Raw genomic sequence first — 72089 nt, forward strand, 5'->3', positions numbered from 1 at the left:
GCACGCTGGCTTCTCCTGAGGCCTCTGTCCTTGGTGCTTAGACAGCCATCTTCTCCCCAGGTCCTCACGTGGTCTCCCCCTGTGCCTATCTGTGTCCTTACCTCTTCTTGTAGGACATCAATCCTATTGGATTAGGATCCACCCTAGTGACCTCATTTTTACCTTGATCACCTCTTTAAAAATCCCATCTCCAAATACAGCCACATCCTGGGGTCCTGGGGGTTAGGGATTCAGCATGTGAATTTGGAGGGATGTGACTGAGCCTATACCATCCTCCTTAGGAACCAAGTGTGCTTCAGTCCTTCCTTCCCTCAAGTCACACGAGTTGATGTAATGGCTCAAGGAGAGGCCACTCGTGCAGAGTTTGTGTCCCAGCTGGGGAACCCTTCTCTGCTGTCTCTGATCAGGCCATGGCAGTGCCGGCCCAGTCCTGAGGTGAGCAGTTCTGGGGTTTCCTGCCGTGTCGCCCGGCCTGCTGAGGTGCTCATTGTCAGGGAACTCAGGAGCCAGCAGCCTAGTGGGGATGCCGGGGACTCTCAGGGCCTTGGCAGATGTCTCTCCCGGCAGATACCCTAGCGAAAGTGGGGAAACATTTGGGGGATTACAGGCGGGAGAGGGTCAGTCTCGTTTATGCTTCAGAAAGACCAGGTTGGGGTGGGATGTGAGACGCACCGTGCGGGCAGGCAGCTTTGTCAGGCCTGATGGAGGAACCAGGCACCAGATGGGGCTTGGGCCAGGGCTGTGGGCGTAGAGCGGAATTAGTGTGGGAACTGGCCACAGACTGTTGTCGAAATCTCAGCTTCCCTGTGCACCGAGGCCAAACAGAAACACGGAGACAGGGATTTTGGAGGAAGAGAGAGATGGCTTTATGTTTCTGCCAGGCAGAAGGAAAGACACAGCTGGCTAGCACCTCAAGAACTGGGCACCCCCCCCTCCTTGAGAATCAGGGAAAATTTTATGCGTGGGGCTCTCGCAGTCCGGCGTATAGGATGAGGATAAAAGTAGTGAAGGTCTTGCATTCTTCCTTTCCTTTGTATTATTTCAAAACAGTCATAGCTGGCATCAGGCCGCCTGGTAATTGGGGTCCAGCAGTCTGGTAATTGCATACATTTGCCTCTGGTTTATCGGTGGTGACCTCGTTTCTGAAATGCAAAAACTATAGGGGGTGATTTGTTATGAGGGTCGAATAGAATGTAAGTGCTGGATATAATAAGGTTAGGGAGTGAGAGGCAGGGGATGTAACTCACACAGAGTCAGGGGTGATGGGTGCTAAATGTAAATTACATAGTGTCAGGGAGTGAGGTTAGCTTTGAAAAGTACAAATCTAATTATTACAGATGAGTGACAAAGTAAAACAAGGAGTGATGAACACTTTCAGGCCAGGTTATGTTTCTTCTCTAGCCTGTTCGCTGTTCCCTTTGTTTTCCTTGTTCTCAGGGGAAGGAAAACTTCATTTCTACTTTTGCTGCAACAAGACTGGAGGAGCAGATGACAGCCACTGGGGCAAAAGGAGGGTGGGAGCCTGGGAGGCCCCAGTGTTACTGAACAAAACATGGGTCGGCTTGCCCGAGTGCAGTAAAGCCAGTCTACTGACACCGGGTGTGGTGAAGGAAAGTGCAGCTTTAATTGTAAAAGTGCCAATACAAGGAGGCCAGGTGGCTTGTGCTCTAAAACCCCAAGCTCCCTGAAGGATTTCAGTAAAGCAATATTAAAGGCCAGGTGAAGGAGGGGCGTCGCAGGGTATGTGATCAGCTGGTGCACAATTCTCTGGTTGATGGTGAGGTAACAGGCGGTTAACATTATAAATTCTTAGGCGCCAGAAGCTGCGGGGCTACCTGTTCATGATCATCAAGTAGTTAATTTCTTCCACTTGGTGGTGGTTTTAGCATCTGTAAAACAACTCAGGAAGCGTGCATCAGGTACTGTTATCCAGGCACTTCAGAGAGGAGCTACAGCAGAGCATGTGGGGGAGGGGTCTGTCCTGGGAAGGCCCAGTAGGGTCCTGCTCGGTTACACCCGGTGCCTGGGATCGGCAGCCTGGGAACGTGGGGCTGCTCCTGGGTGTGGGGAGCTGTGGGCCCAGTCCTCTGAGGGGCCTGTTAGCCCCCAAGGTGAGATGAGGGTGCAGTGGCTGGACAGAGGCGTCTGGCCTGGGAGAGGGGTCCAGGCTGGAAACGTCACGGGCATCATCACAGGGAGGGAGAGGAAAGGCCAATGGGGGCAGGTAGGTCACAGCAGACTATGTGCAGGTGACTGCGGTCCTGGTGGAAGCAACTCAGAGCCACAAAGGAGTGGCCGTCAGGGGCTCAGCTGCATTCTCCTGTTCCTTTGTAAAACTGCTGTGTCAGAGTTTGAGGCACTGCCAGGAGACGTCAGGGCCCAGTGCTGCCATGGCTTCATCAAAGGGCCCAGGTGGAAGAGAACCACTGCAGGCTCCGCCCATATCCGCACCGGGAATGAACCCCATCGGGGCTCTTGGGCTCACAGACTTGAGGGAACCTCTGTCCTCAGGACCAGTCTTCCTCCCTCTTCTCACCTGCTGGTCAGAGGCCCAGGAACCCCCAACCTGGCTCCACACCCAGGGCCTGGATTCAGAGGCCCAGGAACCCCCAACCTGGCTCCACCCTCAGGGCCTGGATTCTGGGACAGCTTAGGGTAATCAAGACCCTCATGCTCCTTTATCTGCCCGGGGGGGGGAGATGTTGACTGATTATGGAGGGCTGAATGTTTCCAGCAGGTATGGGTGGAAAGATGGGGTGTGAAATTCCTATGTCTGCAGGGTCTTCCCAGCATGAAGATCTGTGTGTTTTCCCCGGCCAGTCAACATCCTCCCAGGAAGCCTATATCCAGGATTACGAGGGCTGAGGCTCTCCCCTTGCTTATCTGTAACTTCCCACTCCCACAGCAAGGCTGTGGCTGGCTCCCTGGCTCCCACCATCTGCCATTTATCTGTGCATTGCTCCTTTCCAGGTTACCTGTGCAGAGGTTTCAGAATTGTTAGCTACTACACCCTGGAAAGAACTTCCTAGAATAAAGCCCACTGTTTATATACGGTCCATTTTGCCTTTAGTCTACAGATCCCATTCATTTCCAAAGGTGACTTAGGTCAGCACCTTTTATCCCATCCCGTACAGTGAGTTGTTTCCATATATTTCTAATACAGTTAGATTCTGTGACATTATGTATTCCATCCTCCAACATTCCTACATCCTAAATAACTAAATTTGAATAGATTATGATTGGCCCCTTGGGCTATGCACATCTGTGGGCTTAGACAAATGCATAGTGACAGGCATCCACCCTAGAGTATCACATGGACTACTTCAAACCCCCACCCCATGATCTGCTTATCATCTACGTAGCTTTGCCTTTCCCGGAATGTCGTCAATGGGGTCATGCTGTGTGCAGCCTCCGCAGACTGGAGTCTTTCACTTAGCAGTGTATACTGAAGATTTATCCATGTCTTTCCATAGGTTGGTGGTGCATTCTCTTCTGCTGAGTAGTATTCCACTGCACGTGTATGGGAGGAAGAACAACTTTCCCTCTACTTTTCTAGGTTCTTGGTTGAGGCCGCCCCCGCCCCTGTAATAAAAGACAGATTACCAGGAGAAAAGCCGAAGTTTAATAACATGTATACCTTCTGAATACAGGGGGGATACCACGGGAAACTGAGTCAGGCCCTGAAATGACCAAAACCATCCCCTTAAATACTGTCTTCAGCTAAAAACAGAAGAAAGATGCTGGGGAAGTGGGGAAGGCCAGTTATGGCAGCTTATCATGCAAAGCACAGTAAACAAGGGTATGACTGTTTGCACATTTAAGTCAGGACTTCCCCTTTGAAAAGAGTTACTTAATATTTAATTATCCTTTTATTTTTGGTGCAAAGAGGGACATACCCTTATAATTGGAGATTTCCCTGTTGTAAATGTCCTTCATAAAACGGCAATCTCAGTTTTCTGAGATTTTTAAAAAAAATTATTATTTTTGGCTGCATTGGGTCTTCGTTGCTGCGTGCAGGCTTTTCTCTGGTTGTGGCGAGCAGGGGCTACTCTTCATTGCGGTGTGCGGACTTCTCATTGTGGTGGCTTTTCTTGTCACGGAGCAGAGGCTCTAGATGTGTGGGCTTCAGTAGTTGTGGCTCACAGGCTTAGTTGAATTGCGGCATGTGGGATCTTCCCGGACCAGGGCTTGAACCTGCGTCCCCTGAATCGGCAGGTGGACTCTTAACCACTCAGCCATCAGGGAAGCCCTGTTTTGTTTTGTTTTTTTTTAAAGCAGACCAATAATCCTTATGCCAGAGAGACATATTTTGGGGTGACATATTTTACTCGCGTTGACATGGATGTACCCCAATTTGCTTATGCATTCATCTTTTGAAGGATATCCTGATTTCTTCAAGTTTTTAGCCATTATGGAAGTGCTGCTCTTCATAATTGCATCCTTGTTTGCATTTGAACATAGATTTTCAAAGCAGTTGCCTAAATACTGGAAGTATGATTGTTGGATGCCAACATGAGACTTGTTTAGCTTTGGAAAAACTGCCAAATTGTCTTACAAAGTGGCTGCACATGCATCCCCCCAGCTATGAGGGAGAGTTCCTTTTTTTCCTCACCCTCTAGCAATTGGTATTGTCATATTTTTGGAGCTTAGCAGTCCTAATATGTGTGCTGTGATAGTTCATGATTTTAATTTGTAATTCCCTAATGGTATATGATGTTGAGCTTGTTTCTTTTTCTTTTTTTTTTTTTGCGGTACGCGGTCCTCTCACTGTCGTGGCATCTCCCATCGCGGAACACAGGCTCTGGACACGCAAGCTCGGCGGCCATGGCTTACGGAACCGGCTGCTCCGCAGCATGTGGGATCATCCCGGACCGGGGGACCAACCCGTGCCCCCCGCATCAGCAGGTGGACTCTCAACCACTGCACCACCAGAGAAGCCCTTGAGCTTGTTTCTGTATGACTTTTACTGTCTGTATATCTTTTTTGGTGGGATGTCTGTTCAGATCATGCTGTTCATGTTCATGCTGAGAGGAGCCCTGTCTCCTCAGGACCTGCTGGGGCTTTGGTTTCTGGAACACGTTGGGCTGAGTCCACGCTGATGTCCAGGCTTCGGGACAAGCCGGGGTCGAGTCCACACTAACAGGAGCCAGGTCTCCTCAGGACCCGCTGGGCCTTCAGCTTTGGGACACTGTGGGGTCCAGTTCATGCTGACAGGAGCCTGGTCTCCTCATGACCTGCTGGGAGGTGATGCCACTGAGGGAGAAGGTGAGGAAAAGTGGGCAGAAGGTTCCTGTGCGTGGCTGACCGCTGAGGGTGTCTGTCTTCAGAGGACCCAGGAGAGGAAGGGCTTGATCTGGAAAACTGGGTTTTTGTCCCCTCTTGTGTGTGCTGTAGACAGAGTGCAGTGTTGTTCTTTGGCGTGTGGCATCTGATTTTCCCAGCACCGTTTATTGAGGGGACTGTCCCTTCCCTGGTGTATATTCTTGGCTCCTTTCTTGTGAATTAACTGACCACATACCTGTAGGTTGATTCCTGGGTTCTCTGCTCTGTTCCTCTAGTCTGTGTGCCTGTTTTTGTGCCAATTCCACACTTTTTGGGGACTGTAGCTTCGTAATGTAGTGTGAAATCAGGGAGGGAGACGCCTCCAGCCCGTTCTCCTTCCTCAGAGTCGCTTTGGCTCTTCTGGGTCCTTTGTGGTTCCACACACAGCTTAAGATTATTTGTTCTGTTTCTATGGAAAGTGTCTTTGGACTTTTGGGAAGGATTGCATTGAATGTGTACATTAATTTTGCTAGACTGCATATTTTTTAAAAATTAAACAAAAATTTGGGTCACACCATGTAGCATGCAGGATGCGTGATCTTAGTTCCCCAACCCGGGATCGAACCCGCACCCCCTGCAGTGGAAGCACAGAGTCCCAACCCCTGGATGGCCAGGGAATTCCCACCATAGAATGCATATTTTCACAGTATTTTTTTTTTTTTTTTGTGGTACGCGGGCCTCTCATCGTTGTGGTCTCTCCCGTTGCAGAGCACAGGCTCCAGAAGCACAGGTTCAGCGGCCATGGCTCACGGGCCCAGCCGCTCCGCGGCATGTGTGATCCTCCCAGACCGGGACACGAAGCCGTGTCCCCTGCTTCGGCAGGCTGACTCTCAACCACTGCGCCACCAGGGAAGCCCTTGTTTTGTTTTGGTTTTTTGCGGTATGCGGGCCTCTCACTGTTGTGACCTCTGCCATTGCAGAGCACAGGCTCCGGAAGCACAGGCTCAGCGGCCATGGCTCAAGGGCCCAGCCGCACCGCGGCATGTGGGCTCTTCCCGGACCGGGGCACAAACCCACGTCCCCTGCATCGGCAGGCGGACTCTCAGCCACTGCCCCACCAGGGAAGCCCCTCCATTTATTTTCATCTGTTCAGTGTCCTCTATTAGTGTCTTCCAGTTTTCAGTGTGCTGGTCCTTCACATCCTTGGTTAAATTTACTCCTAGTTATCTTTTTGGATGCAATTGTAGTGGGATTTTTTAAAAATTCTTTTTCTGATGGTTCATTATCAGTGTATAGAATCACAAATGATGTTTGTGCATTGATTTTTCTTTTTTTTTTTTTGTATCCTGCAGCTTTACTGAATTCATTTTTTAGTTGTAACAGTTTTTTGGTGGTTGAATGTGGAAAACTAGAATTCAGAAATCCCACTGTTTCATCTACATCCAGGTCATCCACAGCACCCAAGACATAGTGGCTCCCAATATAATCTTCCCATGGTGCCTCTTGTAGTATGTGGACTCCTACAAGGGTGATTAGCATCCCCACTGTGGGCGAACTGGATCTGGGTAGGGCTTGGCCTCTATAACAGAGTTTGATGTCTGTATTTCTGGCATGGTATGACATGGTTGTTTTGATAAGTACTTTATTTTCTAGTAAATTTCAAGTATATCAAAAAGGTTAAATAGCAGTATAAAGTTTTCCACCTTCACAAAATACTCCAGTTTGTTTTACCCTGTGAGAGTGGGAGGGCTACTCTCCCAGGGAACCAGCACATAACCCCAAAGTTATCTGTAAACATGTGAATAAGTGGCTGTTTTAGATTTCTTTTTTCTCCTTTTTTGTTATTTTTTAAAAATAGCTATTTAATATCTTATATCATTTCATTTTCCCCATATATTATTTCAGAAGTTTTATACTTTTTTCTCTTTTTATAGTTATCCTAGAAATATCATGCATCCTTGACTTTTCAAAATCTAAAAGTAACCAGTAGGGCTTCCCTGGTGGCGCAGGGGTTGGGGGTCCGCCTGCTGCTGCAGGGGACACAGGTTCGTGCGCCGGTCCGGGAGGATCCCACGTGCCGCAGAGCGGCTGGGCCCGTGGGCCATGGCCGCTGGGCTTGCGCGTCCGGGGCCTGTGCTCCGCAACAGTAGAGGCCGCGGTGGTGAGAGGCCCGTGTACCGCAAAAAAAAAAATTTAAAAACTAATAAAAATAACCAACATCTTTACCTTCCTCTTAGATAATACAAGAATCTTAGTAGTTTAATTTTATTCAGCCCCTCATGACTTAACATGTTATTATTATGTAGTTTAATTTTTTTTAAATATTCTTACAAGACAGAAGGAGACCTGTTTAGAATTGTTATTGTGTTTTGCCGTCAGTCCTTTTTTATATTTCCCACATTTTTGCTACTTTCTCTATTGTTCATTGATTGTTTTATCTTTTAGACCATCCACCTAGGGCCATTTTCCTTCTGCTTAAAGTCTATCCTTTAGAATAGATGAACTCTCTTAGTTTGTGTTTACCTGAAAGTGTCTTTGTTTCACCATCACTTAAGGGAGATGTTTTTGCTGAATATGGCAGTTTAGGTTGGCAGTTATTTTCTTGTAGCAATTTGAAGATCTCATTCCTCTGTCTTTTGGTTTCCATTATTGCTATTGAAAAGTCACCTGTCAGTCTTTCAGTTCCTTGTCTCTGGCTGCTTTAATATTTTTCCCTTTGTTTTTAGCTTTCTGCTGTTTCACTGTATCTATATTTATCTTGCTTGGGTTTATTTGGCTTTTTTAAGTCTGTAAATTGGAGGTGTTTTGAAATGTGTTTATTGACTTATTCATAATTCCTAAACTGTGAATTTCCATTTTTATGTTCTGTTGATCTGTTTGTCTTAATGTATAAATAAATCTTTTATAACCTTCATAGTAAATATTTTCTCCTGGTCTTTTGCTTTTCTTTTCCTTTGTTTCCCACAGTTTCCCCAACAGACTGCATTGCCAAACTCGTGGATTTTTGATAATCTGATAAGTGAAAAGTGAACCTTGACAATAAAACTCTGGAACTGGTCTTTTGAGAGGAGTAGGACTGCAACTACTCTTTCAGTTTTTTCATCGTAATTGGTCTATTCAGATGTTTCTTCCACTTAGACCAATGTTAGTAAATTATATTTTTATAATTTTCAAATTTATTGGTATAGTGTGTGATAATTTATTATTTTAGAAATTTTTCCCTGTATTTGTGGTTAGCCTCCTTTTGTTGATATTTAATTTTTTCTCTTTATTGATTATATTTGCTAAAGGTTACTTATTCCAAAAGAACCAGTTTGGGGACTTCCCTGGCGGTCCAGTGGTTAGGGCTTCACCTTCCAATGCAGGGGGTGTGGGTTCAACCCCTGGTGGGGGAGCTAAGATCCCACATGCCTCATGGCTGGCGGGGGTGGGGGGGGACAAAAACCATAAAACAGAAGCAATATTGTAACAAATTCAGTAAAGAGTTTTTTAAAGAAATGGTCCACATTAAAAAAAATCTTTTTTAAAAAAAAAAGAACTAGCTTTTGGTTTTTATTGTTTAACTCAATCGGCCTTTTGTTTTTAAATTTGGCCTCTCTTTTTATTTATGAATTTTCTAAGAAGTGTCTGGGGCATACTTTCTGTTTTTTCTTAAGAATTGAGTAACACTTAATTGGATAACTAAATCCCTTGGTAATATTCTGTGTTAAAGACTCTGCCCTCCTTGGTACGGTGAAATAGACCCTGTTTAGAACCTTTGGGTACACCTGCTTCCTCATGAACTATTCAAGACCCCAACTCCTGAGGCCTGTTTTGACCAGTTGAAGCACCTGCTTCACCCTGTGGTTATCCTCCACTTCTCTATGAGCCACCTTTAGTAAATAGGCCTATTCTCTGCCCAGGGCATTTGTGATGGGATATATCTAGGGGTGGTGGTGATTAAAAAAAAATCATTGTTATGGTATGGATTAGATGTCACTTTCCCTTTTGTTATATGTGATAATCAAAATAATCTAAAGCAGGTCTTAAAATGTAATTGACCCTGAGAGAAATTTAGTCTTAGGATTTTCTTGGAAGAAGGACAAAACTACTTAACAGTATCTTTGTAGTGTATAAATACAGTAATGAGTTTAATGCAGCCATTCATTGCAGGCTGATAGTTTAATGCTGAAGCACAAATTAGTAAACGTGGTTTGATGAGCCAGAGCAAAGGCCGGTTCCTTTATACAGATGTCTGAAAATGGCACCATATCAACTTCGAAGTGATTCTAATAAAAAGTGCATAATCTTGAATATGGAAAGTATGTTCTCCAAAGAATCTGTTGACTTTTTACACAGCATAGCAAGAAAGAAAACAAAATATGATATAAGATTATAAGCATCTGTCTGATATATAGAAATCTTTTTTATAGTAGAAATGGATTTTGAAAATGTTCAAACAGTCTTCAAAAATTGAATATTAAGTCTAAAAGTAAGCCACAGTTAAATGAAACAATCATAGTACAAAGGGATTTTTAGCAATGGAAATAATTTTTTTTTTACTTTTGAATTTTCTTTATATTTTATATAGCAGGTTCTTATTAGTTATCCATTTTATACATATTAGTGTATACATGTCAATCCCAATCTCCCAATTCATCACACCACTACCACCCGCAGCCAATTTTCCCCCAGCAATGGAAATAATTTTTTAAAGTTTTTAAGAAGAAGGCAGTTGCTCTCCCATTGCATATGTTAAATATGCAAAGTGATTTTGCTATTTTCAATAGTAATTAATCTACGTGATTCTTTATGAATTTAAGTAATTTCCTTTGTGAGTTAAGGTCTTCCTGTATGTTTTCTATTTGTACAATACCATAGCAGCAATGATTCTCTAGGAGCTCCTGATTAGTTTTCCGCTAGCAAGTGCAGATACGGTCCAGGAAATGCATATGGATGTCTTAGATTACTTGGTTAAAACATAAGCCAAAAGGAAAGACGTCCTTAGATCAGGCCAAACACCACACACACACACACACACACACACACGCACACACGCACACACACGCTCCAACTTTATTTTTCATGAGTTTTGTTAGGGCTGTGTGGCTTAGTGGGAGGGACAAGCACCCCATCCCAACCCTGGGTGCTGGTATCAGCATCTCCTGGGCATATATGGAGTATCCAAAACCATATTCAGTAGACCTTTTATTTTTGTAAATTACAGAGCAAAGCCCCATGAAACTATAATCAGCGAGTTTACTAGACAATAATGGGAAAGCTTTATAGCAGCGGTGAGTTAGAATAACTTGGGGTCACTGTGGTGAAAAGACATGGATTTCGGTTTAGGTCTAGGATTTGCAATCCAGAATGGTTACTGAATAACCTGCAGGCAAGACCTTCGAGGGAATTGAAGCTTGGAGCGATCGTTGTAAAATAACAATAAAACTGTCCACCTAAGAGTATTGGGAGACGTCAGAAACAGGGAACTGAGGACACTCTGCTTGTCCAGCCCTCGGACCAGACTGCGGCTCCCCGACCCGGCGCACGGCCAGGTAGCCTGGCTGTGCGCGTGTGCGCGGCTCGCGGTTCGCCACCCGCCCTCGTTGACTTTTAAAGGCACAACCCGCGCCGCCCCCGCCACACTGGCTTTCGCTGGCAGGAGGGGGCCGGAGGGGCCAGCTGGGCAGAGGGACAGCCCCCTCCGCCACACGCCATGAGGTGAGGAGGAGGGGCCGGCCCTAACCCCCACCCAGCCAGGGGCTCCTGGAGACACCTGCGTCTGGGGCTTCCCACCTGGCCGGTGAGCTGCCTGCCAGACAACTGGGTGACGAGGAGACTGGGAGAAGGGACGGACTAGGTGTCCCACCTTCAGGGGGCTTTGGGGAGTGAAGCTTTGGTGGGGCCGCCGAGGTAGGTGGTGAACAAACGGTTGTATGTACTTAAGGGTTTACGGAGCGCCTTTGCCTCCTGACTCATGGGATTCTGCGAGCGTGGAGTGGAGAAACCCTTGCCGAACTGCCAGAGAGATGGCATCACTCTTTACAACTCTTCTGTGTGTGTAGACTTACAGTATTTTAGGAAATCTTTTGAATTGTAAAGCAGTGATTCCAAATGGACTTTTGCACTTCAAATAATAGCAAGGGTATCTTGGTTTTTACTCTTTCTGTGGGTGATTATCTTGACATTAGAAAACATTTAAACTTTTGTACATGGTAGACTTTTTTTAATTTAAGAAATTTTTAAAGTTTAAAAATTTTTAAGAACTTAAAAATTGTTATAAAAATCATACATTTCTCATTCTGTAGTATTTTCTATTTTTTAATAGAGAAGCTTTATCTTATGGGTCTCTTACTGTTTTGGCTTATGGGAAATGCTATTTCCATTCATTTACTTTGTGTTCATTTTAAAAACTAACTTGCTACTACTTAGGGCCATGGAAGATCTTTTTTTCCAAAATGAAAATAGCTTTAGTTCCCCAGATTATATTTATGCTTACGTAAAATTTCAGATAATACGTAAAGCTGTAAAAAGAATGAAACAGGAATTACCTGTACTTGACCTACCCAAAGATAACTTGGTAGAGCGTTGAGTACTGTGGTGCTAGGAGCTCTGCTGGGTACTGAAGGTCTTTGTGAGCAAGACAAAGAGTATCTGCCTCTGTGGACCTTACATTCTGCTGGGGAAGATGGACACACACACACACCCAAAAGTAAATTGACAAAATAGCTGTATGTTGTAATGAGTGATTTAAAGAAAATACCTCCTTTAGGTGGGGTGATCAGAGGAGGTTTATCTGAGGGAATAACTTGAGATTTCACTCAAAGAAGAGAGGGAGCTAAGCCGAGGGCAAAACAGGAGAGCGAGCGTTTCAGTCAGAAATAACAGCAAGTGCAAAGGCCTGAAAAGAGCAAAGAGCTTGAATGGAAAGACCAGGGTAGCTGGACCGTAGTAGTAAGCCAGAGGAGGGAGGATCAGGTGAGGTGGAGGAAGCAAGCAGGGGTCAGATTTCACAGGGCCATGGCAGGGAGTGTGTGTTGTATTCTGGGGGCAACGAGAAGCCGCGAAGGGTTTAAGTAGAGAAGTGAAGTGATTTGGAATATGGATTGATTCATTCAATACATGAAATGTTTATTGAAACCTTACTGTGTACCAGGCACTGTTCTGGGCACTGGGGTACAGCATGGAAAAGGATAAATTCCTGTATTCATGAAGCTAATAATCTAGTGGTGGGCGCATAATCAAATAAACAAGAAAAACATCAGATAAGCATTATACAGATGATGACCATTGTTTAAATCATAGTATATGTTCTTAAGACTTTGTGTATATATATACATACTTCTCCTTTGTTATCAGCTTTTCTTTCCCCTAAACAACTTATGGTAGGATTTTTTCTGTGTTACATTAAATGAACAGCTTTCTTTTATTTGGAAGCATCAATTTGTTTTGTAGATTAAGTATGGCCAAAATAATACTACATAAATGAAAAAGATACTGTGCAGCAACAAAAACTTATCTAAGTCATCTGTTTGGAAAGAAGTATATAGTAACTTCCTTTGGACAGTCTGACATGTGGCTCTCCTGCCTCATCCCATGTTCCAGCAGCCCCTCATGATAACTTTGACCTGTTAATGTGGTTAGTTAAATTTATGGATTTCCTATTTATTGAACCAATTCATACATTCCCAAAATGTACCTTAATTGACTTCTGTTATTATATTAGTGTCCTGATGGATTCCCTTTGCCAATACATATATTTTAGGATTTTAGTATCAATATTCGTGAGATCTATAGTTTCCTTTCTTAGTATTTTCTTTGTCAGATTTTGGTGTTAGCATTTGACTGCTTTATAAAAAAAATCGGGAAGCTCTTTTTCTGAGTTTTGGAACAGATTAAATTGCATAAGTATTATTCTTTCATTTAATTATCAAATACATATTTACTGAACATTCACTGCGTGCCAGGCATTGGGCTGATGCTGGGTAATCACAAGTAGACAAAACAGACATGATTCCTGTCCTCATAAGGCTTGGTTTATTAGGTAAATAGACATTAGTGAAATAATTATGATTATGTAATTATAAACCATGATAAATGCTCTGAAAGAAATCGTTGAAGATCTACTTTGACTGTTCTTTTCATGTATTTGAGTAAATGGTTATTGCGTTAATACACACTAAAAATTAATTCTTTTAAAATTAATATTTGTTGAAGATTTGATATGTAATTAGTTCTGTGATAAATACATAAGTAAATAAAATGAGGTCTTCATAATTATAAAAGTTAAAATAAAAATAATGGTGATAGTAGCTACCATGGTAGGTGGTATATTGCACATTTTTTGATTGAAGAAACTAAGACTTACATTAAGTAGACACTTCAGTTATGTCTGTGACACCTCCAGTTGTACACTCCTCTGGAAATTCCACTAAGATTATAGTAACAGAGTAAAGATATAAATCCACAAAGATCAAGAGAGTGAGAAAGGAGAAGATAAATGAAATCAGTATTTGGGAAACTACAAAAGAAGGTGGTCAATTACTAAATGATTTAGTGGATTAGAGAATGCTGAAGGCTGAAGAGAGGTAAGCCAACAAGAGAAGCAAGCCGATTCCCTCCACAGAATCTGGAAAAGGCTCAGGATTTAGAGGTACCAAGTACTTCTCAGGGCAGGAATATGGGTGGAATAGAAATAGAAGTATCTGTAAACTGTGGTATCTTTAAAAAGAAAAGAGAAAATACAACTTACGTAAAAGAAGAGATTCTTTTTTTAAAAAAGGGAGAGAAATTATTCAGGAAGCAAGAAAGGATTAGATAATAAAGCTGAAGAACTCTCCTAAAAAATAGAATAGCCACAACAATTAGACAAAAAGAGTGAGAAAGTATTTAGAAAATAAAGGTCCAGTCAAGAAAGTTTTTCATCTAATCCAGTGGCAGGAAGAAAAATCTATAACGAAATCAGTACTATAGATATGTGGGAGAATCTGGAACATGATACAGTGGGTAGCCAGTGATACCAACAGCCAGTGTCATTGAGATGGGATATGTCATGAAAGGTTTCAGAGAGGTACTGATACCTGAAATCTAAGTAAGTATTCAAATGATAAGCCAAAAAAGGGCACTAGTGTATACATTTTCAGGGCAATAGAAATAGCAAATGCAGAGGTGGAAACACGATACACATGAGGAACTGCAAGCAGTTCATTATTTGAGAAATTCAGTATACTTTACAAAAAATAGCATGTATAGTTTTATAATAGTACACCTTTTTTCAAAAAGGATTTGAGGTAGAACTGTGTGAATATATTTAAGATTCTTTAGAAAAAGTAGCAATATTGATTATATCGTTCATTATGTCAAGAGGGGAGAATTAAATTGGGATTCAGGAGACCAGGATTCTAGTGCAGACCTACCACTAACTTGTTGAGACCTTAGTGTGATAATGTTGTTGACTGCCTTCCCAGTAATCACCTCCCTTTTTCTTCCCTTCCCCCAAACCACAATTTTGTCTAGCTTTTGGGGTGATCCCATGCTTCAGGAGCAGCTTGGGCGGGTGAGAGTGGGGGGCTGTGTGACTCTTAGTTACTCTAAGCTCATTATGGTAATTCCACTCTCTTTGGTTAGTGATTGTTTTAGGAATAAACGTGTGACTCAGTTCTGGCCAATGAGTTGAGAATGGGGTGCCTGCAGAGAGAATTCTGGGAAAGCTTTCTCACCGAGGACAAAGGAAAAGATGCCCTCTCCCTGCCTTCATCTTATTCTAGCTCTGAAGATGTGTTTGAGCCCAGTGTACGGATGCAACAGAGCAGTTTTCAGGCTTAAGGGTTCCCTCCTCTGCTCCTGAAGCTGAGGATTGTTTTTAAAAATATGGTGCCTTTGTTGCTACTCCTTTTCTAAGTTGCAAGTGTAATCTGGTTTGGGAGGGTCTTTACTTCCAGCTCTGCTTTCCTCTTTGAGACCACTGTCACCAGGAGATACAGCCCTTGCTTTCCAAAGGTCACACACTCACTCTAGGAGTATTTTGTGAGCGCATTCTAAGATCTCCAGGCCACCGGGACACTTTCATCATAGAGACTTTTTCTCGTTTGTCTTGATAAAATGCAGGGTATAGCATAGTACTAGGCACATAATAGTCATCACTAATAGTTTTGTTTAATGAAGGGTGAATCAAATATTACTTATGTAGGGGTGGGGAGAGGTTTTATTTGTGTTCTATTTGATTTTATTATTTCCAGCCAGTAGCACATGGGTGTGGTTCTATAATCTGTGCATTTTGAAAGGTTTTTTTCAATGAGGCAAAATTGATTCCTGTTTATCTCTGCGAAGAAAATTTTCTTTAGAAATTAAAGAATTGGGGGAAAACCACTTCAATCTATGTGTGTTACTACTTCTTATACAGCAAATTTAGCCTTTAGCTCTGGAGACTTGACAAAGAAGGGAAACATTACAAAATTGTACCTAATGCAAACTAGATGCTCAGTAAACATTTATTTATATAGTAGATATGCCTGAAATAGAACTATTCACTTTATGATTTAATTTTTTCTTTTTTCATTTTAGCATTTATGACATTAGCAGAGAACAGGACTATGTCAAGAAGCCCGGGGGTATACTTGGCGCAAATGAATTAAGACCACCCTCCCAGCTACATTCCCTGTGAGAGAAGACCGAGACAAGGTTCATATCAGAGAAGAGTGGGTATTAAACTAAATGCTATAAGCTATTACTAATGAATCCAAAGCTGCACAGTACAGTTTTTTAGATTTTAATTTAGATCATGTAAAATGAAAGGACTTTTTTAAAAATTCTAACTTCCAGTAGCTACAGATTTCTTATAATTATTAGTCCAAAATTGATAGGTGATTAAGTTTGCAAATTGCATCAGAAAAGGTGTGTGTGTTCAAGAGAAATTGTCACACTCCTCTATTTGTATTTCTTTGAAATTATGATTTATTTTACTTGATTTTAAATTGAGATATTTTAAATAGTAGAAGTAATACATGCTTATGTAAGAAAAATCTAAATTGTAGTGATATATATAAGGCAAAAGTATAAGTTCTCCTTTTTGTCCACTCCCCAATCACCATTGGTGTATATACTGTCAACGGTTGGATTTCCCATCTTTTCTACATCTTTTTCTGTATACTTCCAAACACATAATTTTTTATGGTTTTTTTTTTTACCAAAATGACAGATAATACATATTATTCACTCAGTAGTATACAATAGATATCTTTGTACGTCAGTATATACAGATTTACTTTGTTTTTATTTAGTAAGTGCAAGGTGTTTCCCTATTGATGGCAATTTAGGTTGTCTCCAGTGTTTTTGCTGTTATAGGTGTTGGTGCATGGAACACCCTTGGACATATAACCCCTGCACTTATGCTAATATTTCTGAGGAATAGATTCCCAGAAATGGAATGGTTATTTGGTATGCCCATTTAAGTTTTTGTTACTTTCTGCCAAATTGTGTTCTAAAAAAGCTGTATATATCTTAAACTGGCAGTCCTTTGATATCTTAAAGGTAAGGGTAGTACATTTTAGGATTAGGTGATTAAAGAATGGGCTGTTCCTTCAACAACTGTCAAATGACCTACTTAGAGGAGATACAGTATATAGGCATGGAGAGTATTAAAAGGTGTAGGTTGCCTTCTACTAATAAGGGCCTTTAATGGCACATATTGTTGGGTTCTTAGTGTTTCTGTCTCTGATAAGTGCTATTGCTTAGTTCACAAACAGGAGTTGTGGTCATGTAAGTCTGGGGGAGATGGAGAAGTGGCTAGATTCTGTTAGATTACTGTGACACCTAAGTTGTTGACGTTTGTTCATCTCATTATTTGCTTTCAGACCAGATGCTTATAGAATGGAAAATAGATACCTGTGGTATAGCATCAGAAGCTGGTTTATAATTTTTTTATCTCTCTTATTAGAAGTTATAAAGAGAGAAAAAAGTGTCCCGAAATCAGACACTCAGTATCCCTGTCATGGATTTTGAGATGGGGGAGATTGATGCAGGGCGCTTTGAGCAGAATCCAACTTGTTGTGTCAAGCTTGACCTAACTTTTTTTTTTTTTTTTTTTTTTTTTGCAGTACGCAGGCCTCTCACTGTTGTGGCCTCTCCCATTGCGGAGCACAGGCTCCGGACGCACAGGCTCAGCGGCCATGGCTCACGGGCCCAGCCGCTCCGCGGCATGTGGGATCTTCCCGGACCGGGACACGAACCCGTGTCCCCTGCATCGGCAGGCGGACTCTCAACCACTGTGCCACCAGGGAAACCCAAGCTTGACCTGACTTTTAAGATCCAATCCACAAATGGCAGAGAAACGTGCCCAAAGCCAGGTGCTACAGGAAAGAATATTAACTCAGTTTTCAGAGCCATTTTGATTCAACTTCAGTTTTTTCCATGTGCTCTTTGTTGATCACTTAAACCGTAAGGGACACTCTTTATGCTTTACAGACAGGTACTTTTCAAGTTACCTTCTTAGATGTTGCTTTAGATTTCTTTGTGGAATAGCCCCCTCTTCTTTCTCTTAATATTCTGATCATCTTGAATGTTAAACTAGAGCATGTGCATTGCTCAGCAAAAAATGAAACTATCCATTTATTTAATGCTCCTCGTTTTGTACGCTTGTTTTAGGCGGTTAAATGAAAGCACATTGTGTGGGAAGAGACAACGTCAAATGATTTATCAGTAAAATTCTCATTATGTCCTTAATTATAGAGCAGGAAACTTGTGCTTTCTTGAGAGTATAATTGAGGTCATTTATTATGAAGTCATGAAAGATTCAGGGTTTACTGTGGTTTTCCATTATCTTCTCTTTTGATATGCTTTTCCTTCTGCCAACTGTAAAATTATTACTTTTCTAACATATGGCTATTTGGAGAGTGCTGACATAAAAAGGAAGCATTTTTAACCATAAATAAATGGTTTTAGAAGTTACAGTATAAAACTACAAAATAAGTCATTTCTTACTTGTTCCTCCTTGTTTATTTTAAATCATTACCATTAGTCCTAGCTTTATTGGGAGCAGTACTCCCCACATTGTATTAGATGGGGTCTTTTAAATTGCATTATTTCTCACAGTTTTCAGTTTATTATTGTGCGTTGACGCTCAAAATTGGGGATATATGTAGTATTCAGTACTTGTGAAACTTATAATCTATTAACATCTTGCAGAATTTAGGGAAGTTGATAATCATAGATTGGTCATTTCCAAAGCGATGACAACTTTTATTTCTTTCACTTGTAAGCAACATCTTTCACAAATATTGAGCCTCATGGTATAATTAGATTCTTTAAATATTATATTGCCTTTTAAAAAATTTAAATACTAGGTTTCCAAAATTATAATTTTTAAAGGAATCCTGATTTGCATTTGAGCTAGCTGTACAGATTATTTGTAAAAGGAGTTTGCAAGTGCATAGGCTTCCCAGTTTGTTTTGAGGAAGTAGCTAAAGAAAGCCATAATTTTTAAATTGTTATCACTGGTGTTTTGCTGTTTGAATCTCTTTAGAATATCCATATTTTTCACAGCACTGGTATACCGATATTGAAAGAGAGAAGGTGAAACTGAGGAAAAATCAAAGTCAGATGCAATCGATATAGATCAGATGTGCCAACTTCAGAATATTCTTAAGTGTTTCATCCTCTTTTCTTTCTTTCCTTGCTATTTATAATCTTTTATTTTTGATACGATGAAGTATTATTATCAAAATCATTTTTAAATTACCTTGGGAATTGAAGCATTAGGACAGTTTAGTCCAAATGAATTTTACTGAAATGTTTGTTTTGATTTCTGTAATAGTCTAGGGTTTTTTAATCTGTTGTTCATAAATTAATTTTAATTAAAAAGCTTATGTTTTCTTTAACTTTTGAACTCTAGTGTAATTGGCAGAGTCCTGGTATAAGTAGGAAGCCAGATTAATGTACTTATTTATACTGTAAGGCCCAAACTTCCAGTCTTACATAAATTATTCTCTCTATTATTTACAAATAATCAGTGTGTATCCGCCCCCCCCAACCTTGTTAAAGAGAATAGAGAGGAGGTAAATAGAAAGGAGTAAACAAATCAAATAGTTCAATGTTATGAGAACTCATTAGGCTCAGTTCTTGCTAAGTGAGGACTGGTAAAATCAAAAGACACAAGGGCTCAATCAAGAGAATTACTGGATTGAGTCAGTAGTTCTCAATTAGGAAGCATGCCTCTCATGGGAGGGGTATACCAGCATCTTTGGGATAACACATGGGTATGGTTTGAAGAAAGCACTTTCAAGAAAAGTAATAAAGTTTTATTTTTGTAAAATGATGATTTTATAATACAGCCCATAAGAAGTAAATTTTAATAGGCATGTACAGGCTGGTGAGGAAGCCCCAAAGAAACATGATTTCTAATGTGTTTGCTGAGTGTGCAGTAGTAGGCTCCTTCCAAGGAACCTAACAGACTTCCTTGGGGATTTGGTGAGAAGACAGGAAGGGTAAGTTTATCAAAATGTGGCTTAGGTTTAAAAAAATTTAAGAATGAGAAGCATTGGTCTAAGCAGTTGCTGACCACCAACTTGACACTACAGTTGCATCTGCTTTTACCCAGTGTGGCTACAGCGCCCAGCTTGAAACCAAAAGGGATTTATTCTTGCATTAAAAGTCATTCACCCTCAGTTATAATCCATTTAGGTTATTTTCACATGTGAGATCTTTTAAGATAGTCCAGATATGGTAGCCAAAACACATTGTAAATGTCTTAATTATACAGGAAGGAAATAGATGATTATTTCCTATTATCATAGATGATATATTTCCTGTATCAGTATTCAGTGATATTTAGTGTGCCACTTTTCCCCATCCTTTGGTTATCTTAAACAGTTGCATTATTTTTGTTTGTGTTTTGCAGTTTTTGAGACAGTGTCCTTGAGTTCAGACTCTCTCTTCCAGAGGGCAGTTTCAATTCTCCATACTTCTTACTTGGACTCTGCATCTGAGCATGGTTTTCAGTACAGTCAAGTGACTGGTGAAAAGTGACATTTTCTTAAATGAGGTGAGGTGCTTGGTACACACTGTGTCTGTTTTATTTTAGTTTTAAAGAAAGAGACCCATTATTTTTGATATATAAGCCTAGTTCTTTTTAGCTATCCCATTTCAGCTGAAATAAAAGATCCTTGGAAATAGTCACTTGAAAGGTAATTATAATATATTCTAGGGAATAGAAAAATAATAAATTTCATTAGTCTTTTAGCAGGAGGAATTCAGATGATGCATTTTTAAAAGTTAATTTTCAAGGCAAAATAACATGTTTATAACATTTGATTATTCTCCCCTTATACGGTACAAAACTCTTTACCAAGAAAAAAAAGCAAGTAACTGTACTCACGAAGAACTTCAAGAAACTTACGGGTTTCTTCTGTTTGAAACTGAAAATCAGGTAAGGGAATTCGATCGTAGAAAAGTAATTTTGTGATGTTAATGTACAAAATTAATTATATCATTAAAGTTAAATATTGGTATTTTAGGTCTATAAAGTTTGTAAGATTACCAGTTCATCAGTCTTTTTTGTTAGTTTGGTGGCAATGTAAATGACAGTGAAAGCTTGTCATGAAAGAGATTGGATTTCTACAACTTTCCATAGGTTTTCTTTAGTTTTATCTTGAATACATTTGTAAGCTCGTGGTGAGATTTTGATTAATACAGATTCCTTAAGTATTAATAATGACTTTTAATGGAGTGAATGGATATTTTCTATTCTCGATCATCGTTTAGATAGATATTTTCTATTTCTTGTGGAGGTTTTTCAAGTTTAAATTACATGATTTTGGGGACAAGATGAACACGTTCAGCATTCTAGTTACTTGGAATTGTTTCATGCCTTATTTTGAAAATTGAACATCCATATTGTTGGTTGTACCTAAATTGTGGAGAAGGAAACTACTGTGTGTAGGTATGTCTCCCGAGATGTGTGTGGCTTCTAGATACAGTTCAGCAATGCTAGAGATCTATAATCCAACTTAAAGTAATTCCAAGGTAGTATTTCGGTTGAGGTCATGATTTTTAAAGAACAGGGATAGATTTGCTAAAGAATAATTAACATTACCATATAACTTATGGATTATATAGTAATACTAGAGAGTTTGTTTAACTTCCAAATAAGATATGTTATGGATTCATACTAAAAAAAAAAAAAAAAAAAAAAGCATTTGCGGAGAAGACATGTTCAAATTTAGTGATTCCCAAGCTGTAATTGAAAAAGAAATCTTCAAGAGAGGACTTATCTGTGAGCTTGTTTAATTTGGTTTTGCTGGTGACATTTTTGTTAACAGAAATAATAAAATTTCACGAAAAAGTTTGAGCTGTTAATATTAACTAAAACACAATTGCCTTACGTAAGCTTGCTTTGTGCCATGAATGCATAGAACGTACAGATTCTGTATTGAAAGTCTGTATATAGATTATAGAGTTATTTCATGGACCCTCCCAAGAACGATATGATAAGCAAAGTACGATCTTTTGTTTAAGGCAAAGTTGGTATGTCAGCGTGGACTCTGTGTTGGCAGCAGTGCTATCAGCACTCTGGGTGACCCAGGGAAAGGTACGTCTGTAAGGAAAAGGAATCTCTTTTACAAGGTGAAGTGGGGTTTAGTTAGTTACATAAGATACCTATGTTAAATGCTAGTTTCATTGATGATAAATAGTGATCTTTGGAAGCAGACCTTTAAACATATAAATGAGCTTTGAGTCTAAGACTTAAGGTTTTCTAATAGGAGTTATCTTTTTTAAAAGGATGGTTGGACTAGAAAAGGTACTGAAGGTATCTTTCAGTGCCAAGAGTTCAGTGCAGTCATCTGGGGCTAGTGAGGATTTCTTCTGAATTATCATAATGGCAGTAGGAACACATAATAGAGGGAACTGACGCACCTTGGCAACTGTGGAATGTGAGGAGTAACAAAGAATCAAATGTAAGGTAACTTACACTGCACTGATATTGTCAGTAGAAGAGAGACACGGAGGAGAGGAAATTGTAGGGAAGCTGTTGAGTTAAAAGAGAAAGGTAATCTTACTGTCAAGAATGTGGATTAGCACTAATTTCTTTAAGCTTCACTTTCCTCATCTGTAAAATAGATGAAACTATCATCTAGATTTGCTGTGAGGATTACATGAGACTGTGTCAAGTGCTTAGCTTGGAGCTTACACCTAAATGAACACTACTACTTCAGTGAGCTAAATTTGAGAAATAATGAGGTGGTCATAAGTGTTTCTGAAAGCTGTCCTGCTGGTGGTAAGAATAGTTGGAAAAGGGATTAGAACTGGAGGTTGGGGTTCAAGGTGGCAGCGGGTGGGTGTTAGCTGAAGCCAAAAACATTGTTACATGGGGCAGCAAAGATGGCAAGAGCAGAACTTTCAGGTGGTTATGGGAGCAAGGGATGGGGCCACGGGGCAAGGCTAGGAAGAGGGAGTTGAGAGCAGTCCAGGGGATGAAGAATCAGGAGGTGGAGTTTCACAGAGAACAGAAGGCTGTAAGGAGGGGTGTTAGCAGTGTCAGATGCTACAGAAGTTGGAGATCAGCACTGAGAAGGATTACTGGGCTCCATGGCTACATTCCTGCTGACCATTTCTTTTAAATAACAACTTTATTGAGATAACATTCACATACCATTCGTTTCACCTGTTTAAAGTATACAATTTTTTTTTAGCATATTCACTAAAATGAATATGCAGCCATCAGCACAATCAATTTTAGACCATTTTCATCAGTCACTCCCCACTCCCACCAGCCTAAGCAACCAGTACTCTACTTTTTGCCCCTATGGATTGGCCTATTCCAGACATTCCATGTAGATGGGATCGTATATGACCTTTTGTGACTAACTTTTTTACTTAGCTTAGTGTTTTTGAGATTCATCCATGTTGTAGCATATACTTCATTCCTTTTTTGACTGAATAATATTCCACTGTACCGCATTTTCTTTATCCATTCAGCACTTGATGGACATTTGGTTGTTTCTACTTTTTGGCTATTATAAAAAAATGGTACTATGTACGTTCTTGTCCAGGTCTTTATGTGGACATGTTTTTTCATTTCTGTTGGGTTTATACCTAGGAGTGGAATTGCTGGCTCATATGGTAACTCTGTGTAAAACAAATGTTTTTTTAAACTTACATTCAGCTCTTCTAAAGGACATGAAAGGGGATAAGTTCATAACCCCAATAACAGTTTACCTAAAACCTTTTTTTCCTTCTCCCCTACTCTTTTTAACCCCCCCTTCTTTTCATTATGAAAAATGCTAACATAGAAAAAGTAGAGAGCATAGTATAATATACCTATCACCTACGTTTAACAGATAATGTTTTGCATTATTCTCTTCATTTGTTTAAAAAAGTTTTTTTTTCTGAAAATTGTGAAAGTGAATTACAAGCAAACACCTCAGCTTACATCTCTAAAAATTAAGGCCATTTTTGCGCTTTACTGCAGTCACATGAGTTTATTGTTGATGTTTGAGAGGCTGGCTTCAGTAGGGTGGTGGAGTAGATAGAGGCTGGATTGCTCCTATAAATACACAATCTTCTTCATCACATGTACTGGGGGTAATAATAAAATAGCACTACTGCCTGTGTGTGTTCTATAGTTTTGGGCTCAAATAGAAATGGATAGTTCTGTGTATGAAAGTAATCCTTTATATTACTGTAGTGTATTATAGTTTTAAAAGTTTATGGATCTTTTTAAATCTTCCTGAGAACCCTGTGATTTATGTATCTATACTCATGCCCACCTTGCCCGCTTAAGTGACATACTCCTCAGTCACATGGTTATTATTAGCAGTAAGTGAAAAACCTGGAACTGGAACCCAATCTCCTGGCCACAAGTTTATTGCTCTGTCTGCTATATCCATGTCCTCACCATTGTCTTTTATGTTTCAAAAGAGATACTTCAGGAATATCTCTGAAATGTGTCCTTTCCTCCTTATTCTCACTGCTGCTGCCGGGTGGGGATCCTCTTCTCCTGTCGTAACTTAAAGGAGTCTCTCCCCTCTTGAGACTCACTTCTCTATTAAGCTGCAGTGGGCTGTGATGTGGCTACAGTGGTGAACAAAACAGATATAACCCCCGCCTCCCTGGAATTCACAGCCCAGCAGAATAAGCTGCTTGAAGGCAGGACCTCGTTGTATTTCCCTTTGTGGCACTGCTGCCTGGCACACAGCTGCAGTGTAGTAGACCTCAGCACACATTCTTAAATATGAGTACTTACTGAGATGTTTTGCAAAAAATAACTTGAGAATCAGATTACTATAGGCCTTTTCACTGAATGATTGCATGGAGAAAAAACAGACTCACGAAGACTTTTCCAAACATGTGATACTCTTATCCCTTTTCACTTACCATACCCAAATAGAAAACTGGTTGTCGAACAGATGTATTGTATCTTAGCTCTAATGTTTCCATACCTTTAGAATATCTCAAATAGTTTTTAAAAGGTAAGCAGTTTCAAAATAGTTTTTTAATGTTAGCATTTATTTGTCTTTTGTGTTGTCTTGTTCAGTTAAAGGTAACCCATGTGTAAATAATCTTTTTAAAGTGTAAATTAATCTATTTTTATACTTTTATAGGTGTATACATTTCCAAATACTCAGACTATCTTCATGCAAGACCTTGGTATCATGGGAAGTCTGGTTATGTTGTAATTTTTAATCTAATTAAGGTAAAGACTAAATGTGCTTCTATGTAATTTTTCTTTTAAAAATGAAAGATTATCAGTCTGTGATAATGTTCTTTGCAGATCATTTGCTACACATAGTCCTTGCCAAAGACAGCTATCTAAAGTCAGAGAAAATAACTGCTTTTTGCTTTCCTTTACGGACAAAGCTTTTTTTAAATTCATTTTATAGATGATCTATGAATATGTTTTTTTAAAAAAAGCTTCAAAATAATACAACAGGTATTCAGTGAAAAGCTTTCCTCTCACCCTGTCCCACAATGCCACTTTTTAAATAGTAAATAACAGAAAACGAGTAGCTGCTTATAAAGCAGTGTGATTTCAGTTATAAGAGATGAATTTAGAAAGCAACATTCATTGATTTAAGTTGTCAAAATGAGAAACCTTTATATATTTTTTTAACCCCTAAAACATTGAGACCTTGTTCACAGTTTCATGGGGCACCTGCAACTGATGATCTCAGAAATTTTTAAATGCCCTTAAATAGTCCAGTATAAATGAATCACGCAATTAGAATTTTCACTCAAATAGTAGGAAAACTCTAATTTTAGAGGTTGGGGGGCTTTTTGAGGACATATTCTGTGGTCTCGTTTTGGTTTTGCTTTTGTTTTAGCTTTCCTACTATCTTAAGTTCTTTGGTTATAAACCTAACACTACTGATTTTTTTAAGAGTGTGAACTCTTCATATTCCAAAACTTGTCCCCAAGAACTGGAGGGAAAGTAGCATTGCATGGGCTCATAGTCACTGCTTCCCTCCCTTACTCTTCCCTCTCCTGCTCTGTGATAAGTGCTGTAGTTCTGCCGCAGACAACGTGCCTGTCAGCTCAGGTAACAAACATTTTTTCTTATGTCAGATTGTGCCTCGCCATTGGTTTCGTGCCCCCGTATCCCACCCTGTCTGGTGGATACTGCTGTTTAGTTTTTGCCTATGTGCTCTCAGTCTTCCTTACTTTACTGCTTAGAAGGCAGCCCTGCCCAACATCATAAGCTGTTTGATGGGGAGAGAATACAGGTTTTGATTGCTCACTGAAGTACCATTTATATTATTTGTCTTCTTAGTATTGCCTTTGGTGGTCCTGTTGATGAAGAGGCGGGACCTTGACAGCAAACATGTGTATATGTTCTTTATTAGGCTACTTTTAAATAAATCCTAGAGTCAGATTATTGCTATTTGAAAACATTTGATTAGTCTTAATATTTTCATTCTAGGGAAGAGTCAAGTTTGTGTCTGAGAATTATACAACTAACTATACCAGCCCATCTTCTGGCTATGATTGCCACGTGGCTGTAAGTACTAACAAGTTTTCTCACAAGACAAGTCAGTTTCGCACCTTTGAACTGAATCAGGTATAGTCACCTGGGAATAAATCATTTCTAAATCTAAGGAGTTAAATTTTGGGGTTGGGTAGGGTTGAAATAAACTTGATGCACGTGGAATTCTGTAGTATTACCCTGATAATACTTATTTTGCTTCTTTCGGTATTACCTCTATGAACTTTCAGGCAGCACTGTTATTGAGCGACCCAGACAGATCTGTCCTTATGTGATTGTAGCTTTTCAGTACAGGGAACCTAAAAAGATGGCAGCACCAGCTCATAATCATAAAAGCAAGTAAGTAATTATGTACATACTTTGTTTTACTGGATTTCTTTCCTTTGCTCTTATAAAATATGCTTCTTTTTTTTCCCCCTAGACTTGAACTCAAAGAAGATGGTAAGAAATTATTTAATTGGTTCTTTTAGCTGTTTCTTTAAGTAAATGTTTTGTTCATAAATAAAATAATCAGTTTCTTTCTTACCCTCATTTCTCACAGTTCTCATCTATCCATGGAAAGGGAAATTAATTATTCAAGGCTGTCTGATGTGTGATATAACCCTTTGGTCCTCTTACGGCACATTGGTTCCAAAACAACTGTAAGTATTGAATAAGTGCCTTTACTGATGCTTGTATAATTTTTTGATTCTCATTTTGAGGTCTTGCTTGTTGGCACTGGTGTGAAATACAGCAACTGTACTTGGTTTTAGATTACTCCTGGGGAGATGTATAGAGCACAGGGCCATGACACAGGAGACCTAAATTCAGATATAAATCTGACCGTTGCCTTGAAATAAGTTAGTTTTATAATCTTTGACAAATCACTTTTTATATTTTAGTATCTTAATCCATTTATGGGAAAATGATCTCTCAGGCTAAATTAATTTACTTGATGCTAGAAGTTTGACTTTCCCCAAGAAACAACTTGGACTTGCCTAGATAACAGATGCAACAGATTCTAGCCACTGAATTCTATTAGAATCTTTATAAGGTTTGCAGTATCTAGCTTTTTAATTTTCACACGATTTTCCTAGACTAGTATTAGAGTAGCCTTTACATGTATTTACATTATGATGAATTACAGTACTTGCTTCTGCAGAGAGAACTGTGAAGGGCATCTTGTGATATCTTTTTGTTTAATCTATTCTTAGTTTGCACCCAAAACTGTTGAAAGTTAGACATGCTTTAATTGAAAAATAAAATGAAAACTGGTGTGCTATTAGAAATCATTTACTTTCTACTGGCCTTTTTTAAGAAGAGAGAGGGAATTTATAGCCCATAGAATAAATTAAGGATTCTGTGAATAAATAAATGGGAGAGAAGGGAAAGTTCTTTCTCACTGTAGAGTGCAACTAATAGGTATAGAAAGAGCGATGGAATTTGGAAATCACATTTTGGCAACATCATAATAATCAGTGGAGGCTTGATGTAGTAGGTGAAAGTTTGATGGTATTTACATATCTCGCAAAGGAAAAAATAAAGACTTTACAATGGAAGAAGCTACAGAGACCATCTTAACTAAGTGGTTAAGTTAATGTCACCAGGAGAAGAATAAACATCATGTGCTTCCTGATACGATGCACAGAGAATAACACGATATCAGTCTGTGGTGCTCCTGCCAATCTAATCAGGAAGAAAGGTTAGACATGCCCAGATTGAGGGACATTCTGCAAAATAAATGGTCTATATTATTCAAAAATATCAAGGTCACTGAAGATAAAGACTCAGAGATTGTTGCAGACTGAAGGAGACTAAAGAGACATACGTAAATGCAATGTGGCATCCTGGATTGGATCCTGAACCAGAAAAAAGTACCTTCTTTTGTTACAAGGGACCTTAGTGAGACAGTTGGCAACATTTGAATGAGGTCTGTAGGTTAAAAAATTGTCCTGTATCATTGTTAATTTGTTGATTTTTGCTAATTGTTTTGTGGTTATATAAGGAAATATTTTTCTTAAGGGTACACATTAAGAAGTATTTGGGGGGAAAGGAGGCATCTGTAAGTCTGCAAGTATTTAAAAATGAGTTTTAAAGAAGGAAAAGGTAGTCAGGGGAAATGATGCAAGTCTGGCTGCGGTTCATCCTGTGGCACTGCATGGTCGGCAGTCCCATATTATCAAAAGTTCTTACGTAGTGTAATTTCTAGAAGATTCTCGTTCCAATATGCATAATTCTTCCACATGTCTGGATATTTTGGTTATAACAGAAATGCATGCATTCAGAAAATGGGAACACATTTGCAGACCATGGTTTATGAGGTCACATACTCAAAAATCTATAATATTTATGAATATGTACATTATTTGATCTGGCGTTTATAGATTTAAGAATTTTTTGTGGTTATAATATTTTTGTTTGCTTTATATTCGAAAGCCAAAACTTATGAAGCTGTAGTTTCAGTGTTTATTACATCACATGATATTGTTATTTTGTTTTTTAGACCACACGAACTAGAGTTTAAGTATGTAATGAAAGTGTCGTCTTTGAAAAACAGACTACCAGAAGCTGCTTTTAGAAAACAGAATTACGTGGAGCACAAAGGTCTGTTCAGATGTCATGGTACACTGCATGTCCTGAGCTCTGTTCCAGTTCTTTTCCACCCTCTCTTTCATACACACATGCACGCGTGCATGTGCACTCTCTCTCTCGCCCTCTTACTTCTGTTTTCCCTTAAGTACTTCTTAAAAGGGTCTTTTGTGAAAGGTGTAGAGTAGCTCTGTGATTCAGTTCTTGGGAGGTTCCGCCTCTACCTACTTTCTGGAGAGTTTATATCGTAAATGGGTGCTGAATTTTCTCAAAAGCTTTTTCTGCATCCATTGAGATCATCATATGGTTTTTATCCTCCAATTTGTTAATATGGTGTATCACATTGATTGATTTGCGTATATTGAAGAATCCTTGCATTCCTGGGATAAACCCCACTTGATCATGGTGTATGATCCTTTTAATGTGTTCTTGGATTCTGTTTGCTAGTATTTTGTTGAGGATTTTTGCATCTATGTTCATTAGTGATATTGGCCTGTGGTTTTCTTTCTTTGTGACATCTTTGTCTGGTTTTGGTATCAGGATGGCGGTGGCCTCGTAGAATGAGGTTGGCAGTGTTCCTCCCTCTGCTATAATTTGGAAGAGTTTGAGAAGGATAGGTGTTAGCTCTTCTCTAAATGTTTGATAGAATTTGCCTGTGAAGCCATCCGGTCCTGGCCTTTTGTTTGTTGGAAGAATTTTAATCACAGTTTCAATTTCACTGCTTGTGATTGGTCTGCTTATATTTTCTGTTTCTTCCTGGTTCAGTCTCGGAAGGTTGTGCTTTTCTGAGAACTTGTCCATTTCTTCCAGGTTGTCCATTTTATTGGCATATAGTTGCTTGCAGTAGTCTCTTATGATCCTTTGTATTTCTGCAGTGTCAGTTGTTACTTCTCCTTTTTTCATTTCTAATTCTGTTGATTTGAGTCTTCTCCCTTTTTTTCTTGATGAGTCTGGCTAATGGTTTATCAATTTTGTTTATCTTCTCAAAGAACCAGCTTTTAGTTTGATTGATCTTTGCTATTGTTTCCTTCATTTCTTTTTCATTTATTTCTGATCTGATCTTTATGATTTCTTTCCACCTGCTAACTTTGGGGGTTTTTTTGTTCTTCTTTCTCTAATTGCTTTAGGTGTAAGGTTAGGTTGTTTATTTGAGATTTGTCTTGTCTCTTGAGGTAGGATTGTAGTGCTGTAAACTTCCCTCTTAGAACTTTTGCTGCATCCCATAGGTTTTGGGTCGTGTTTTCATTGTCATTTGTCTCTAGGTATTTTTTGATTTCCTCTTTGATTTCTTCAGTGATTTCTTGGTTATTTAGTAGCGTGTTGTTTAGCCTCCATGTGTTTGTATTTTTTACAGTTTTTTTCCCTGTAATTGATATCTAGTCTCATAAAGTTGTGGTCAGAAAAGATACTGGATACGATTTCAATTTTCTTCAATTTCCCAAGGCTTGATTTGTGACCCAAGATATGATGTATCCTGGGGAATGTTCCATGAGCACTTGAGAAGAAAGTGTATTCTGTTGTTGTTGGATGGAATGTCCTATAAATATCAGTGAAGTCCATCTTGTTTAAGGTGTTATTTAAAGCTTGTGTTTCCTTATTTATTTTCATTTTAGATGATTTGTCTGTTGGTGAAAGTGGAGTGTTAAAGTCCCCTACTATTATTGTGTTACTATGGATTTCCCCTTTTATGGCTGTTAGCATTTGTCTTGTGTATTGAGGTGCTCCTATGTCAGATGCATAATATTTACAGTTGTTATATCTTCTTGGATTGATCCCTTGATCATTATGTGGTGTCCTTCTTTGTCTCTTGTAATAGTCTTTATTTTAAAGTTTATTTTGTCTGATATGAGAATTGCTGCTCCAGCTTTCTTTCAATTTCCATTTGCATGGAGTATCTTTTTCCATCCCCTCACTTTCAGTCTGTATGTGTCCCTGGGTCTGAAGTGGGTCTCTTGTAGACAGCATGTACACAGGTCTTGTTTTTGTATCCCTTCAGCCAGGCTATGTCTTTTTGTTGGAGCATTTAATCCATTTACAGTTAAGGTAATTATCGCTATGTATGTTCCTAGTACCATTTTCTTAATTGTTTTGGGTTTGTTTTTGTAGGTGTTTTCCTTCTCTTGTGTTCCCTGCCTAGAGAAGTTCCTTTAGCATTTGTTGTAAAGCTGGTTTGGTGGTGCTGAATTCTCTTAGCTTTTGCTTGTCTGTAAAGGTTTTAATTTCTCCATCGAACCTGAATGAGATCCTTGCTGGTAGAGTAATCTTGGTTGTAGGTTTTTCCCTTTCATCACTTTAAGTATGTCCTGCCACTCCCTTCTGGCCTGCAGAGTTTCTGCTGAATGATCAGCTGTTAACCTTACGGGGATTCCCTTGTGTGTTATTTGTTGCTTTTCCCTTGCTGCTTTTAGGATTTTTTTCTTTGTATTTAATTTTTGATAGTTTGAGTAATATGTGTCTTGGCATGTTTCTCCTTGGATTTATCCTGTATGGGACTCTCTGCACTTCCTGGACCTGACTGGCTGTTTCTTTTCCCATGTTAGGGAAGTTTTCAACTATAATCTCTTCAGATATTTTCTCAGACCCTTTCTTTTTCTCTTCTTCTTCTGGGATCCTTATAATTCAAACATTGGTGCTTTTAATATTGTCCCAGAGGTCTCTGAGACTGTCCTCAGTTCTTTTCATTCTTTTTTCTCTATTTTGCTCTGCGGTAGTTACTTCCACTGTTTTATCTTCCCGGTCACTTATCCATTCTTCTGCCTCAGTTATTCTGCTATTGCTTCCTTCCTGAGAATTTTTATTTTCATTTATTGTGTTGTTCGTCATTGTTTGTTTGCTCTTTAGTTCTTCTAGGTCCTTGTTAAACGTTTCTTGTATTTTCTCCATCCTATTTCCAAGATTTTGGATCATCTTTCCTATCATTACTCTGAATTCTTTTTCAGGTAGACTGCCTATTTCCTCTTCGTTTGGTCTGATGGTTTGTTACCTTGCTCCTTCATCTGCTACATATTTCTCTGTTTTCCCATTGTGCTTAACTTACTGTGTTTGGGATCTCCTTTTCGCAGGCTGCAGGTTCGTAGTTCCCTTTGTTTTTGGTGTCTGCCCCCAGTGGGTAAGGTTGGTTCAGTGGCTTGTGTAGCCTTCCTGGCGGAGAGGACTGATGCCTGTGTTCTGGTGGGTGGGGCTGGATCTTGTCTTTCTGGTGGGCAGGGCTGCGTCCAGTGGTGTGTTTTGGGGTGTCTCTGAATTTAGTATGATTTTAGGTAGCCTCTCTGCTAATGGGTGGGGTTGTGTTCCTGTCTTGCTGGGTGTTTGGCGTGGGGCGTCCAGCCCTGGAGTTTGCTGGCCATTGGGTGGAGCTGGATCTTAGCGTTGAGACAGAGATCTCTGGGAGAGCTCTTGCCGGTTGATGTTACATGGAGCCGGGTGGTCTCTGGTGGTCCAGTGTCCTGAACTCGGCTCTCCCACCTCAGAGGCTCAGGCCTGACACCAGGCCGGAGCACCAAGACCAACCATGTCAGCCACACGGTGGGTCTAGGGAGAAACGGAATATTTCACAATAGCATTTTAAAATAGGAAATGTTCTGTGTTTCTGATTTTCTCCACAGTCTGTTGCCAAGATATGTGCTTCAATATGTATGAGGTGAAACTGTCCAACAAACAAGGGGAAAAAGTAGATAAACTAACAGAGTACATTAAAAGGGAGCAATTGGTAAGAACCATCAGTTTAAAATATTATTATTATGTTGTCCTTAAATTGAGAAATTGATATCTGTTTATTAGTTGGCTCTGCCTAGATTGAATTGTTTTAGCTTGCTCAAAAGGATTTTTTTTTTTTTTTTTTTTTTTGGTCACGCCACACAGCTTGTAGGATCTTAGTTCCCTGACCAGGGGTCAAACCCGGGCCCACAACAATGAAAGTGCCAAGTCCTAACCACTGGACCGCCAGGAAATTCCCTTAAGAGGATATTTATCATTTAATATTTATTGACATGATATTTATTGGCTAACATGTTCATCCCCTTTGTATCTTAGTTTACTTTTTCTGTGTCTCACTAGTCAGTTCATACTCCTGGTTTTAAGTATAGGAGGACAGTTTTTCTCAAATCCTTTTTTGTTGTTGTTTTTGTTTTATGATGGAAGAATTGAGTAGATCCCTGGTATTTCTGCATTAATCAAAGGAGATTGATTTGTGGGATATTTCTTTAAAAGTGACCCTTGTCAACACATAGGTGTATAAAGAAGAAAAAGTTGCTGCTTCTATTGTTTTCATAGCGTAGAAAAGCACGATTCTACTGAGAAATATGTAACATCCAAAGACCTCTCCACTGTGTTAACCAGGGCTCCTCGGTCTGAGGATAGGAGTAGATGCTGACCTTACAGTGAGTGATTCCCAAACATCCCAAAGGAAACAGTGTGCATGGTGGAAGTGAGCAAACAAGTCTGCTCAGCCCTTTAGTGGCACAACGGACTTATCCCCATAGTAGACAGTATGAAACCGGTAAATTAACAGAATAGATAGGTGAGCTGCCTTGGGGGAAGTGTCAGGTAAGATGCTTGAGTTGCACGTAACAGAAATTCAGACTGGCTTAAACAATAAAGAGTTTTGATAGGCTTACTTTTGAGTTTTAGATGGTAAAGCAAGTTCAAGTGCTGTTTGCTCAGGACTCTTTTTCTTTCAGCTTCTCCCTCCTCTGTGCAATAGTTCTGTCCTAGGCTGCCAGTCAGGGCTGCGTGCTTCCTTTTTGCATGCAGAGAGAACCCGTCCTCCAAACCATGGCTTCTGTCCTTAGACCAGTTCCATCATCTGCATGTCTCTCAGCAGCAACTAGAAAGGGAATGGCCCGCACTGATTAGTTCAGGCCACTCAGAGCCCACCTTCCAGAGCTGGGTGCGAGGTCAGGGCCCCCATTCTGCAGTAAGGAGGTGCAGTGGCTGACACAGGATGCTGAGCAGGTGACCACCGAGTATCGACGGGGACTACAGGCTATGTGTTTTCGAAGTAGTGTAGTTCATTTTATATTTGGAAATTCAAAGGAAGGAAGTTCAAAGATACTTTGAGAAAATGCATTAGTGAAGGGTCTACTTGTGAGTGCTTCTGGTATTGAACTCAGGAGACTCGGTGCCCAGCTTTACTTCACAGTTTGTGTGTTAATTACTTAACAGAAATTACTTATCACATAAGGTCCTTCGCTCTCAGTGCTCCAGGCTGCTTTTCCTGCCTCATTTTATAATGAATAATCTTTACATATCGGTCTCCCTACCTAGACATCGAGCTCCTTGAGGGTAGGTATCATGTCTTAAGCATCTTTGACACCTTGGTGCCTGGTGTATAGTGGACGAGCAGTAAATGTCCCTTGTACCTACAACACTGGACTTCAAGAACAGTACTGAGGAAGGTCTCTTCTTTAAAAGGTGGTAAAGACATGTATGGCTGGATTTTTCTGTGTGTGAATGGAAAAGGCTAGAAGTAGATATTTCAAAGATTCTATGATTTTTTTCCCCACAGAGGTTAAAATAGGAATTTTATATAGCCCTTTCAGCGCATAATTTGAGAGACTAATAAGATACACTACATATTTGTTTTACGTGCACATATTTTGGAATAAAGGAATGTACAGTTTTAAGCAGATATAGGATTTTACTTTCATCTATATTACAAAACTAAAATTCAGAATAATGTAGCTAATTATTGTCACTTTTACTCTTTACACCGATAAAAAGATAAAGCAAGAATTACATCTGTTTGCTGATACATACCAAAGATATGGGTATATATAACTGTTGATACATTTATTCAGTAATTCTTTCTTGAGTGCTTACTGTGTGCCAGAAGCAAAAAGACAAATTGTCCCTGCCATCAAGGAACTTACAAGACTATAGGAGACAAAAATGTAAACCAACCAATGCATAGGGGCTGTGATAGAAATGTTTGGAGACTCACAATAGTGATTGTTCCTGTGGGTGAAGTTTCAGTCTCATAATTAGTTCCAATAAATAATTAGAAAAGAAGTCTTTTTTTCATACTTGAGTTGTTGAATAATTTATTGATTTATCATATTTGTAGGCTTATGACCTGTCAATTTTTGAAGTATGTTTTATCACTTTATAAAGTGGTATCTTTTATTCTGTTTTTTTAACTGAGAAATTATTGTATGACATTGAATTTTATCTTCGTTAAGGGTATATAGGCTTTTGAAATGGTGACTAATGGGGAAGAAGAGCTGTTATCTCTGTGATTTAGAATGACAGAAGATGCCACTGAAGACTGTGGTAGAGGGAAAATAGAAGTATTTATTTTCATCTGCATTTCTTATAACCAGGGGACCTAATGATGTTATTTCCTTTTATTACTCATCTCTTAGGAAGCTGTAGAAAGGATTCTTTTAATGGATGGTATCTTCCAGTTTTTCTAGTCCCAGGATTCTGTGATATGTTTTGTATTAAAATGAGCTTAACATGTTAATCAAAGGTCTGATTGACCTTGAATTTGTAGTGGCTAAATGGGAACAGAGCGGCTACTTAGCAGTATGAAATGTCCAACATGTCAATGAAAAAAAATGAAAGACGTTGTTTCTGATTGATTTGTTATGTAATTGAACCCTATCCTAAAACTAACCCATGATGTTCTAGTTATTTATTATATGTAGCCATAACAAGGCCAAGATTACTTGAATGCTAAGGAGCTTGCAGTTTCTGATACTGGGGACAAAATTGTCCTGATTCCCATAAATACTGACATTTCAAGAATTTTTTTCTTTAACTTTTCATGAGCTTAAAAATCACTGAAGAATGTGGTAGAGGGAGAAGGAGAGAGGAATTGAATCTTCTTTCTTGCTCTTTTATGTTTAAGGCAATCGTCAAATGCTTAGAAGATCGAGAATTTTTCATTTTACTTACGTCGTCAGCCTTAATGTCAGAAACAAGTAAGAACAACTTTTTGAATAAATGTTTTTCAGTATGTTTACTTTTATTGTGTAAGATCAGCAACCTCACGTTTCTTCTGATTCTCATTCTGTGTAGGTTTTGGAGAGGAGCAGATGGGTCTTCACGGGTTGCATTTATTCCATTCATCCCCGTCAGCAGGTAAGGACCAGGACTGGCAGTTCACTGCACCTGTGGGCCATTTTTCAGTCCTCATCTTAAACTCTCAGCAGCATATGACCCTGGTAACTCTTTTCTTCTCTTAAATAACTTTCTTCCTTTACTCTCCCTGGTCAATCCTTCATCTCCTTTCTTTGTAGGCTTATCCTTTCCTGTCTGCTCCATGCTCAGATATCCACCTGCCTATGGACATTTCTTTCTACTTAAATGTCTCAGATGGTCCTCACATTCAGCATGTCCAAAACTGGATTCATTTGTTATTGAACAACAAGAGCTGGGAGTTGGTTTTATCATAGTCTCCCCGTCAGTAGGACTTAAGGTCCTCACAGAAGCACTTCCCTCTGTCTGGACTACTTGTCTCCTTCCCCCTGATCAGATGATGTTGATCGCCCCCCAAGCCAGAACCAGGAATTGCCTGCTAGGGGCAAAAAATATTGCTCCTGCAGTCTGTAAATAGATATACAGTATATCTGTGGTATTAGAATTTCAGAGGGCAGTTAGGAAACAAAGTCTAGAAAGGCTGTCTTTGGTGGGGGTAGATAATGAATAAAATTGGAGGAGAAGTGCTGGTCTAGCCACTTACCCATAGCTGTCAGGTGTCAGTTTAAATATCACTTTATTTATTCCCATCACCACTCTTCTTCCTTCAATGAGGACCCCTAGGCTTTTCACCAATATAATTTAAATATTTATTTTTATAATTATTTAATGCCTGCCTTTCTTGTATTCTACTGCATCCCTACTGCTTAGCAATGTCAGGCACCTAAAAAATAATAAATGCTTGCTGAGCAAATAAATAAATTAAAGTAAATGAGTCATTTCTTTTTGTCACATGAGGAAATTTTCCTCATTGTTTTATAATCACACTGTGTATGTTTAAACATGATTTGTATATAGTATTTATAAAGCTACAACCAATCCAAAAAAATTTTTTAATTGATGTTTTTAAATTGTATTCAGCTACTCAAAGCAGAGAACTACTGGCATTACCTGTTTGGAATAAGCAAAATATTACCAGTTATAATAACATAATGGCGATAGCTGCTTGCATTTTTCAAGCATTTACTACATTGATATTCTGCTAGGCACAATTGATTTCACAGCCCTTAATAGGTATTTTTATTGTGACCATTTCAAAGATGAGGAAACTGAAACTTAAACTTGCCCAAGGTCAAACAGCTGAGTCTGAGCTGGCTTCCAGCTCTGTTCCCACACTGCCTCCCTCCGTATGCAGGAGCTCTGCCTTTATTCTTATTTTTAGGTGTACACTACCACCTGAATAAGAAACATTAGTTCCTGTACCATTTGGGGCTGAACAGCACAGGATTTCTTTTTGAGTAAACATTGGATTGTTGTGTTCAATGCTCACAGCCTCCTCTAGTTCGTTAAGACACTTTTCTATTTCTGGTCACTCAGAAATGTTCAGTGCTGCGGTTATTTGTTTTAAATTGAGTGACTCTTCGCTTAGCAGACTTAAAAAGTTCTTTTTCTTAGATTTCATAATAGCCTGTTACAAATCGTTCTGACTTCTGCCTTTCCAAATTCTTGAAATAATGAAGTTGTCTAGAAAACTGCTGCTTTATCGTGAACTGTTAGCAGTACATAAGAACTTTGTCATGTTTTATTTTTCCTTTTACTATCTAAATGAACTGCAGAGAAAGGAATTTTTATTTTAATGGCTAGCCACATTTTCCCATTTATTTTTATTTGCCATTCTTTTCCTGATACCTGCTCAAGTATAAACGTATTCAGCTAGGTGTTTCTTAATTTTGCAGTTACTTTTTCGTTAAAAAGAATGGTATACTTCAGTTTAGTAGGCACCAAAGGTCTTTATTATCTGTGGGTTTTTTATTACTGATAAATTACATTTTCTAGGATTTTATTACCTATTTCTCAGTGACCTGACCTTTTCTCTTTTTTCCTGTACTCTTTTCCTTTAGGTTATTGAGTTGCTGAAAAATTAGCATTTCAGTCAGAGAGTGAACCAGGGAGAGGAAGTAAAATACAGACTAGTCAGTCTAGTTACATAATATTAAAAAATTGCATTTGCTAGAGAAGGTGATGAAATATATAGCAGTAGTTACCATGAGAGTTGGGGGTTACTTAGGGTTTACTTTCTTTTAGTTCAACTGGTTTGTGTTGTAACTCTAGTTTCTTCCAGTTTTATTGAGATATTATATAATTGACATACAGCACTATATAAGTTTAGGGTTTACCAGCATAAAGATTTGACTTACATACATTATGAAACAACTACCACAGTAATTCTAGTGAACATCCATCATATCATATAGATACAAAATTAAAGAAAATAGAAAAAACATTTTTTCCCTTGTGATGAGAACTATTAGTATTTCCCTTCTTTTTCCTTCTTTGGCTGCGTTGGGTCCTCGTTGCTGCAGGCTTTCTCTAGTTGCGGCTAGCGGGGGCTACTCTTCATTGCAGTGCACGTGCTTCTCATTGTGGTAGCTTCTATTGTTGCAGAGCACTGGCTCTAGGCACGCGGGCTTCGGTAGTTGTGGCATGCAAGCTCAGTAGTTGTGGCTCGCAGTCTCTAGAGCGCAGGCTCAGTAGTTGTGGTGCACGGGCTTTGTTGCTCCATGGCATGTGGGATCTTCCCAGACCAGAGCTCGAACCCGTGTACCCTGCAAAGGCAGGTGGATTCTCAACCACTGCGCCACCAGGGAAGTCCCAGTATTTACTTTCTTAACTTTCATATGTAACGTCAGCAGTGTTAATTATTTTTTATTATGTTGTACATTACATCTCTAGTACTTATTTATCCTATAACTGAAAGTTTGCACCTGTGACTACCTTCTTAAGAGAATTTGAAGTAGGTCATATAAGGTACAGATTAGATACATTTTAAAAGCAGAAGATGAGAATAGAAAAGTAATTCTGCCAACTCTAAATGCCAGTGCGTTGAGCCCACGCTGGGCTCCTGGTCAGATGAGATGGAGCTGCAGGCGGGCCTGCCTTCTTCATTCTCACCTGGTGATCCCATCTGAGTGACTCTTTTTTGGTTCTGTGTGTGCGTGTTTTCATATATATGGAGATAATATATGTTCATTAAGTGCATCCATAAGTCTTCTATTAATTGCTATTTAGATTACCATTTGAAACACTGTATCATATTTAACCATCCTGTAATTTTGTAATCTAAAGCGTTTTTTCCTGCATGTTTTTGAAAAAACAAGAACTTTGGGTTTTTAATACATGTGTATATATTTTAGGGCTGAAAGACTTGAAAGTTGAAGATGACATCTCATTGAAGGTGGTACCTATTTTACCTGCCCTTAATTGTGCCCTGCTGGAAGCAAAGAAATCATTTTCTGAAAAAGGAATCTGTCCAAACACATTAGTAAAGCATAATCTCCAAGAACTGTACAAGGTGGACAAAAGTCCTTCATTGACTGCTGCTTCTCAGGATGGAATTAAAGAGACTGCATTCTTTGGCAAAGTGTCCAGTGGTTTTGACTTGACTCCTCCAGCTGAAAAGTGCCCTTTACAGTCTTTAACTCAGTTGAGATCTTATTCTTCAAATCCTAATGGGTACATTTTGGAAGTATCTACTGCACTAGACTTATTGGCAGGCTGTCCTCAGTCTCCATGTATTTCAGATGGAATTTGTGACGCTGGATTTTCTTTAGTTATGACTCCAAATGCTGAATTTCACGACTCAGCGGCAGAAGTAAGAAAAGAAACAGAAACACAAAAGAGTTCTGAAGAGATGTTTAAAGCAAGGCAGGGAGCTCTGGTCCCATTAAGTCCCGCATCAAATCTGAGAGTTCAGCGTAAGAGAAAAGCAGGCACGCTGCCCGTGGTACAGAGTAAAAGGGTGAAGTTGTGCCATCCCTTTCCCAGAAGAACTCGTGGTGGAGCAAAGAAGCGTCCAGACTCTCGCACAACTCTCAAGTTCCGTCAGAAAAGAGAAAACGGTAAGCATGGTCTGTATGGATTTTCAGATGAGCAATTAGTAATAACTGTTGTGTGTTAACCCTGTTCCTGTGTGACCATCCTGGACCGTAGCTTGACAGTGTCCGTTAGCTCTCTCCAGGTGATCTGTGTGCATGCTAAAGTTGGAGAAGCGCTAATCTAGATAACATGAAAATCAAGAAATAGGACAAAAGCCCACCCACCAAAAGCTTGTATTTCACTTGTAAAACTGCTCAAATCATCACTCAGTTATTTACTTACCTGTCTAAGAAGTACGGTATTTCAGATGGAATTTATTGATGCTGGATTTTCTTTAGTTATGACTCCAGGTGCTGAATTTCACGACTCAGCGGCAGAAGTAAGAAAAGAAACAGAAACACAAAAGAATTCTGAAGAGATGTTTAAAGCAAGGCAGGGAGCTCTGGTCCCATTAAGTCCGGCATCAAATCTGAGAGTTCAGCGTAAGAGAAAAGCAGGCACGCTGCCCGTGGTACAGAGTAAAAGGGTGAAGTTGTGCCGTCCCTTTCCCAGAAGAACTCGTGGTGGAGCAAAGAAGCGTCCAGACTCTCGCACAACTCTCAAGTTCCGTCAGAAAAGAGAAAACGGTAAGCATGGTCTGTATGGATTTTCAGATGAGCAAGTAGTAATAACTGTTGTGTGTCAACCCTGTTCCTGTGTGACCATCCTGGACTGTAGCTTGACAGTGTCCGTTAGCTCTCTCCAGGTGATCTGTGTGCATGCTAAAGTTGGAGAAGCGCTAATCTAGATAACATGAAAATCAAGAAATAGGACAAAAGCCCACCCACCAAAAGCTTGTATTTCACTTGTAAAACTGCTCAGATCATCACTCAGTTATTTACTTACCTGTCCAAGAAATAAGGTATTTCAGATGGAATTTGTGATGCTGGATTTTCTTTAGTTATGACTCCAGGTGCTGAATTTCACAACTCAGCGGCAGAAGTAAGAAAAGAAACAGAAACACAAAAGAATTCTGAAGAGATGTTTAAAACAAGGCAGGGAACTCTGGTCCCATTAAGTCCCGCATCAAATCTGAGAGTTCAGCGTAAGAGAAAAGCAGGCACGCTGCCCGTGGTACAGAGTAAAAGGGTGAAGTTGTGCCGTCCCTTTCCCAGAAGAACTCGTGGTGGAGCAAAGAAGCGTCCAGACTCTCGCACAACTCTCAAGTTCCGTCAGAAAAGAGAAAACGGTAAGCATGGTCTGTATGGATTTTCAGATGAGCAATTAGTAATAACTGTTGTGTGTTAACCCTGTTCCTGTGTGACCATCCTGGACTGTAGCTTGACAGTGTCCGTTAGCTCTCTCCAGGTGATCTGTGTGCATGCTAAAGTTGGAGAAGCGCTAATCTAGATAACATGAAAATCAAGAAATAGGACAAAAGCCCACCCACCAAAAGCTTGTATTTCACTTGTAAAACTGCTCAAATCATCACTCAGTTATTTACTTACCTGTCCAAGAAATAAGGTATTTCAGATGGAATTTGTGATGCTGGATTTTCTTTAGTTATGACTCCAGGTGCTGAATTTCACAACTCAGCGGCAGAAGTAAGAAAAGAAACACAAACACAAAAGAATTCTGAAGAGATGTTTAAAGCAAGGCAGGGAGCTCTGGTCCCATTAAGTCCCGCATCAAATCTGAGAGTTCAGCGTAAGAGAAAAGCAGGCACGCTGCCCGTGGTACAGAGTAAAAGGGTGAAGTTGTGCCGTCCCTTTCCCAGAAGAACTCGTGGTGGAGCAAAGAAGCGTCCAGACTCTCGCACAGCTCTCAAGTTCCGTCAGAAAAGAGAAAACGGTAAGCATGGTCTGTATGGATTTTCAGATGAGCAATTAGTAATAACTGTTGTGTGTTAACCCTGTTCCTGTGTGACCATCCTGGACTGTAGCTAGACAGTGTCCGTTAGCTCTCTCCAGGTGATCTGTGTGCATGCTAAAGTTGGAGAAGCGCTAATCTAGATGACGTGAAAATCAAGAAATAGGACAAAAGCCCACCCACCAAAAGCTTGTATTTCACTTGTAAAACTGCTCAAATCATCACTCAGTTATTTACTTACCTGTCTAAGAAATAAGGTCATTCAGTTTCTGAACTGTCCTCGGACAAATTCGAGTGGAAGAAGAGGATCTGCTAAAATCAGGCACACTAAGAACAGATGGCAAAAACTGATAAGTGATAGCCTGAACATGTTTAAAGAGGGGGGAAAGTGCCTGGACTCTCCCAGAACTAGAGCATCCTGGGGCAGAATTTCTAATCCTTTGTGTGTTTTAAAAGTGGTCGTCTGGATCCTACTACAGACCTACTGAAACAAGGTCCAGTGGCCTCGAGACATATATATTGAAACAGTTCCTCAAGTGGTTTTGTTGCCCCCTGAAAACTGAGGGAGAATCAGCGTCCAGAGCCATTTAATGTTAGTCAAATGCACTTCAGTGAACAGAGCACGACAAATAACACAATTTTGGCTTAGAGTCATCTCAGATTATGTGTGGTGTATTTTGTTTAAAACTAGGGAACTTATGCTCTATGACCCCTTAGCGAAGAGGTGAGCAGACTTGGGCCAAAGGGTCCCTCAGGCATTACCTGTTGTCTCTGTACTTCACTGTGCTGGCACAGGTGGGCGGCTGTGACTGAGGTCTGGCCCTTCACAGAAAAAATTTGCCAACCCTATCTATAGTATTTTGAATTTTAAAATTCTGATGCCTAAAGAAGAAACACTGGAGGTGTGTGGATCCCCAGGATCCTAGATAATTAAGATTTTACCCTGTGGTTTAACAAGTAGTTATTTCTGGCCAATTATAGTTTGAGAAATTGTGTGTGTGTGTGTGTGTGTGTGTGTTTAGGAGGGTGGTAGAAAGAACGGCAGTATGAAGCAGCAACTCACACTCTACATTTCCTCACAAATTCCAGGCCAACCATATTGGGTTTCTCTCTATATGAACCATTTTAAAGGTATTAAATAAATTACCTATAATTCAACATATATGTTGTCACTGTTTCTCAAGTGTGCTAATTTCATCCACTATAAGAAATATGTTTTAGGGATGTCCCTGGCAGTACAGTGGTTACAACTCCACACTTCCAGTGCACAGGGCACGGGTTTGATCCCTGGTCAGGGAACTAAGACACAACATGCCACAGAGTGTGGCCAAAAAATGAACAACAACAACGATGTGATTAAACCAGCCAAGATGACTAAATATAATACCACAAAAGCTCAAAAAAAAATAGAAAAGAAATACATTGTATATTGTAGTCCATTACACACAAATTCATACATTACTGAAACAGAAATTTCAGGAAGCATTTACCCTAACTATGTGTAATACAATCTGATATCTTCTGTTTCATTTAACAAAGAATTCTGGTTGCAGCCCATTAAGTTTATTTTATAATACACCCATGGGTTATTGCATGCAGCTTGAGAAACATGTCATTGAGTGATGCAAATAAGCAGGGCAGTCCGTGCAGGGTCACCTGTTTCGTGTTTCTCCTTTTCCTCGCAGGACCTAGGTTGTGAGAGATGTTCCCCTCCCGCCCGTGCAGATGTTACGCTTCCCCTAGTCTTGATCATCTCATCTTATTTTCTTTCTCTTCTTAATTTAGTCTTAACAGTTTTCCTGCTTGACTTATATTTTGCCTTTTTTTATGCTAAAAATTTTAGAAATTGTAACCAGTATAAAATCAGAAGTCTTACTCTAAAAACAAAACTGCTGCTTTATTGCCTTTGATAGTTTAGTAGGGAAGAAAATAATTAGACCCAGGGAAATGTACAACATTAAGAGAATCTAAAAGCTTTTTTAAAAAACCGTTTATTTTTCTAACCTTCAAAAGAATAAAATGAAACTGGTCTCTTTTCTACATTTCACTAATAACCATCACATTCTGAAACTGTTTAATATGTTTTCTGTTCTCAATCAATTAGAAATAGTATTTTCCATATAACGTGATTTTAAAATATTTGCAAACATTCACACGTGTGATTATTTTATATAGTCAATGGGGAAAACGTTTTCACAGGGAACATTTATTAACATTTTTTTTTAACTCTTAAAGGATTGAAACACTTTCTGCGTGTGATACAAGCAGGTTGTTAATAGTTTTTTCTCCTCATGTGCCCCCACCTTTAGTTCTTTCCTTCCTTCCCTGCGAGAAGTAAAGCTGAGCATTTTGTAAGAGAAATGAGCAATTATAATAGATTTATAGGAAGTTAAATCAGAAGAGGACTTTCTTCAATGTACCTTCCTCTGTCTTCTCTTAAGAGATGATTTTTCAGGCAGTGTTAAAGCTTTGATATTTAGGTGTAGTGAAGGAAAATATGTAAGATGGCTCTTTGTGAACCTACAGTCTCTTCTCTACAGTGTGATCATGGTTTTAACCATATGGCTTTATGGGAGCTGTGTCGCTTTTGTGTAAATTGAATTATCCGTCACCCTGTGCTGTGAACTAGCATGTTCAGCCTTACCTGCCACATCAGTCAGCAAAGATTATGGAATCTTTTTTAAAAATTAAGTCATGCCTTGTTTCTATAAAGTTATTACTCTGATATTTTTCTCCTAATCCTAATTAGGGATATAGACCAACACTTAGCAAGTTCAAAAATCTTTTAATGAAATACCCCCAATTTTATATTTTATTCCCCATTATTAAAGTTTCCCCCCCAAAACAAATCAAAGGAAAGCTATGCTGATAAATATGTGCGCCCCCTACCCCTTAGAAAACGGTGTCTTTTCTGCATAAGGTGCTGAAGTGCTGACTGCACAGTATGTACAGACAACCAAATTGGATTGGAAAAACCAAGAAGCTCCTATTTCTAAAGCTGTTCCAGGGTCAACGAATGCTAAAAGGGCAAGGAAACGAGAGACATCTCCAGTCAAAACTGTTCCAAGGGCTGAGCCACCTGTGAAGAATTCTCCACAAAAACAGAGGGAAAATATAGTAAAAGGCAATCAGAATCCCAGAATCAGAAAGCAGCCACAACCTGGTAAGAAGTCCTCTTCCTGTAAATTTCAGCACCGTAATACAGACTAATCGAGATTATAAAGTAGTATATTGAAACAGTATAAGATCAGTTGAAATCTGTCACGTTCTTGTGGTCTTCTTTAGTTCAGACACTGACAGGACAAGTAACTTGGTTTCCCATTGTGAATAAATAAGAAAGTGCCAAGATTCATACCTTCACTAAATAGACCCTACTTTTCATTCTGCAGAAAGCCTGAACATGAACTGTTTAGCAGAGTTAAAGTATAAATGGCCTTTTTTAATGACTAAATTCACAAGCAAGTAGCATCTGGCAGTATTTTTCTGGACCATAATCAGTTATAGAAGATATTATAAGTTTGTCCAGAGGGAACTGTAAAGACATGGTTCAAAGCAGTCAGTAATCTCGAATCCTGTATTTCACTTGTATTTTTTCTTGTTTTTTTTCGGTACGTGGGCCTCTCACTGCTGTGGCCTCTCCCTTTGCGGAGCACAGGCTCCAGACGCGCAGGCTCAGCAGCCGTGGCTCACGGGCCCAGCCGCTCCGCGGCATGTGGGATCTTCCCGGACCGGGGCACGAACCCGTGTCCCCTGCATCGGCAGGCGGACTCTCAACCACTGCGCCACCAGGGAAGCCCCTGTATTTGGTTTCAAAAGGCATTAAATTAATTTTAAAAGCAGTTTTACTTTTCTACTTCTACTTGTGCGGAAGTGAATAACCAAGTCTCCTTCTGTGAGCCAGCAGCTGACTGCTGGTTCCGTGTTCCACCTGCTGGAACCTCCTCGTTGCTGGCACGTTCCCTCATCAGCGCGGACCTCACTTTTCTCCCAGCTCCATGTCCCTCTTCACACCCGTCTCTCTGAGTAGAGTGCAGCTCCACCAAGCTGCAAAATCTATACATTTTACAGTATCTTCGGTATTGAGTCCTACTGTGTTGTATGTGTGGTGGTGTTTTTTGTTTAGAAAAACCTTCATTTCCTCATATCTCTGTATTTCCATCAGTTTTCTGTCTAATCTCATGATTCTACTTTCTCTCATCTACCTTTAGGTTTTTTAAAAGCCTCAAATTTAGTGGAATTCAGGGAAAGACTCTTGTTTTGTTGGGGTGATGGTATTATGGATGAGCTTGGTTTTTTCTTTCCTCATTGTTTTAAAAAATTTTTTCGGCCACACCTTGCAGCATGTGGGATCTCGGTTCCCTGACCAGGGATCGAACCCCCACTGCCTGCATTGGAAGCGCAGAGTCTTAACCACTGGACCACAGGGAAGTCCCTTTCCTCAGTTTCGTTAATGTTGTTTATGGCTGAAGATTTTTCTGAAAGCTCCTCAGTCATATCACCGTACAACCTGTAGAGAGTCAAACCCAACACAGACTCTCTGCTTGTCTCCCCAGGCAGTTACGAGGTGGTCTTACCCACGGGTCCACATTTCTCTCCTGCCGTTTCCCAATGCGTGCCTTCCCTGCCAGGCACATGGTGCCACCCGCACGAACCACGCCTGTTGTCACTCCTGTGCAGTCCCCTCTGCTCAGCTAAGTCCACCCGGAGTCATTTCCTGATGCTCTGATCTGCACTCATTTCTCCTTTTTTTTCCATTTCTTTTTTGGGTTTTTGAGAACGTTAAAGAGTTAATTCATACTATTTTCCAATCATCTGGTGTGTCTTGGTCCTGTCTTTCCAATTAGTTTGTAAACAGGATGAGTATAGATACATACATAATGCATTGTATTCCCAGCCTTGTCATTAGAATTCCTTGTGCTGAATTGGCTTCTATATACTTGTAGGCTAATCGATTAGTGGGAGGAGGTGTGCAACTGGGCATTGGCAGAAAAGTGAGCCCAGAAAATGAAAAGTTTCCAGAATGGGTATTCAGAAATAGGGCGATTTGTATTGCAAGTGTCTGTATATATTGTGCAGCCACATTCCAAGTTAAAATTTTAAGATTACCACCTTTTAAATAATGTGTTAATTTTTTCTTTTATTTCTTAATCACCCATGCTAATCCACTTCATTTCTTTTACTTGAAATATCAGAGTTTAAGAAGGCTCAATCATTTTGTTACTGAAACTAATGGTTTTCTGTCCTTTTTAAAGTTTTCAATATAGTTTTTATTTACTGAACTCTTTAATTTTTTATAATTTATTTGGCATCATTTTATCTGTATTTCTTAAAAGAGATAGATGATCAGTATTGTATTTTTAATTAATTGAAAACCTCTAGCAAGTCAGTTATTAAATGATTTACCTGAAATGACACATATGAAAATGAACCCTTTTTCTTGACTCAATACAGTGTTCTCTATATTCGACCTTCCTCATAGTGATACTCAGTGTAAGAACCATAGTATTTAAGGATAGAATGAACTTAGTGTCAGTAAACACATCAGATCCTAAAATGAATGTGTTTCCAGTACACCCGGAGGGTTCACGAGACAGCCCTCTTTGGGCCACTTTCTCGTACCTCACCCCGTTGGGCTTTGATATTTTAAATAAAAACTGGGCAGTGGTTGATTAATTTTACCCTCCTCACCATACACACACTCTTGTCATTCTGTTTGATGACCTCATAGGCCAGAGTTTTCTCTGTAAATGTACTGTCATTGGGCTTTGCAGACAGGTTAGTAATTTATTTCAGACCTGCTACTGCTAATTATAAAGAGGAGCACAGTTGGCTTTTCTGTCCATCCAGCCACCTGCTACAGGGACTCACTGCCCAGTATTGTTGAGAACTTTGTCCTTCATGATAATCACATTTTAAAAGGCTGAATCAAAGTCCTGAGAAGGCAAGTAAACCACCTGAGAATGTTAGTTTTCTGACCGAATGCCAGTGGGTAGATTTGAGTACCTGCTGTAAGGAGAATTATCAGTAGATGAGGAGATTTGCTTTTTTGCAGATAGAATAGAGAGGAAATGTTTTTAATGCAGAAACTGAAGTTTTAAAACTTGAAATTAATTGGCGATTCTGAATATTCTTACTTTTCTCATTTTTTATTTGTATCGTAACGTATTATAATTAAACATCAGTACGGTTAAAAATCATCTCTATTTTGAACTTAGGTGGTTCCTCTAATAACTTGCCAAGGGAAATGATTTCTAAGAAAGTACATTAACCTTCTATAATATACACTTTAAACTTAGAAATTCTTAGATTCTCACTAGATTGTAAGCTCTCTGAGGGCAGGAGTCTTGTTTTCTTGTTTTTGTTTTTTTCTCTTTGTATATTTCTTTAGCTGAGCAGTATGCCTTGTGTGTAGGTCAGTACATGCAGGTTTTTTTTGTTTGTTTGTTTTTGTTTTTTTGCGGTACGCGGGCCTCTCACTGTTGTGGCCTCTTCCGTTGCGGAGCACAGGCTCCGGACGCGCAGGCTCAGTGGCCACGGCTCACGGGCCCAGCCGCTCCGTGGCATGTGGGATCTTCCTGGACCGGGGCACGAACCCGTATGCCCTGCATCGGCAGGCAGACTCTTAACCACTGCGCCACCAGGGAAGCCTGAGTACATGCAGTTTTGAAGGGTGATTTCTTTTTAAATTAATATGCACATTCCTTAAGACTTGTTCCTTGGTAAATACATTATAATACATCAGGAAGTTGGACAAGACCTCACTCTGGTAATAAAAATTTAACATACAATTTATGCAACATATCAAGAGGTTTTTCTTGAATATGTTGACTTAACTGTTGATTTTCACTGAACCATAGGAATATGACAAAGAATTAATTCTATGGAAATCAAGTGTTATGTGTCTTTTTTTCTTTGATGCTGAAGCCAAAGGAGAAACTTCTTCACAGCTTCAATCAGAAATTTCAGATGGTCAAGAAGATGTTATTAGCATAAGTACAGCTCAACCAGAAAATATCACAGTGGCTCCAGAAGACCCACCTGAAAACTCCATTGTCAACTGTGACTCCCAGGCCCTAAATATGTTGGCTGATCTTGCATTAAGCGCTGCTACCTCTACCACACCATCCTCTGAGCCCAGAAACTTGCCCTGCTCCTCTGAATTGCCACAGAACGATGTTTTGCTTTCTAAAGAACATTCTTTGCGTGGTACATCAGACCATGAATATCATAGAAGAGTTAAAAGTCAAAAAGGTGGACCGTCATCCAAGCCCTCCTCTGATAAGAGTAATCTGACATCAGACCCCACGGTCAGCCAGGAGGAAGAAAGCTTGGTTGCTGGCATTCAGGCCCCTGCAGAAGCCCAGTCAGCACTGCCCGAGGAAACCCTAGAAAGTTCCGACGCAAGCCAAAGCTCTGTCGTTGCTGTGGAGCGTTCCTATGCCCTGCTCCTTGCAGAACATTCAAAGAAGCATCTACAGCAGAGAGGGGCCCCAGGCCCTGCGTTTGCCAAGAATGGCACAAAAGGCCCTGAAGCGGGAACCCCAGTGGGGAAAGTGATGCCATTTCGGCATCAGCAGGTCACCTCCCCACTGCAGCAGCTTTCCGAGGCCCCAGCGCTCAGGCGCAGGAGCGGGGTGCTGCCCTCCAGCCTGCAGGACTTCTGCCGCTCTCGTGCCGTATTCAGCTGTGACGGCTCCTTTAAGGTCACTTTCGTATGGGAAGCAGATTACGTGTTCAGCTTAGACGGCAAGTAAGTATAGCAACAACCCCCTGGAGAAGACTGTAGTCAGAGCACTACACGGGTGAGTGGGAGTGACCCTGGATGAAAGTGGATGAACTTTTCTGTTGAGATAAATGTAGCGAGAAGGGATACTTGTGCTAAACTCTGGGGAGGGAGAAGGAAGTGTGTAAGATCCAGTAACTTGGGAATAATACCAAGCAGATTCACTGTAATCATTTGTTATATCAACTTCATTTTTATCTTACTCATTGTTTCATGTTCATGTAATTTTTAAAATAAAAATGAACACAAAAACTAAGGTTAATAATTAAGGCACTTACTTATAAGATAATCAACTAAAACAGTCATTTTCAATGATTTTGGTTTCTTCTTTCTTTAAAATCTCAGGCCTTGGAATACTGATTTACCAGATACCATGGAAGAAGTGAAGCTTTTACTTCATATGTGGGTAGCTCTGTTTTATAGCAATCAAAACAAAGTCATACAATCATCCCGAAAAGTAGTAGAACACAGCAACCCAGCAAAATACGTGTGCATAAATAGCACGTTAGAATCGTTTGAATTCAGTGAAATTGAAGAGTCCTCCGGTGTGGAAAGGTGCTCCGTAGACCCTCTGTTGGAGACTAATGAGGCTCCCAGAGGTCCTACTGCCAAAGTGTCCTTCCCAATCACTGACCCCCTGCTTCCTTTCATGAAACCACCGCCTGTGAGAGGCTTGGAGCTTTGGGTGCAGAATGAACAGAAAGAAATGTTTGCAACAGCAGGTCATCCAGAGACCCCAGAAAGCCAGAATTTCATCTATTCCTGTAATAATGAGGTAGGTAAAGCTGAATACTGTAAATGCTGGTGTTATTTTTGAAGAAATATTTTTTGTACGTAAAATCACATTCATAACAAGGCATTGGTTTCTTTTAGGAAAGTGGATTCTCTAGCTATGTAAAGGATTAGAATGCCAGAAACTTAGTTTACAAAGTCTGGATTGTCTGCAGGTGGAGCTTATCTACCATCCTGATTGAAGAAACAAAAGGAGGAAAAAAATCGTAGGCCTCAGATGATCTGGGAGCCAACCATAATTATGTAGCTTTTTAGTTGTATGATTTGGGGCAAATTACTTGTTCTCTGAGCTTATTATCTTTTAAAAGAGGTGAATAATACTTATTCTGTTTACCTATAATAGTGTTTATGGATCAAATGCAGTAATAATAAATATAAAAAATCTTTGATAAACCTTAAAGGAAACTAAAATTGAATATATTAAAGAATATTTTTAAAAACAAATCCTGAGGGCTTCCCTGGTGGCGCAGTGGTTGAGAGTCCGCCTGCCGATGCAGGGGACACGGGTTCGTGCCCCGGTCTGGGAAGATCCCACATGCCGCGGAGCGGCTGGGCCCGTGAGCCGTGGCCGCTGAGGCTGCGCGTCCGGAGCCTGTGCTCCGCAACGGGAGAGGCCACAACAGTGACAGGCCCGCGTACCACCAAAACAGAAAACAAATCCTGAGACAGTAAATAAAATGCCAGACCTCTCATAGTCTGCAGATAACTGTTTGTAAATATGAAAAATACACTTTGTTTCATTTCACTGTTCTCAACTGATAGGACGGATAATCGAATTTTTTTTTTTTTTTTTTTTTTTTTTTTTTTTTGCGGTACGCGGGCCTCTCACTGTTGTGGCCTCTTCCTTTGCGGAGCACAGGCTCCAGATGCGCGGGTTCAGCGGCCACGGCTCACGGGCCCAGCCGCTCCGTGGCATGTGGGATCTTCCCGTACTGGGGCACGAACCTGTATTCCCTGCATCGGCAGGCAGGCTCTTAACCACTGCGCCACCAGGGAAGCCTGATAATCGAATTTTAATTGGAGCAAATTAAAAAGTTGTATCAAGATTCTAAGTAAATGGATTGACAAAATACCTGCCTTTTTAAGCTTTCAGAGCAGATTTATTACAGAATAATTTTACATGGGTTTGGGCACCTTCAGTGCCTGTGTTAACATTGAGTTTCTGTACCTGGGCTTCCGTGGGGATTTGCAGGTCCAGGGGTGAGCCTCAGAGGGTCTGTGAGTGTCTGCAGATGCTCATCTTCATCAGAATGAAGACTGGTGGAACGCTGTGGGCCAGAGACTGGTCTGAGCCCTTCACTCGCATTAGCTCAGTTAATTCTCACACGGCCGGGTGAGGTAAGGACCGTGCCACCCATCTTATAGGTGAGAAGACTGAGGATGGAGAAGTACAGAATGGCCTGGAGGCACATAGTAAATTGTCCGGCCAAGACTCAGATCTGGACACTCTAGCTGTTTCTCAGTGTCTAATTCTGTGGATGTATTTATGTATATATATGCACATATGTGTGTGTTTATATGTGTACACATAAAATATATGTTATGTGTGTATGCGTTCTTTTTCTGAGGATGGGGTTCATAAATTTCATCTTATTCTCAAAGAGATACATAAAATCACTACCTTAGAATAAGAAAGTATTTATGTTTAGTCAGGCAGATTTTAATTATTACATATATATTTATACACACACTAGTTTCTTATAAAGTATTTTCGGTCGTGGTAATATATATTAACTTACTTTAGTAATGTCCAATTAGGAATGATTTTCTTGCAAACATGAAAGAGTATTAAGTAGAAAGTAGAATGTTAAAATTAACGATTCCTAACACTTTCTATAGCATATACTTAGAAATATGTTTCCGTCATCTTCTTGAATACTGTACCCATACTTTAAAGGTGCACACACCTTTAAATCCTGTACCACTCCCTATTCTAGGGCAAACTAGGATTATCAAAGTTTTCATTTCACTAAGAGCACAGGCATGGTGAGATTCTCGACTATGGCCCAACATTATCAGCCACAGTACGATTGGGAGGGTCATAGAACTGTTCTCAGAATGAGTGTGCCATCAAGAGTTTTCTACGCTTTGTATCTGGCCAGTCGTGTCCCCTTAAAACCAAGTCTCAGCTCCTCCCTGCCAATTGCTCAGGTCAGTGTCTTTCTTTGACTAAGGCAGAAATGTTTTTAACAAGAGATTTGAAACACAGGTCCTGACTTACAACACGACTGCTTCAAAATCTGGCAGGAAATCTGTGGCCGTAGTGTTCCAGAGCTACAGGTGTAGGTCAACTGTATGGTCAATCCACTTTACCATATTCTGAACAAGACCATTCTTCAGCCTTTAAAAAAAAGAAGAAAAGAAACAGCCTTTTTATGAGGTTATCAAAATTGTCCAGAGGTATTTCTGTTACTGTTTATGCTAAATCCTTTCTGGTACTGTTTAAATCAGTCCTTTTAGTTGAGTTTATTAATGCAAGCTGCACTGTGTTTTCTGCTGCTTTGTTGAATAGGGAGGTATTAAAATGAGAGAGAGATTATGTCCAGTTATAAGCTAAGAAGACAGCTAAGGGGTAAGGGACTTTTATTTAACAGGATAGAGATTGATACCTTGGGAAAGCTGCTTATCAGTGTATTCTGAGTACAAGAGATAATAATTAGTGTTTCCTCATGGGAACATTCCAGATGACAGTGCATTTATAGTCTAATTGAAAGCTGGTGTTTAAAATAAGTTATTCTTTGCTTTAAAGATTATCTTTTAATCTTACTAAAAATAATTTAAATTAATTGAGCACTTTTTCCTCTACTGCTGCATTTCTGAATTAAGTGATGCTATTTAGCAAACAGTCTGCATTTTCAAGTCTTTAAATTGCCAGTGGTCTAGCCACTTTTCTTCCCAAAAGTCCATTAAAAAAAAAACAAAAAAAACAAGGCTGTGCAACTAAGAAAGTTTTGGAGTTCTCGTGTGTGTGTATTTAGATAAAACAAATTCCTATTTGGGGGGTATTTTAAGCCTAAGAAGAGAGGGATTTGCTTGATCTCTACCCTATGAAGATTCAAAAGAACAGAGCAAACTAAAATTGATCTTTGTCTGTTCTGTTCTTCACATATGTAAATGCTTGAAAAAAAGATCTATTTGGCCCTTGATTTTTTAAATTAATTTATTTCTTTTGCTTTTATCATTTCAGATAATTGGGGGGAAAGCCGAACAAGAGTCATCAGATAAACTAGAGACCTCTAATCTGGTGCTTTCTAGCATTGGAAGTACCCAAACTAATGGATCTTCTATTCCTGCTGAAGATAAAACCTTTGAGCCACTTGATGGCACACAGGTGACATCTTATAATGATACTGTCACACAGTCCACATTCGCCAGGACTTACGATGGGATCAGCAATCCGTCAATGATTTTTCAAAAGTCTGTGTACAGCACCCTTGAAAGCAAAGTTGATGTTTTTCATGCAAAAATGCAAACAAAAACAGGTGCTTTGCAGGGCTTTATCCAGCATAGCAGCCTTATAATCAAAGAATGTCAGTCATCCTTGGAAGGGGAGGATGATACGGAGTATGTAGTGATTAATCTGGAACGAGTTACATTCAGTTTTGAAAAAAATGCCTATGCACCGATACAGACAGAAGTTGTAAACAGAGCTGATAAACCTACACCCTTTAATGTGGAGTTGATTAAACAAGTATCACCTGCTACAAGCCTTAGACATCCTGTGTCCGCATTTGAAAAGACACAGGGTCTTAGGGACGTTCCCTCTCTGGCAATGTCAGGACAACAAGGCGCTAAGTACCTTTGTGCCTTCTCAGTGAGTAGAGAGATACTTGCTAAAGAAATGTGTTCATTACAGAAAGGGCAGGCTGTTGCAGGCTCACCATCGCCGTCTGATAATTGCCTTGTAACAGAGGCATTATCACTAATTAAAAGTTCTAGTTATTTGTTACCCAGAGAAGAAATGAAGCTCTCTCAAGAATGTTTTCTGTCGAGCCAGAGTCTCTTCAGCATCTCTTCGGAAGACACTGTAGAGTCGTCCCAGCTTGAAGAAGTAGTCTCATCGTCAGCTTCTGATCCCTTGGAAGAAAAAGATTCACTTGACTGCATCCCATCAGTGAGGAATGCTTCGGATGGCTCTTCAGAACTAAAGAATGACAAGAGTGGTCTAAACAGTGAACACATGAGTTTTGAAACATTTAATTCTGCATTTACCAAACAAACCAGCCTATCTGTGAATAGAGAGGAAGTCAGCCTCGAGTTATCAGAGGAGGATTCTGACCTTGACCTCACTCTCACCATATCACCGCCCACGAGTCCCTGGGAAGAAGCATCCGCTGGTGAGATGGAGCAGCAGCAGGAGGCCCCGTTACCCTGCTTAGAGCTTCAGGAGACAGCGGAAGAAATAATTGAGCCTGAAGAGGTGCCTGATGTGAACTCTGCTGATCACACGTCAATGAAACCACGAGAAAGTGAGAGAAAAGGTGATAACTTACAGACAGTGGCTTTCATACTTTCGAAAGAAACCTGTGCCCTTGAGGTTGCAGAGGAAGTTCAAGTTGGTTCAGACTTCTCCTTCAGTTGTTTTTTTTTGTTTGTTTGTTTTTTGTTTGTTTTTGTTTTTGTTTTTTCCCTCCTTCAGTTCTTTAATTAAAGAAGTGTCACCAGCTTCTAGTCCTGACTGCCAGGTACCAGGTGAAGAAGCACAGCCAGCTTGGGCTGTATTTCCAAGTAGTTTTAAACTCTGTGATGCACACTATGAGAAAACTGACAGATCCTCCCAGGTTGAAACAGTAGATTTGGCCATAACAGAAAAAGAAAATTCTTTTGTTGGTCCCACCCATCCAGTGGGACAAGATAACTTAACTCAGATATAGAAGGAAAAATACCAAAATTTAATAACGATGATATTTTGTGGGATTTTAATTTTATTCTTTATGTTTTCCCTGTATTTTCTACAGTCGGAATGACTACTTTTACAGGCAGAAAAAAATAATAATGATTAGTTTTGTTTTTTTTTAAATCAAAGTAAGAAATCAGCCAGGTTATTACAATTCATTGTCCAACTTCTTACCTCGCCTCAGCCATGTAAAACGGGGGTTGACCGAGACTTGGAAGAACCACCCAGACTGGCAGTGGCAGCATGGTTGTGTGAATGAAATGCAATGACTTTTCTCCGGTAACTTGCAGAGTAGACCTAATAAAAGCATCTTGAATAAGGTCATTACCCCTTCAAAGGAGGAGGAAGGCTGTGTCATAGCCTGACATGCCTATTTCTAGTACTCGCCTTTGTGTGAGAACAGCATGACTGGATTATCAGCAAAAGAATCTTAGGAAAAGGCCCTGCCAATAAGGAGTCAAAGTCATGTGAAAGGGCCAGAGGAAGAAAGACCAAGGACTCAGTGTGGGAGGGACTTCCCAGACATACTGTACAACAGACAGAAAATAGGCACCTTCCTCACTGTCATGAGGAGTAATTCACATCCTGTGACATTGCTTTCTGTCCTTGATTATCTCAAATACAAGAAAATATTATCAATCAGCCTTTCTGAAAAGTACCAATACCAATGATCCACATTTCCTTTTCCTTCATTTGTCTGTTAACAGTGTTGATGTAAACCTTCCTGAAATAGAAGCCAGCACATTTCTTAAAATATGTTTTTGATGAGTGGTGCTCCCCACTTTCCCTTTCCTATTATTTCCCATGCCTCTCACAAGAAAAAGAAAAGAATTCAAAATTTTTTCCCCAATTGATCATGCTTTGGTTAGCGGGGGAGTTTTAAAGCTACCTTTCCCAATTTGGGTTATTTCCATAACAAACAAAAAGAACTATATTGCCAGTATTACTAAGAACATGCATAAAAGGATGCTTAATCCGTTTCGATAAGCTATTCACAGGCATAAAGAAACATTCAGAGAGGTTAGTCATTGTCATGAGAAGCTCAGGAAAACTATCACTTTCAAATGCAGTATTTAGGACACACTCCCGTGCATTGAGTCATCCCTCCAGCATTTGCGGAGCTGCCACTGACTAAGCAGAGGGGGTTGGCCGAAGGAGCTAGCCTTGTGTGACATGCCAGCCCAGGCCTGCCGATGAAAAGCATGTAGAAGGACATCGTGGAAAATTCCTAGGTCCTGAAATCCCAGCGCCAAGTAAGGGGAAGTTGCAGAGGTTGCAGTGCGGGTGCACAAGAAGGAAGGCTACAGAAGTACAGCACAGAAAGACTTCCAGGGCCCACGCTGCCAAAATGAGGCCTGGAGAACATTGATTTGCAGAGCAGCAGGACCGATGCCTTTCGAGATAGGGTACAGTGTTTCTGGATGCTGATGGAGCCTCTTGAAAGGTAGATCAATTTCTGGGGTCCCTTTTAGGGAGACTCTCACCCCGGGCAGGCTGCTGACCATCACCGCTGACCTGAGCACAGCTATATACAGAAGGATGACACCAGGAAGCCTAGGTCTGTGCCTTTGGAAAGAAAAGCATCACACTCAGAGAGTCTGGGGAGCTTTTATTGATATTAAGCAACAGATTCACAGGTGTCAATATAATATAGAAGCCAAACTTCATTTAAAGTCTATAACTGTAGGAAAGCTTATATATGACTTCCAGATCCTCACAAATCCATTTGTTTCAGAAAAGATTCTAAAGAAGAAGTCTGGAAAATCCTTAATTAAATTTTGGGATTTAGATGATGATGGGATACAGAATAAAGGAGGTCTCACAGATCTTTGGGGTTGATCGGAGGAAGGCCACATGGAGGAAGTGACTTAGGAATTTTCTTGTGAAAGTTTTGTTTATTTAGGGGCGCTGCTGGTTTGGCATAAATGGGACTTTCTCAAGTATCACTAATGAAATAACTAACCTCCATTCTATGAGTGTTTTCACCTGCAGTCAGTCCATCTGCTGCCAGGACGGAAGACAATGTAGCCTACATGCATAGACATTTTCCCCAGTAGGTAGCATCCTATTTATGGAATAGTTCTTGGTTATTTTATTTTAAAGACGGAATTATCAATTTTGTATTTGTCCGGGTGATTTAACTACAGCTTACCTAGACATCGGTGATGCCAACAACAAATGAGTATTTTCCCTTTTCTTTGAAAACCTTTGATTTATATGAGAAGACTGTTCTGTGTACCTCAGTGTTCTACAACTTGGGGGAACATTTTTCTTCGTGTTTTACACATTGCCAGAATGTCTGACTTTGTTGTCTGGCTTTGTTCACAGCAGCACTGTAGTTTTCCATTAGTTTTGGGTTACAGTGTTCAATATTATTGTTTTAAATTATTCTCATTTTAAGCAGAATAGCTTCAAAGCTATTCATTGAAATTAATGATAAAAATAAGGATTTTACAAGTGTGCTCAGTTGTAGCAAAAATAAGTCTATTTTAACCAGTAGCTTTGTTTTTGCACGTTAAGGTCAGAAATGCACATGTAATGCATGTTGGAGTCTGTTTTAAAGGTTTTACCACCTGTGTAAAAACTAACATCTTCAATGGTTTTATCTGCTGTTATTCATGCTACACTACATAAACATTTTTTTCCTAAATGGTACAAATTTATAAACTGTCATTTTCACTTACTCAGTTTTTGTAAACAGCGTACTACAAAAATCAACCCTCTGAGGAAGAAATAATCATTTATTTATATTAGAAATAATTTCTACACCAATCTTTAAAACTCAAAACCAAGCAAAAACATTGGTAAGATACATAGTATCTATTTGGAACAAAGGTTTTTGTACCTAATTTGTTTCATTTTAATAAAGACAACTAAAAATCATTCAACTGCTTCTGCAATGATTTTATAGCAAATATTAAATTTGTAAGAGAATGTTTTACAGCACTTTAAATTTTTTAGGCCATTTAGCAGAATAAGTAGCTTCCAAAAGAATCCTACCACTTACCTCACTTTGGCCGCCATCTGTCAAGCCTCATCCCCGCAGGCCTGCCCGGTGCTTTCCCCTCCCTCGTGCGGTGCCGAGCAGCAGGCTCCAGCAAGAGGACACCTCACAACTCTCCAGTTGGCCCTTCCAGGGGGTCATGTCAGCCTGCACAGGAACTTCCCTCAAAAGCCATTTATCTGCTTTTAAACTCCCCCTACAGAACCGAAAGTGTTCCTTTCCCCTCGGTATGTTCTTAGGAGGAGGAAGAATGACTGAGTTTTAATTCTTACCCTAGCTCTTGCTTAGAGACCCACTCAGCTGATCTTTACCCCAGGGATAAGAATCTAATAGGACCATAACTGTATTCGGTACACTGAATTAATCTGAAATTACTACGGAAAAGGAAAGTACAGCGCACCTGCCAGCCGTGCTCCTCCCCTGAAGGACCTTCCAGCACCCACGAGGCCGCCCGTTCTGTAACTGAAGGCTTAGCCAGGCCACAGAGGAGCAGGCGCCTCCAGACTGAGCTTCTGCAGAGACTCTGCCCTCATCACCTTTGTGCCCCGTTGGCCTGGCACAGAAATGTTGGTTGTTCCCATAAATATGCCGAATGCAGAATATGAAGGCATCCTGGTACTTCCTTCGTACTACTAACCCAGCTTGTGCCTCCACCTGCGTTAACGGCTCACAATGTGAAATATTGCAGGAAAAGAGGGGAAAGGCCTGCTGGAATTTTAGATAATCTTATGAAAAGGAAGCAGTTGTTTTCAACCGGGGTGATCTGGGGTTGTCACGCCAGGGAGGTGCATACAATGTGCGGGACAGCCCACCTACAACAAAAAATTCTTTGGCCAAAAATGGACAGTATGAGATTGAGAAAGCTAAAGTAATCACTTGGATAATCGAAGTTATTATTACCCTAAATCCTTTAACAGATTGCCTACCTTAGTCTATGTCCTTCAGACTCAACTTTAAAAGAGAATACAGTTACAATGTCCTCATTCCTCCGACATAAATGACAGACTCAACTATAAAAGAGAATACAATGTCCTCGATGTAAATGACAGCACATACAGTGAGGCTTGTAACAATCAAGGGGAAAGGAGTTACCACTAAAAACTGTCTGTCTACAATCTGAATTAAATGAAAATACTGGGACTTCCCTCGTGGCACAGTGGTTAAGAATCCACCTGCCAATGCAGGGGACACGGGTTCGATCCCTGGTCCGGGAAGATCCCACATGCCACAGAGCAACTAAGCCCGTGTGCCACAACTACTGAGCCCACGTGCCACAACTACTGAAGACCACGTGCCTAGGGTCCATGCTCCGCAACAAGAAGCCCAGACACCACAACGAAGAGTAGCCCCCACTCACCACAACGAGAGAAAGCCCGTGAACAGCAAGGAAGACCCAACACAGCCAAAAATAAAATTAATTAACTTATTAAATAAATAAATATATTAACGCACCCATTCCACCGGATGTCACTTACTCCCTGATGGGAACGAATCCCTGTTCTACACCACTACTAAGGATATCTAAGAGAGTCTAATAATTATATTGTACCAAGAAGTAATTCGGGGTCTACTCACAGTGAAGCCAGATGGCAGCACTCCACCAACCACTAGGGTCTTCAGCACTCTTCCCCAGCATCCGTTTTCAGCTCTAGTGAAGGAAATGAGCAGCTGTGTCAAGGCCAGTACAATACTTACTAGCTCTGAATTGTCAGGACACAAAAGACCAACAAGAGGGAGCTGGTTTCCAGAGTTTGGCTTTATTTTGCAGTACAGAAATCATCTGGAGCCATTGTGAGACAGACATCATTGAAGCAGAGGCTCTGTCAAATCAATACTGCGTTGCAGCAGCTTGGTCCATTGAAGAAGCCACACCTGGGATACAAAAGAAGCTTCTACGTTTACCTGCTTTATGATAGTTTCTTTCCCCTCTGCTCTCATCAAATTTATTAGATTAAAACACCGCACACAGGCTTCCTCCAAAATGACTCTCAAAGTCTGGAGTTTGGTTAGACTTGGAGGCCCACATAAACCCAGCTTGTGGCTATGCTGCCTGGGCACTGTTCTAACACTTGATGTAAATGTAAAGGGGTGGGGAGGAGTGAGGGATACTGTCCCCAACGATGGAACATTCGATTCCGTATCTCCTTAATGTCAAGAGGACAGATGGCACGCAAACTGTACTGACCCAGCTCTTGAGCAGCAGAAGCTCATAACTGCAAAGGCTACACTGATTAAAAGATACAAATACTGTATCAAGTTCTCTGTATCAGTATCACAATGTTTTAAAACTGATCCTTCACTAGAAAAAGCAAGCCAGTATTGGTTAAATTGAACAGAATGTGGGAACCTGCCAATTCTGAAGAGCCACTCCATGAAAACAAGTTAATACATGATATTAGAAAGGGGAAGAATATTTACTGGTACAGTGCTCTGCAATCTCTCAGCTTTGATTACAAAAGCAGGCCTTACAATATTGATTTCATACAATATGCATCATTTGCCAAATTTTAAGTTTGTCCTAACTCTATATACAGACAAACAATCAATCATGCATGAAGACAAAGACATTTTCAGACACGGGGAGACTTAGAAATTTTACCTTCCACAGATTCTTTCTGAAAAAGTACTTGAAATTGCGTTTTGGGGGGTGGGGAAAAAAGAATAATTCTTGAAATAAGAGGACCAGCACCCAACACACAGTTGGATCCAAAATTTCAATAATTTGAAAATAGTTCCATGATAGTTATTCTGCAGAAGACCTAAAGCAATTTGTACAAATTATGGGACTCCAAGAAGCATGTCTTCAACAAAAATGTAAATTTTCTTTAACAAACGATTGATTAAGAAGTTGGATGATCTTAGAAATAAGAAAACATAGGGGGCTTCCCTGGTGGCGCACTGGTTGAGAGTCCACCTGCCGATGCAGGGGACACGGGTTCGTGGCCTGGTCCGGGAAGATCCCACATGCTGCAGAGCGGCTGAGCCCGTGAGCCATGGCCGCTGAGCCTGCGCGTTTGGAGCCTGTGCTCCGCAACGGGAGAGGCCACAACAGTGAGAGGCCCGCGTACCGCAAAAAAAAAAAAAAAAAAAAAAAAAGAAAACATAGGGTTTCTTTTTATTTCTCTAACGTGAAGAGAAAAGCAATTGGCAGCTGCATGGAGGGAAAATAGGTGAAAAGTCTCCATGCAGACATGCACAAACTAAAGGTAACATGGTTTTGTGCAACTGATCTAAAAAAAAGGGAGAGAAAATCCATTGGTCCTTGAAATTTGGAACATTCTAAAAATGGCATAGATTCAGATATTCAGATTTTAATTTTTAGAAGCAACTAATGGACAAAACAGAAGTGGGCTTTGGGTTTTTTTTTTTTACTGCAGTGACAGACTGAAAATGTTACCATCTTGAATTACCTAAAAATACTGGAATAAGAGTAGGAGCATAAAGAAAGAAAAGAATAGAAGATACTATTTTAAATTGATGGATATAAAAGTCAAGGTAACCAATAGAGAAATTTTAAATATAATTAATAAAACAATGGAGAGAGTAGAGAAAGGAAAAGTGAAATATAAAGAAGCTAAGTTTCACATTTGTCGTATCAGAGAAGCTGATCATCGTATCATCATCAGTGTATCATGGTGATGATTTTAATCCCCAAAATTCATAATCCCAATTTTCCATAGATAATGCTCTTCATTAGAGATGTACTTCTGCCTATACTTCCTTTCCTATGGTACAAAGTCTGCTTCCTCCAAATTCATGTCCAAATGTTTGTGGTGTCCCTTCTGGCTTTTCCAGTCTCACTTCTGTATCTTGTGCCTCTCACTGGCACTTTCTGAGGCAGCCCCTAACCAGACATCTTAGTCCTCACCATAAAAGACAACAGAGTGAGGCGGGAAATGCCAAACGACAAGACCTGCCCGCCGCAAGCTTGAGAGAGGTAGGGGACCCGCTGCATGTCACCTCAGGCATGCTGGTGAGGGAGAAAAGTGTTTTGCCCCTGAGTTTGCCTGCTGTGCCTCTGCCTTTAGTCTCCTGCTGTTTGTGTTTGGAAAGGGTTTCACCGTACAGGTTTAAGCCAGGGAGCAAGAAAAGTACCCAGCTGATTTTTGCAAGAAATTCTAGATTTTCAATCTCTACCTCCCTCACCACTCAACTCTTTCCGTGTATTCATTCACAGTCAAGAATGGAGCAGCTGTAAATAGCTTCTTTGACTGAGATCTCATCAGAGAAGCTGGAAAGCCCACGCTCTCAGAGCTAAGGGAGGCACTGGGCAGGAAGGCCAAGACAGAAAGGAGGAAAGAAAAATGGAAAGCAAAGAAAACGAAAATACATCCACAATCTACATAGTACTGCAGGGCTAGACATTTGTAAAGCCCTTAACATGTTTCTATATTTTAACCACTTACTGAGCACCTTCTACATCCCTTACTCTCATTTTCTATGTCAACCCCCCCCCACTACATTCCAGCAACATTGACTTTCTTTCTGCTTTTAGAGCATTTGAAGCTCATTCCTATCTCAAGGCCTTTGTTCTCGCTGTGCCCTATCTCAAGCATGATTCCTAAGCTTAAGCTTGTTTCATGGCTGTCTCCTCATCCTTCATTTCTTAACTCAGAGTCACATCTTCAGAGAGGTTTTCCTTAATCACCCTATTTACTGCAACACGCCTTACCTCTCAGCCATTCTTTACCACATCATATTTATTTTCTTATAGCATTTGTTTGTATCAAGAATTATATTTATCTTGCTTGTTTGTCATCTATATTCCCCCACCCACCAAAAAAATCCACAGGTACAGGGATTTTTATCTGTCATTTTCACTGTTATATCCTCAGTACCCATACTCCTAGCCAGGCGCATGTTATATACGTTATTATTTTATTTTTATTTTATTTATTTATTTATTTTTTTTTTGCGGTACGCGGGCCTCTCACTGCCGTGGCCTCTCCCGTTGCGGAGCACAGGCTCCGGACACGCAGGCTCAGCGGCCATGGCTCACGGGCCTAGCCGCTCCGCGGCATGTGGGATCCTCCCGGACCGGGGCACGAACCCGTGTCTCCTGCGTCGGTAGGCGGACTCTCAACCACTGTGCCACCAGGGAAGCCCACGTTATTTTTTTAAATAACACATTCCATACATTATGCTAAGCTCTTTACATAGGTAAGATTGTTTACTCTTTACAGTGTAATCTGTACTCTTTGCAGATAAAGAAATTGAGTCACAGAAGGAAATAACTTGCCCAGTATCACACAGTAAGTGAAAGTGGAAGCTCATAGATTCAAATCTAGGTTTTTAATCCTAAAACCCTTCTTCTTAGACACTATTCCATACTTCCTGAAATATGCAAGGCACTTTCAAGAGGCAGTGAATATGGGAAGCCATGAAATGTGGTCCTTGCATTTGAAGGACCTGTAGAACTGGTTGGGGAAATATTATGTTTACATAAAGAGACAAATTATAACAACCAGAGGCAGCTGCTCTCATGATAGTCTCTGTGATCCCCCTGCCTTCATAACCTTCTAGTCATTCTGCCCTTGCCAGTAGGGTCATGGCCGGCAGCCAAAGTTTTTGGACGACTACAGCTGAAGCTGCCAAGTATTTACAACTCTTAATTCTTACTCTTAAAATCGTTTAAAAGGAATTTTATGTGTTTCAAGCTTATCGGATACTGTTTAATTTTTCCCAAGTTTGTGTTTAAGGACCAGCTCCTTGTGAATTATGGAGACTTTGGTTTTTGTTTTGTTTTGTTTTTTTGAAATTTATTTTTATTTATTTTTGGCTGTGTTGGGTCTTCGTTGCTGCACGTGGGCTTTCTCTAGTTGTGGCGAGCGGGTCTACTCTTAGTTGCGGTGCGCGGGCTTCTCATTGCAGTGGCTTCTCTTGTTGTGGAGCACGGGCTCTAGGTGCGCTGGCTTCAGTAGCTGTGGCACACGAGCTCAGTAGCTGTGGCACACGAGCTCAGTAGTTGTGGCACACAGGCTTAGTTGCTCCGCGGCATGTGGGATCTTCCCGGACCAAGGCTCGAACCTGTGTCCCCTGCATTGGCAGGTGGATTCTTAACCACTGCGCCACCAGGGAAGCCCCAAGACTTTGTTTTTGATACAGACTTCTGAAGCTGTCCCCACATGTCTTCTTCACAGGGTCTGAAAGGGCCTAGGAATGTACTATCAGGCTTTTCAGGTGATCCTGATACCCAGCTAAGTTTGTAATCAGTGAATAATGACCGTAAATTAACGTTTACTTGATGACTCAGCGTCTTTTTATCTGTGCCTGTTATTAAACTACAAGTTCACTGCAGCCATAGCCAGTGCAAGTGATGGTCACCACTTCCCTGGGTCTCAATTTCCTCATGTGTAAAAGTAAAAATAAGTTGGATTACATGATCTCTAAAATCCTTTTTACTTCTAAAATTCTAATTCTTCAAAAAGGAGCTTTCCCAGGATGTTTACTAGAACATTGTTTCTTTCAGGAATGCCCCAGTTGTTATTTGCTTCTTTCTCAAAAAAGTGGAAAGACAAATAGATTTCTAAATAACTTTCAGAGGGCTGTAATATGAGGGCCTTCCCACAAATCTAATTATTAAGTTAGTACCTGAAACAGCTTTCTGAAGTGTGCCTTATCCAGATAAATAGTAATCTTCATCTTTCGCTTCATGAGCTTTGGTCTCATCTCTTAACATTCACAACATCATCTCTCATTTCTCTGTAATCAACACAGTATACAGCAGCACGCTCCTCGTTTCTTGCCCCTGAAGCTCACATGTACTACATGTTTATGGATGGCACAGGAGGAAGTAGGCATGCATCAGTTTGTGCTATGGTAATTTGTAAAGCCTAAACATTCTTTTCCATCATGTAGCCATTGTTATTTTTTAAGGTTTCTTCTGACAGGATTCTAAACATAGTAATGTTAAAAACTGTCTTTAAACATGTTAAAGCCTTAAATAATGTCTATATAATATGTCATTTTAATTATTTCTTCTAGGAAATTTCATTTATAATATGTTCAAATTATGAACAGCTTCTAGTTGAATCAATAAAGGTAAAGTGGCAAACAGAGCATTTTAGGGAATTCCCTGGTGGTCCAGCTGTTAGGGTCCGAGCTTCCACTGTAGGGGTCCTGGGTTGGATCCCTGGTCGGGGAACTAAGATCCTGCAAGCCATGCAGCGCAGCCAAAAAACAAAAAATCATTAAAAAAACCAGAGCATTTTAAGAATATATATTGTAAGGTATTAATATTCCTTTAATGGGATAAGCTCTGCATCAGCCTGTTTATAGCTTTGACTTCCTGAGATAAAGTTCTGAAATGCAAGCACAGCCAACCTATCTTTATAATGATTAAATCGTCAGGAACTTGATTCCTCACTACTTGCTAGAAAAGAATAATTCAGTTTCATCAGAACTATGAAAGTGCTCAGTGGTAAACAGAGCTTCATGAAAAAGTAAAACACTATCATAGATTGCTAACTGTTTTTCGTTTCATTCATCTCCATTTGTTCCCTGTCCACACTCCTCTCTACCCCCTGCTTTCTCCCTCTCTCCTCTTTGTCCCCACAGAGGTTCGCACACACACACGCACACACACACACAGACACACACACAGACACACACACATTTTCTTTTCCAAATGCATCCTTTAATGGGAAATCTTAAAAATGAGACATTTAGCTATATAAGTAGCAAATCCATGCTTAGCAACAAGTTCTGGAAATAATTTGGCCAGATGTTCTTTTTGAGCCTTAATGACATCTAAATGTGAATTAATATTCCATCGATTCATCAAAATTTTCCAGTTCTCATTCATGTCAGATTCTATATATGCAGTGATCTTATGTTCCAGACAAACAAATAGAAATGTGATCTGACAAACTCACACACACACACACACACACACACATAGATACATATAGAACTCTTGCAATAGGATAGCCACAGAATAGCATTTTTATATGTGTTCCCTCTACACCAGCTGCTTTCAACCAGAGACATTTTTACCCCTTAGGTGATACTTGGCAATGTTTGTAGACATTTTTGATTGTCACACTGGGCAGGGAGGTTGCTACTGGCATCCTGTGGGTAGAGTCAGGGGTGCTGCTAAACATCTTACAGCAAAAAAGCCCCCACAGAAAAGGGTTATCTGGCCCCAAATGTCGATAGTTCTGAGGTTGAGACACCCTGCTCTACACAGTGGTCTAAGGCATCAAATAAGGGGACAGCCAAACTCTTCATTCCATTCCCGGCAACTGACTAGAAAAGAAAGAGAAAAAACACATACCTCCACAATTCCATTTAAATCTCTTTAACCAAAACTAGTTACACGGCTACACCACAAAGCTTTTATTTCCACCCTGAAACCTCTAAGCACTTTAGAAAGGAAAGACAGATCTAGTCCCTCTATTTTTAGTTTATAAGTGGTCTTGTATTCTCACTGTCCTATCCATCTCCCCACAGTGTGAGTGAAACTCTTTGCCAGATGGTGTAGGAAAGATTTTGATAATCCTTACCTCACCTATTCTGAAAATAAGTTTCTGCAGCTTCTGGCCCGATGTTTTGTGTATTTCACATATATTAAAAAGACAGTGTGGTTACATGTTTTAGTATAGCTTGTCTTGTTTTAAAAATTATTATGAAGACAAATAGCAATCTGATATACAGCAGTAAGGTCTAGGTTTTTTGTTTCCATGTAGGCATATTTTGCTGCATATTGATAGCTTATAGATGATAGTAGAACTTTATAGTTGGAGAGACCATGGAATTTAATTTCCCATTTTCTAATATCACAGTTCATCAAATATAAGATGCCATTAATTGTAAGATATGCTATTACATTCTGTACCACTAAAAGAAAAGTGTATGCCAATTGGAAATGACATGCCCCCAATCATTAAGACACATCTCAGTTTGAGAGACATCAAAATGTGGAAAAGGTACATCTTAGAATTGATAAAATACATTATTTTGTACTACAATACCTTTTCCTCTTTCTCAGATAAAAGCCATGTGTCTTGTTATTCTATAAAAATCCTTCCACGATAATGTAATAAGGCATACACGTTGGAAAACACATAAGTGGTGAGAAAACCAGGTTAAGAAAGTAAACCAACATCTTATGTAATTCTAAGTTCCCTTTTAGGTTATAAGTGCACTGGGTACTTTGCTAACTGGACAGGATTTTTTTTAAATCCTGTTTTGTCTTATTCTAAATGGGGGAAAGTTACAAGAGATATTATAATGAATAAAAATTAACTGGATTTCAATTAATTATAAGTATCAGTTAACTATAAAAGAGAAAGAGACTGCCTTCTTTAATAAAAAGGAAGGAAACTGTTTTTTGGAGAAAATGATCTTGGGGTCAGATCACATTTAAGCTAATCTCTGTTTTCTATAAATTCTACCTATAATGAAGGTAATAAAACTAGGTGACTCCTGTGATTGCTTTGAGACACTATAATATCCTTTGGTGTAAAAGAGAAAGTCAGTCATGGTTCCTACACTAAGTTTGGTATTGTAGAAAATGGGGCTGGGGGGGTGGGTACCTGAGAAAGACTTTTAGCCAAGAGCATTAATTTTTTCCTAAACTGAAGAAGTATTTTATAGAACAGCCTATCCACCTAAATCTTTTCATAGGTCAAGTTTTAGGAAGAAAGACTTGTTAGATGAGTAAATGCCCAGCCAAAGTAGAAATTACACCAGAAAAGGTTTCTTGCTAAAACTTGAAAAACGAATAATACTAAAAGACCAGCAAAACAAGCCAATGTACGTATGTGCCATAGCTGTGCTGGGCAAGAGCCTAATGATGCTGTTGTCTGCAAAGTGTCCGAAACATAGCCCCAAGACGGCTGAACTGCCTGTTTGCACATAGTGGCCATCAAGCTGCTAAAGTTATCAAAATTCCAATGTACTGTTTCAGTAATTCTGTTTAAATAACCCTGTGAACATCAATCCAGAGCTGAATAGAGAAGACAAACAAGGCCCTAATGCTTCTGTACCAACCAAGTACAAATAACACCAACAGCATACTTCTTGGCATCCCAGTATATTACAATATAATCATAAAACACGGTGCATCTTGGAAAAAGGTAGCCTTAAAACCCTGAACAGTGAACAAAAACTGATGCTTTTATGAAGTTGAAAGTAAAATTTGACTTAGCCAGCAATTGAGGCCATAAAATCAGTCTTGTGAGGCATGAGTTCTCTCCCCAGAGGGGAGGCCCAAACTCCTGTCATTTATTTAGCAGTCTTGAAATCCCATTTCAGCTTCCGAATGCGTGTTCTAGAAGGTGGCAAGATAATGCTGTACCACTGCTACACCACACTAAATAGCCTCCTTTGAAGTATTAACACCAACTACAGAGTTAAGTCAGAGACAGGTTGTTTTTAAACAGTAAGTAGGAGCTTCAGGATGCCTAAACATTGATTACCTTGGGGGAAATTACACAAGTGTACTGAGGCCCTTGGTTTAGAAATCTGTGAAACAGCTTCTTGTTGACTTTAAGTAAATTTCAGGTGATCTTTCAAGATCTAGAAACTCAGATCATGCTTATTCTTATTTTGAAATGGAGTTCTCATTTCCCTTAGTATGTATACTTAATCCAGTGTACACCGAGAGGGCTTTCTCTAAATAGCCTGTGAGTAAATGACCATGATAAAGTTAAACACCGAACATATATGAACATGATCTGCATTCAGGTGAGGATACATTAACTGGTTTCAGCACAACCATCGAAACTTCACAAGTTAAAGTGACACATTTAGTTATGTACATAATCATAGGCTTTTAGATTATAAGGAGCCCAACAGGTCACCTAGTCCAGCCCCCTTTAACTTACAGATGAGGAAACAGGATTAGAAAGGCAACTGCTGCCCATGGGAGCACCATAGTCAAGGATGTGGTCCAGGCTGGGGTCAATGTCTCCTGTCTCCAAGGCCAGTATTTCCCCCGTGATCCACTGTAATTACAAGCCTTCGCAATAATAGGAATGAAACTAAGTCATTATATAAATTATAAATTACTATAAATCATGTGACTTTAATACAACTAAAAGTGTTCAGTATTTAGGAAGACAGACGCTGTGACACAAAATATTTACTGAACTTCCTGTGTGATAACAGTCCTTCATTTAGTCTTTACAAAATCCCAAAGATACACTTTACTATTCACAGCTTAAAGATGAAATAATTGAGACTCAAAAGCCTCAATAGCAGAAGTCCATCTAAAAACTCTGATCCATTACCCAGGTAGACAGCTCTGTCGTGTTCCTGTAGGTAACCTCTTCACCACTACCAGTACCCACAAGAGAGACAGGGTATGTTTGGCCTAGAGCAAGATGGTCATTTCTCTAATACTATGTAAATTGCCATCTGCAGAGATCTATACCAGAATCTCTGATGGAGGTGTGTGGGCACATGTTTGTGAAGGAGAGAGAAGTAACCCCTCAGGAGTCAGTGACTCAGTGACACCAATGTTACTTATGTAAGTTTCTAAAAAGGCGTTTCCACACTATTGTGGAAAAATGCACACCTGACATTCATTTGGTGTCCTCTTCTTCTGCACGTTCCTCCCCCATCAATATCATTTCCACAAGGTACTGCATTTATGTGTATCAGTCCTGTTTCCAAAGCCTCCTTGTTGCCCGTTGGATAGGTCGCTTAAGAACTCATAGAACAAAGAGTTATAAAGGTATATGGATATCGCCAAGTCTCTTTCCACGTTTTAATTGTGCAGAAACTGATTTTCAGACAGGTAATACAGCCAGTCAGAGACAAAACTGGGACTTAGGGCAAAGTTCTGACTCAAGTCTAATACTCTTCTCTCTATACAACATACTTGATTATATGATTGGCCAAAAAAACAAGTGTCTGTCACGTATTTGGCCAAATATATTAATTATTTCAAGCCAATACCATGTTACATTTTTAATAACAAGGTGAAAACAAAATTGGTAATTAAGAGATAGCAGCATAGGGTAGTAGAAAGACAATACAAGCCTCATAGCTAGATAGATCTAAATTTAATTCACGCTCCCTAATTTACTAGCTGTGTTGCCCTGGGCAAGTTGCTCAACTTTCCTGAAGTTGTAACTACCTGAGAATACTAAGAACTACATGCAGTGGGATATATATAAAACATCTGACACATAGTAGATGCTCAATATATATTGGTTCCCATTAATTCTAACCCACCACAAAAGAGCTGTGCCACTCTAGCAAATTCCTTTAGCCCTCTGGGTCTCACTTTCCTCCACTGTACAATGAGAAGAGGAAAGAAACCAAATGAATTCCAAAATCCCTTACGGCTCATCAAGTAAGAATTCCCAAAGGTTCCTTTACCTTAATTTAAATTCAACAAACACTTAGGTACCTTATATTCATCCTAGGCACTAAACAGTTCCAACCACCACCAGGAATATGTCTATGAGTTCATTAGAATGGGCTCAAACTCCATAGTACTTTAAGTTCCACACAGAAAAATTAGTATACAAAAGCAAAGGACTTAACTTTGAAGAAAACTCTGCAAGGACATCACAAACCTAAGATGATAAATAAAAATAATTTAGAGTATACCTTAAATTGTTAGTCTCTCTTTTTTTTTTTGCTGGGATAGAAGATGAGAACTTAAGTGTTTATACTATAGGTCTATAACAAGACTCAGGAGCCATTTAGGTAAAACACTAATGCCATTTTGGGGGGGAAAAAAAGAGCAATAAACTTCTCTTCACATGTGAGTCTTACACTAGGCCTTAAAATTTAAGAAACCTGTGTCATTCTGAAGCAGAGGGGAATAAAATTTATTCTGAGAGGTGTTTTACAGTGATAAGCATTAATATAAGAAGGTAGTTGACCATGTTTTCCACATTACTTTTGAATTTCATATTTCAGATTTGAATTCTCTAAAAATAAAATATAATTTAAATCTTGAACCTTGTAAGTAAGACCTGGCGAAATATTAGCTGAAATAGTAACTGAAGTTAAATGAAAGTCTTAACTACAAAGTTTATCCTCCTCTTCTCTTCCATGAGGAAATCATTAGCAAATTTTTTTTATTACAGATAAGGCTTTTTGCAAATAACACTCTATAGATTCAAAATAGATTTAAAATCATGATTAGAGCCTAGCCATGGTTTCTCAGAAATTCATTTGAGGTTTGCCTGTTACCATACCTGTACAATATTATTCACTTACGTTATAAAAGTTTAGAATACACATCTTAGGTGATAAAACATCAACAACATCAAAAACATTTGCCTTTTATGAGTATGAAGAGACAGAAAAGGCCCGTTGAAATTTATATATATATATGGCATAGTGTGAACCAGAGGCAGAAGGCCTGGATCCTATTTCTGCTGTTGTTAAAAGCTCGATATGTGATTCTTGGACAAGTCACTTCACCTTTCTTATCTGTTTCTTTATGAAACAGGAAGAACCATCTGATCTAAGATTTCTTCCAGTTCCTATAATTAACATCTGTGCGAATCCTCAATACAGTACTTGAGGAGCATGGGACATGGGGCAAAAGTACTCACAGGAGAGCACTTATTCTGCTCTTCATGCGTGCTGCTAGGAGGAGCCAGATTCTGTAGAGAGCCACACACTAAATGGCCTGGCTTCGTGCCTTGGCTAAAGAACACCATCGATGACTAGGAAGGCACTTAAAGAGACTCAGCCAGAGGAAACAATCTATTTTCTGAACATAGTCCAAAAATTAGATAGGGTCGTGTGAGCCTACACAACATGACCCCTGGTGTCTCAGCCTTTTATCTTGGCCTGCGGAAGGCCTGAGTTCATGTAGGTGACCTATGGTTTCTGAGCCTTATGAGAAATACTTCTGAAAATGAATGGTTCTCATCCCCAGTCTCACATCTGACCCTTGAAAATACATATATTTTTATGCAGCAGCTGCAATACATGCAGCACTCATAGGACACCTTCACGAGACAGAGTTTAGATAGTGGTTAAAAGTGTGAAT

General features: G+C 39.9%; 1 protein-coding gene and 1 long non-coding RNA gene across 2 annotated transcripts; both read left to right on the plus strand.

The window, feature by feature from the left end:
- Positions 1–25800: 25800 nt before the first annotated feature.
- LOC149743780 (uncharacterized) lies at positions 25801–26850 on the plus strand. The gene is made up of 3 exons (XR_016391788.1): positions 25801–26554; positions 26637–26656; positions 26757–26850. It is a non-coding gene; the product is annotated as an uncharacterized LOC149743780 (long non-coding RNA).
- Positions 26851–39047: 12197 nt separating this feature from the next.
- On the plus strand, positions 39048–58002 carry LOC149743781 (protein TASOR 2-like). Its single transcript, XM_089906160.1, is given in 6 exon segments — positions 39048–39822; positions 44568–44810; positions 48572–49392; positions 49394–49449; positions 49776–50205; positions 53410–58002. Coding segments are annotated over 6 exon segments (3774 nt in total). The 5' UTR covers positions 39048–39062; the 3' UTR covers positions 54874–58002.
- Positions 58003–72089: the final 14087 nt, after the last annotated feature.

The sequence above is a fragment of the Delphinapterus leucas genome, unplaced genomic scaffold, assembly GCF_059928025.1.
Source record: "Delphinapterus leucas isolate spDelLeu-1000000601 "Yukka" unplaced genomic scaffold, BTC_Dleu_Yukka2 spDelLeu_asBTCV2_sq80, whole genome shotgun sequence".
Taxonomy (NCBI): domain Eukaryota; kingdom Metazoa; phylum Chordata; class Mammalia; order Artiodactyla; family Monodontidae; genus Delphinapterus; species Delphinapterus leucas.